Source organism: Pyrus communis, chromosome 9 (assembly GCF_963583255.1).
Source record: "Pyrus communis chromosome 9, drPyrComm1.1, whole genome shotgun sequence".
NCBI lineage: Eukaryota > Viridiplantae > Streptophyta > Magnoliopsida > Rosales > Rosaceae > Pyrus > Pyrus communis.
In genome coordinates this window covers 21,107,783-21,168,814 of record NC_084811.1, presented here as the reverse complement: position 1 = coordinate 21,168,814, position 61,032 = coordinate 21,107,783, and the positions used below count along the sequence as shown (strand labels likewise).

The following is a 61,032-nucleotide window of genomic DNA, read 5'->3' as shown; positions in this document are numbered from 1 at the left end:
AACGTTTTACCTCAATGCTTAGACCCTGGTATCAACATTCTGATTTCGTTGAAAAAAGATTTGAAGCAAATCGTTAAATACATATTACATTATAAATGGAGGAAAAAGTCCTTTGCCGTTTGAGTTCCCCAAGTTGATTTAATGAACAATTCTCTTGTTGTTATATAACGAAGCCCTCTCCTTTTTCTTCTTCATCTTCTACAGTCAAAATTATTCACTTCATTTTTCGTTCTCGGATTTCCACCGTTTGATCTAAGATCGGTTTTTTAATTTTTATCCCGACAAAAATGTCGCTGGGAGGTTCCTCCGTCACTCTCTTTTCTCCGTACAAGATGGGCAAGTTCAGTGTCTCTCACAGGTTGAAGTCAAGTCCTCCATGATGGTCCAGAGTTGAAGGGAAATATGGGAGGGCATGTTTATCAATTTAATTCTTTAGTTTGGATGTGTTTTGATGGATTTGTCCTCTTTCAGGGTGGTTATGGCGCCGCTGACAAGGTGCCGGGCGTTGAATGGACTGCCGCAACCAGCACTGGCTGAGTACTACGTTCAGAGGTCAACTGACGGCGGCCTTCTGATTAGCGAAGCCGCTATAGTCTCCGATATTGCCACCGGGTACTATTGTAAATCAATGTTTTGTATTATTTTTCATTTCTTTTGCATGATAATCTAACATGTTACGTTCTCAGATTATATATATATATATAATGACAGAGCCACACCTTAAGGCTACATGCCTCCCGTATCATTTTTTCTTATAACCTTTTCTACCAGTCTAACATTGATCAATTTTATAACACCACCATTAACTTGATTTTGTTTTCTATTGGTTAGTCAAATTAACTTCATTTCTACAAAAATAAAGCCTTTAATTTTTAAATAAGAGTTATATAATAATATTAGTTTATCATATTCTCTGTTTCTTGCAATTTTTTCCTTTGCTTGCAAACTATTTTTTTGTTGTTGTTAATTTCTCTTTTTCCTCTATTTATATCATCTATGAAATTAAGAAGAGAGAGAGTTTTTTGGTAAAAAAAAAACCTTTCAAACGTCTCTTATACCTTATGTTTTTATGTACACATGAATGTATGATTACTCACATTTGAATTTAATATAAATAATGTACAACAAATAAATATGGTTTTAATGTTTTATTCTCAACCCTTGCTATGAAATTCAAGAGTAGTTGACCATGCATTCTTGATCGCTAAGGTGACCAAAAGAACGAGACTATAGTTTAAAGTGTGCCCCTCACTGATTATAAAAGACGTCTTTGGTTTACAATCTAATAATGTAAAATGTCACATTGTTTTTAACAATGCCTCAATACATTAGCTTTGTATTTTGAACTCTTCCTTATCAAGAAATCTAGTGTTCTTGTGAAAACTAATTTCTTCTTTAAATGGTGTCTTATTGATAAATAATTATTAATGTCATGGCAGGATGCCCCGTGTTCCTGGGATTTACAACGACGAACAGGTGGAGGCATGGAAGAAGGTGGTGGATGCAGTTCATGCCAAAGGCACAGTCATTTTCTGTCAACTTTGGCACGTTGGTCGTGCATCTCATGAAGGTAGATTTTTTACCTATTACGGTTTGGAGCAGTAGGCTGATTTTTTTTGTTCGTAACATGGTTAATGATTTAGTTTATCAACCTGGTGGGGGATTACCGATATCTTCAACCCCATTTCAAAGAGATGGAATGTTCTGTTGCCGGATGGCTCTCATGGCACTTATCCTAAGCCTCGTGCCCTCGAAACCCAGGAAATTCCCCAAGTGGTTGAGCATTTTCGCCAGGGTGCGTTGAATGCCATTCGAGCGGGTCAGTTTCTTTTCCCGTGATTTGATTGCTCGTGTTGTGTCGCACTTTCTATACAACTTTTGAGTCTTATGATCAATTTTCATGTCGTGTAGGTTTTGATGGAGTTGAGATTCATGGGGCACATGGCTATATCATTGACCAATTCCTGAAAGACGGGATCAATGATCGAACTGATGAGTACGATGGATCGCTAGAAAATCAGTGCAAATTTCTTATTCAGATTGTTCAAGCCGTGGTTGCAGCAATAGGTGCGGATGGAGTTGGGGTCAGAATCTCGCCGGCTATTGATCACTTGGATGCCATCGACTCCAAACCACTTATCTTAGGCCTGGCAGTGATCGAGAGGCTCAACAGGCTTCAACAGAATTGGGGCTCGAAACTGGCTTATCTCCATGTGACGGGCTGGCTTGGTATTGCTGTGCTTTGAAAAAAAACTGCTTCTACTGTACTGTGAGAATAAGCAACTGTGAAATAAAGCAGCAGAGTGTTTGGTAAATTTTTTTGTAAAAGTGCTTTTGAAAAGAAAAAAAACAGTATTATAGTGTTTGGTAAACTTTTATGTAAAACAAATATGAAAAAAAACCAGTTTTTCAAAGCTGGGTTTTGCAGCTTCTTGTTTTTGGCTTTTTTTCACTCAAAACTGTGAAAAAAAGCTGAAGCTGAATGCTTACCAAACACAAAAACAGCTCCCAGTTTTTTTTTATACCAGCTTTGTTCAGAATCACCTCAGTACCAAACCAGGCCACAGCCTCGCTATTCAGCTCATGCCCAAGCAGAAGCTAGTAAACTCAGCAATGACGAAGAGGAAGCTGTGTTTATGAGGACTTTAAGAAATACATTCATAGCTAGCGGAGGATTCACTAGAGAGCTTGCAATGCAAGCAATTGCTTCCAGCGACGCTGATTTGGTGTCATACGGACGCCTTTTTATCTCGAACCCTGACTTGGTTTTGAGATTTAAGCTTAATGCTGGTTTTGAGATTTAAGCTTAATGCCCCCTTGGCGAAATATAACAGGAAGACTTTCTACGCACAAGACCCTGTTGTTGGGTACACAGACTACCCTTTTCTGAACAAATCCTATTACGGCGATGAGGAGAAACGGCTCTCCCGTCTATGATTTCGTTGTTTTGGAAATTCTCTAATGTTCCTTAATTTTGGATACTGAATTATAATCTGGTTCAAATAAACATGTTCTAGCTTGTAGTTGCAGTAGATAGTTCAAACTCAAAAAAAAAAATCGGAACTTTTCTTCCCATAACTAACACCACTCGAACTTGTAAAGCTAAAGTTCGTAAACTATTATAGCTAGCTAGGTTAACATTGCCTAAAAATTTCAATGTTCGTTTCTCCCCATAATCATTTTTAAGTTAGTGTCTTCTGTCATGTGTTAGTGTCGGATGCTACGGCACCAAGTAAGTGTTATTTTGCCAAAAGCGTACCAACGAGGCCAGTTAATGTAAGACTGAGCTCGAAACACCATATCCGATGCCTAGCATTTTACGTAGACAACCAGATTGAGGGAATCTTGTGCTCTCTAATGTCACAGACTGCGTCGTGCGAGATGGATAACTTGATAGCGTCTGCCCTCAGCCCAGTTCAAGGATAAGAACGAGCAGGATGCTCTCCACAAACCTCTAGAAGCAAAGGTAGAGACCTTTACGCTTAGAACGTTTGTCAAATTCAATCTCTACAATATTCCCACTAGTATATAATCTGGTTTTTGGTTGTTGATAATCCACCCCTCGGACAGATATCATTTTTTTGTTTACATGTGAGTGTGAGCTTCTCTACCAACCGATGATAAAACACTCGTATTAATGCAATAATGTGGTTAACACATGCATTGCTTACAAAGCAGCAAATTCAACTTGACTTTTTCGAACAATACTGCTACTCAAAGGATGAGTAGGAGTTTTTACTCAAAATTATTCGTCATTGATTCGTTGAACATCAGAATCGTCCTTATTATATCCAAAATCTATAATGGATAGTGTAATTGTTCTTCTTCTACAGTTAAAAAAGTCAAAAAACAATTAACCCAGACAATTAAATACATGAAAATCAGTCAATATTTGCCTAGTAGCTAAAATAGGAACGGAAAAAGAAATATAGCGTTTCGTGATCAAAGAATTTTATGTCAAACCAACAGCACTTTCCGCATCCGTTGTGATGAGAGATTTTTCAGTATGATCGGCAAACGGGATGGTACATCACGTGTTATTATATAAATAGTAGGATATATATGTGTGTTAAAAAGTTAATAACTTAAAAAAATAAAATTTCTCACTACTTACATAAAAACACATGGTGTACTATTCGTATTCCCGTCATAATAAAAAAATTTCTCCACCATGACCACCTGCACTGTAGCTCCCCTTTTTCCTACAAAAATGTGTTGTTTTTTTGTGAGTCGTAGGAGGTTAATTGATTGGTTGATAGAAGAGCACGAAGAATAATAATCTTGTGAAGGCTAATCAAAGAAAAGAGAGGGTCTGAATTTTGGATGCGGATGCGGAGGGGCTTGGTGGTTTCGGCGGGAAGAGGAAAATTTAGTTGCACGCTGTTAATTTTGGAGGGAGACTAGGAATCTCTGAATTTTTAATTCAATTTTACGTCTGTAGGCATTGAAAAAGTCAGAACATCAAGAGGTTGGAAAAGTGTAAACTTTATTACGGTTATTACATCTCTAGGGTTTTGCTAGTAAAATAAAAGTTAATACTTTTAAGGAGTGCATTTTTGTTCATCACTATTTAGTGTCGTGTATATTTATCATCCTAGTTATCATCGTTATATGACTTTGAATTTTGAGATTTGTGTATCTAAGGATGATAAATAGGATAATGAGCAAAAATGTTCCTTACTAAATGATGGTAAGCAAAAATGTTCTGTACTTTTTAAGGCATTAGACTATCTCGCTATTGGTCACATGCGGAGGGGCTTGGTGGTTACGGTTGTTACATTTCTAGGATAAAGCTTCAGGCCAAGTTTAGTTTTAGGACATGCAACATGCAGCCGAAAGTAATAAAATTATAGCCTTTCATGGTTGAAGATGAAAAACTTAAGAGCGTTGTCCTTGTCCATCTAGTAAAATATGTACCTAGATCAAAACACAATAATGTCATGTCCTAAACTCCGAGACATGATACCATATTTAATTTTAATTAATCTTATGGCAACATCTAACCTTTAAGTTAGATTGCTTACATACCATGTGAAGGAATCAAACCAATTATATTTCATTATTCATGCGACAAAAATCAACATATACTATGTTACATTTAGATGTCGTACTTAGCGGAAAATGGATATTTCACTTAACTATGAAATAGAGTGACGATCGGCAGGTTCAACCTGCTAGGCTCTAGCAAGCCTCTAGTGATGCTAATGTCAATTTTTGAGAATTATTCGGGATATGTTGGCCCCAAGTCAATCCTCAGTTAAAATGGTTTCTATTAAAGTCAACCACCATAATTATTCTCATTCCATAAGACCTGCACATTGGATTTACGACCTATAAGTTTCTATGGCCAACACATTACTCCTACGATAACATACTACAATTGTATAGTGATCCAATGGTTGGATATCCACCTATTACAAATTGAAGTGACGGTCACTCAAGGAACTGTGTTCAATTGATCAATTTTGAAGAAAGGGAGTGCGGATTTAGAATCAACACGTCGAAATGCCCTAGGAGGGGTCCCAGGTTGAATCCCAAAAAGATCAACGATCAACACCGAAATATTCCCTCACTAGAATGAAATATTTCCTTACAGAATATTCCTTGATATATTCTGACCTAGAGTTGGGTCGGGTCAGATCTGAATTTGGATATGGGTTTGGGATGTTCGATCCGTACGTTCGGGGTTGGGTCAGATCGACCATGTTCCTGCAGCCGCTAGAAAACCTCATTGGATTATGGGTTTTCTCGCCAAAAAAACTCAGAGATTTCTCTAACTCATCTTCGCCATTTCTCAACCATTTCACGCAATCCATACATCAAATTTACCTACTCAACGAGATAAATGCATTGATGATAGTTAGAGGTCTCACCTTGCCCAGAATTGATGATGAAACTTGCAATGAAAGAGGTTGTTCTAACTAAAATCCCATATTTCGAACTCTCATCATAATTCTAGCAAAAGTGTGCAAAATACAAGTAGTCACCACTACCTTTAAGCATTCACGAGATCAATTTTGATGTAGCAAATAGACCAACATACAATAAGATAAACTTATTAATTGACGTTACATGTACAACACATCAACTCAAATTCAAACGCTCACTCGATCTACAAAACAGTTATACCTTAAAACTTCAATAATAAGTTAACTACGTCTCAAGCGAAAAGTCAACGCCAAGTTGTCCATGGTTATTGTATTAATCAAATTAATTTTTAAATATTTTTGGTCATAATAAAGATTAATTAACTTAATTAATGACTTAGGACTTAGAAGGTAGGTAGTAGCACGACTAAATAGTATTAGGCAAATAACGCGTACCTGCGTGGGGACGTAGGCAGGGGAATCTTCTTATTTTCTCTTATCCTCCTTTCTTCTTCTTCCACCTCTATTTTTCTTCTCTTTTTTATTTTTATTTATTTATTTTTATTTTTTGGCTCCTCCCTGCAAACTGCGAAGCGAAGATTTTGACCGATCGGACAAAATGGTGAAGGAAACGGAGTACTACGACGTTCTCGGCGTCAGCCCGGCGGCGACCGAGGCGGAGATCAAGAAAGCTTATTACATGAAGGTCAGTTAGATGTTCAGCAGAAACTGAGAGATTATCGTTATTTTGGCTTTAATTTTGATTAAGCGATAATTAATCGGAAGTTTTGATTCGTAATCAGTTGCTTCTTCCTCAATCGATTATGTGATAAGCTTAATAGATCCAAGCCGTGTTCTATAACATCACTTAGAAATGTGAATTGTATCAGTTGTATATGATTATTGTCTGTGTGGAAGTGATTTTAGATGATCAAGAGCGCTTCTGACAATGTTTGGAAGAAGCACCCGCTATGGGCTTCTTTCAGGGAGCAAGCACTTCAAGTGCTTTTCTAGGAAGCACTTGCATTTTTGTTAATTTGTTTGATGTGGTTTTAATAGAAGCGCGTTCAGTCTGAGCAGAAGTGCTTTTCTAACAAGCAGTTCTAACAGCTATAAATTTAATGACTTTGGTTTTTGTGGGTTTTGTGTGGATCGCAGGCAAGGCAGGTTCATCCAGATAAAAACCCAAATGATCCACTTGCAGCACAAAATTTTCAGGTGAGATTTGCTCTTGTTTTTCATTTAAATTAATTCCCATCAAATTATACATTATGGTCAATACAGTGTATTTGTGACATGAAAGACTTGCTATTTGCTTCCCCGAACTTGTATATTAGAAACTACAAATTCTCAATACTGGATTCAGAGCCCCTTTCCTCAAACGGAGTGTCTTTTATTTTGTCATTTTCGTTTAGTATGGTTCTATTGTGGGAAGGTTGTTTTGTGAAGAGGGGGTGGACTTGAATTGTTAGTAATTTCTTTTGTTGGTCTAGTATAGGCTTACCAAGTATATATGCATCTTTTTCATTTGATTCAGGTTTTGGGAGAAGCTTACCAAGTGTTAAGCGACCCAAGCCAACGCCAAGCATATGATGCTTATGGAAAATCAGGAATTTCAACGTTAGTTTTGTTCTCTTATTTCATTAATATATGAGTTCTAATATCTAAAGGGTGGCTGATACAAGACACCTTATGGATTTCCTGTGCGTATCGCAATGTGTGTGTTTAGCTGCGTGCTTCTGACATTTTCAAAATGTTACTTTGATTTCAGCGACGCAATTATTGATCCTGCAGCAATCTTTGCCATGCTTTTTGGTAGTGAGCTCTTTGAGGAATATATTGGACAGCTAGCCATGGCATCAATGGCTTCCTTAGATATTTTCACAGAAGGGGAACAGTTTGATGCGAAAAAGTTGCAAGACAAAATGCGGGTACAGTTTTGTTTAACTTTTTTCGCTAACCCAGTTTACCTCCAATTTTCTTTGATGGAATGGAAAGAACTAGTCCATATCATTGAAGAATGCTTACTGTGTGGCAAAACTGCCAATATCCTTTTACTACAGGTTGTTCAGAAGGAAAGAGAAGAAAAGCTCGCAGAAACACTAAAAAATCGACTCAACCAATATGTGCAAGGCAACAAAGAGGAATTTGTTAGTCATGCTGAAGCTGAAGTTGTGAGGCTTTCCAATGCAGGTAATTCATTACGTGTGGTGCTTTTGGGTGACAAGAACAGAATATTTTCAACTGCTTTTAGGTTGGCTCTTGTGTAAAAGTTGATGAGCTTTGGCTGGTATCTATCCTCTTGAATTGAAGAATAACTGAAGAATAAGCTAGCTCTTTGTAAATGTAGGTTGGGACCGTACAAGATGAGTTCCTGAAAACACTCTCTATGAAGCATTGCCGTTTTAGGGCCTACATTGATTTGTTCTTTCCAAGGATTTCAGTATTGGTTTCAGTAGTCGAAATGTAGAGAAATATCGGAAGATATCGATATTCAGTAGAAATATCGATGAAAAAACAAAATAATAAAAATTAGAAATAAAAACATACAAATTATCTTTGAAACTTCTAAAATCCAAAACTAACAAATAACACTTCATTTAACATATAAATTTTTCAACATGGTTAACTCATAATTACTTTGCTACTGCAAGTTATGGAATCCTTGGTGGATGGGGATTTCCTCTTCAACCTACTGCTTCTCGGGTTCAAAACTAACAAATAAAAACCTACTGCAAGTGGTGGAATCCCTGATTTTAGCATATTATTGACCAAAATATCAGTACTATTGGCTATTTTAGTTCCTTGGTTCTTTCTATAAATACATTGACATTTAGTTCAGATGTTGATTAATGCTATACAACCATCGTACTGCTACTTGGTAACTAACAAGTCAATAAAAATATAACTGTAGTATCTTACGTCTGTTAATTTAGGTACTCATTGTGTAATTTTATCATGGATCGCATTTCTGTCAGCTCACTTAATTCTATTACTGCATCCAATTTCGATGGAGATTATGCAGCGACACAGCTAACAGGGACTAGCAATCCAAGTTATGCCCAATAGTTCATCATTTTTCAAAGTTAAAAAAAGAAATTGCCGAGTAATAATTCATTCAGGTTGTAGGAACCATGGTTTGAAATTGCATCGCGTAAGGCTTTGCGTGGGAGGTTTCACTATGCAATGTCGCACTATTTAGCGGTTTCAATGTGTGTGTATATATACTTGCACCAAAACGCATATCATCCTCATCAAGAATATATTACCTTGCAAACTATAATCACCATCACTATCGCGTCTTTTATTTTCCTCTTCTTCAATTTGTTGCAAAATATCATTATTAGTATAGTCATTTTCATTGACTGGATGGATGTAGTGATCGTCGTCAGCTAAAGGAACATCAAACAAATTAGATGTGGCACATAACGCAATATTGCATAGAAACCGAACGCTTTTTTGGACCATTGTGATATTTTTGCATTAGTTCGCAAAATGTCTCCCGTCATGCGACATGATATAGTGCACTATATTCCCCAATATCGCGCGTTTTTCAAACCATGGTAGGATTTTACGACACATAATATGGTCAATGCCTTATAAATCTGTTTCTATGATTATTGTCTAAGCTTCTCTCTATCATTTTCAATGATATTGTCTATTTTCTACAGCTTATGGTGTTGATATGTTGAATACAATTGGCTACATATATGCCAGACAATCAGCAAAGGAGCTAGGCAAGAAAGCAATGTATTTGGGTGTGCCATTTGTTGCAGAGTGGTTTAGAAATAAAGGGCATTTCATTAAATCTCAAGTAACAGCAGCAACAGGTTAGTGGATCTTTCTGAATTTGGTCATTGACAGTTGCGTCTAAATCTTTGTTATCATGGTGACAGTAAATTTTTGTTCCAATAATTAATTGAGCTATGGACCTAACCAGGGTGTGGGGACTGATTCTACCCAAACTAATAGGGTCCAATCCACTTCATCCATATATATTTAAATATTTGACAGGAAAAGGAATATTCATGTGTTTTCTGTCTTTCTTTTTTTGCAAATGCACACAAGTTATAGTTTTCACAAATGCACACAAGTTTTCTGGCTAAGCCAATACGTGCTTTTGCTTAATGGACTGTTATTTATTTCAGGTGCAATTGCTTTGATCCAGCTGCAGGAAGACATGAAAAAGCAGCTAAGTGCTGAAGGAAATTACACAGAGGAAGAGCTCGAAGAATACATGCAATCTCACAAGAAAGTGATGATTGATTCCCTGTGGAAGCTTAATGTGGCTGATATTGAGGCCACTCTTTCTCGTGTTTGTCAGATGGTTGTTCACTGCCCCAATGTTGTATTTGGTAATTTTCAAAACATGAATAGAAATCTGGTCTGGATTGTAATTTTTCATTTCATCTTTAGGTTCTTCAAGACAACAATGCCAAGAAAGAAGAACTCCGTGCACGAGCAAAGGGGTTGAAAACTCTTGGCAAAATCTTCCAGGTATTGTTTTCTTAACCTATATTTATGATTTTCTGTTGCTATAATCCCCATTGTCTAATACATATGGAAGCTATGACATTTTCGTATAGAGAACTAAGTCAACCGGTGGGAATGAGGGTGAAACTCCACAAAATAGTAGCGTTCATAAACTGAATGGAAGTGAATTACGCTATGATCCCTCTTCTCCTATAACAACACCAAAGTCCTCAAAGCCTGAAGAGCCATCATATACTGCATTCGAGCCGCAGGTATCTTCTCTTTTAATAAATCCATTTTATGTGTCTGACTCTATCCTTTTTGAGTTTATATAAAATAGCATTCCAACATGGCCTAGAATGCATAAGTTTTTGACATTTGGTATTCTCTAGTTTTGGGACATGACCGTTTGTACGTAATTTTAAAGATAGGCATTCCTAACTAGGTATTACTTGCCTGAAACAAACAGTTCGAAGAGTATCGACTCATTTGACACCATTGAGAGAGGTACAAAATCACAAAAAGACAGAACAGTTTGATTAAACTCAAGATTAGAACCAGTACTTGTGCTCCTGAAAAGTAAAAACCACCGTAAATTTTAGTAAGTTCAGCTCTTCGATAACAACAAAAAGTGAAATGACCTTTAAATGGTGGTTAAGGTAATGGATTTATACACTTCTAATGGGTTTTCTTTTTTTTTTTTTTTTTTTTAACAACAAACACAATTTTTTTTTATTACAAAACACATTGAAAATGACCACAATAGAAAAGAAGATCACTGTAAACAGGTGAAACACACGAGTCACAAGACTCCCAACTATAATAGAGTGCTGAAACTACATTTCTTGTGTTCGTCCCAATTCTTGGGGGATGGTGAGAGAGTTGAGGACTGTGGAAAGAAAGTGGGAAGTAGAAACCCTTGTAAGTTTGTTCTTTTCTTAATGCGTTATCCTTATTTTTTTTTCTTTTCGATTTCACAGAGCCCCTATGTGGAAGCCCCCCAAATTGCAGGAGCGCAGTTGGACTATCACTTCCCAAGGCCAACTGCACCACCTGGTGCCCAGAGACATTCTTCCATTGGCAGGGATTAAGGGTGGAGATTGGGTTTGCTTCTTGCTTTCCGTCTTGTAGTAAAAAATTGTGACATATCTTTTGTATCAATATTGTGACTGGTTTTGCGGGGAAGGTTAGCTGGATGTGTATGCTTGAAGCGGGTAAGGATTGTGCTTGAAAGGACAACTCACCTCCAGCTGCGTAGGCCTCGCTCATTCTTATGGGGAAGACAGATTTATATACGTAGGGAGGAAGGTAGATTGTTGTGGAAGATAAGATTCCGTTGTCACCAGTTGGCTGGTATAGTTTGTCTAGTTATTTATTCGTGTATTTTTTGGGAGTGACGGATTTAGTTTCGAAGGTTTGAATTTTAGGCTCAGCCCTATGTTTTTGTCGATGTGAAGATTCATGTTGATTTGCCCAGATAACAAGCAAATATCAAGACTGTAATGTACATTCGTTCATGGGGCCATATTATGTGATGATGGAGTTTTTCTCTATCCTTCTGTTGGTCATATTACTTGTGTTCAAAATTACAGTTCATTTAAACTACTGCCATATAAAGCAAGGGTTATATCCGGTAACCAGATTGGATAGGAAAACGTGGTGGCGGGCGCAGTTCGGTTTGATTATGTTCGACACAAAATATAACCGAGTCAACTAAAATTAAACGGCTTGGTTTGGTTTGGTTTGATTTTGACCAATGCCACTATTGAAATCAAACTAAACCTTTGTTAATCGGTTTGGTGCGGTTTGGTTTGGTCGGTTTAAGCCTCCAATATGTCAATAAAAAATGTCCAACATTTCAAGTTTTAATTTTTTAAATATTCACACATTTCAGTTTTATCAAGAGTAACATTTTTTGAAACATAAAAATTTTATCTAATCAACTAGGACCAAGTTTCAATTAAATAAAATTTCATGCTTGCAAACGATTTATTAGTTGGTATCACATAAGAATGAAAGGCAAATAAAATCTCTAATTTTTAATAGCAATTAGAACTTATAATATGCGATCACTTATACTTTGTGTATAGTAAGACCTCAAATGAACACATAATATGTTGACGGGTGTAAAATAAATAAATTTAATAATTAAAATATAAAAGATATAGGATAGATTTGGTTTTGCGGTTTCAAAAATGAAAACTGAACCTAACAAAAAAATAAATCGGTTCCGTAAGTTTTTAATTTATTTGACTATTTTTTCTCCAAACCAAACCAAACCAAAACCACCAAAACACTTCATATTGGATGGCTTGATTTTCACTCCTAGAAAAACCTCCCATTTTGTACCAAATCACGCGATCACTTCAAAAATCTCATTTTATGTTTTAAATTCGTAGAATATGATTTTTGAAGTAGTAATGACAATTTTCACGTTGAATATAACAAAATAGAAAAAGGAAAGGGAAACAACCTTTTCAAAACGGTGCGTATAACAGTCTCACTAAACAACGTAAGCCCGTCTGATTAGCAAGTCGGCAGAACCAGAGCAGCAATAGCTGCGACAATGGAGGGAGGGAAGACGAAGGAGAAGTCACCAGCTCTCACCCTCCAGCAATTCATCTCCACCACCGCCCCTCTCATCGACCTCGAAAAGGTTCTCTCTCTCTCTCTCTCTCTCTCGTTCTCTATAACCAATCAGTCATGGCGTTTTATTTCCCTGCTTTTGTTCAATATGCACTTCAATTGAATGTTAAGATTCCGCAAAGAAATGGACTTTTATGGAACTAACACGCAAAGAAATGGACTTTTATGGAACTAACATGCTTTGGCAATCAGGAAGCTGAGATATCTGCTTCCATTACAACTGGGTCCTTCAGAAACTTGGACACTGCGCAGAAGAAGGGCTCCACCATTCTCAATTTGAAATGTGTTGATGCTCAGGTACCAAGTGTTGCATTTGCTTTCCACTTTTCTATGTTTTCCCAGTTACTGCTTTTGAGGTTTTTTCGACTGCTTGGAAAATCAGAGGCAACCCGAAAAGAGAAAGAGAAAGAAATGCTTAGGCCTTGGTTTGTTTTGATAGAAGTAGCTTTTAGGAAAATGCTTGCCACAATATGTTTTGCTTGCTTTGCTTTCACTTTTGGCTTCAATGCACATAAGGGTTGTAAAAGGTTTTTTTTCTCTAAACGCCAGAAAAAAATTAGAGCTGTCTTCTGGCTAAACAAGCAGGGCTTTAGTTTTTTATACTACAATCGTTTACTTAAAGAGAAGATATGAAAATTTGTCTAGTGTTTATGTCAGTTGAGGTATTCTTAAAACAATTTAAAAGAGTGCTGATAGAAAGCATAAAACTTTCCAGGTGAAATTTCTTTCCACAATTGAACGCATTCGGTCAAAACAAACAAGTTTTATTGGCATGTGTAGCATATAACAATAATAATGCCCTCCTAACTTGTTATGCCTTTGGTTTTGAGAATAGACAGGACTCATGGGGAAGAGTCTTCTTGAATTTCAATCCACCAAAGCAGATGTTCTTCCTCCCCACAAGGTGAGAAATCCAGAATTCTTGCTTCTACGCTCTCAGTGAGTTTTATTGCAATGTTTGCTCTTCGTGCTATGTTGTTAATACCTTCAAGACTAAATGTGATTATTTTAACAAACATATTTAAGGAGTTCCCGGCTCCAAACTATACCGTACTATCTGAAGTTTGTCCTACTAATTTCTTTTCTGTTCTTTTAATTTGCAGTTTAGCACCCATGATGTGGTTGTTCTAAAACCAAATAAGGCTGATTTGGGGGCCCCTGCTCTTGGACAAGGTGTAGTTTATCGGTTAAAGGTAATTCTAGACTGGGATGTTTGCATTTTTGATCATCATATTTTAGTTTTGAGGATCATGCTCTTACTTGTGCTGGTGGTTTGTTAACGTTTTGTGAACAGGACTCATCAATCACTGTTGCTTTTGATGATGTTCCTGAAGATGGTTTAAATAGTCCTCTACGGTTAGAGAAACTAGGAAATGAGGTATGTAATTCAAGTTCTCTAAGTTTTGATATTTTTTCTCCAAATTTCCTCAATTATCACATCGCTTTAGAGGCTACAGTTCAGTTAATCTGGTGATATGATTCTTAAAGCTTTCCCACCTGAAATCATATTGGTCATTGATGTGGAATATTATTTAAAATTTGGTTTCTATCATTAATATTATTCTCCTCAAGGAAACAATAGAATTTTTTAGTCGTAGATTGTCTATGCAGGCATTACTAAATCTTCTATTTCTCATGCCCTGCCAGATTAAGATTCATTGGAAAAAAATGCTGAAATATTAACTGTGTCTTTTCAGGTGACATATCGTAGGATGAAGGATGCCTTGATACAATTGAGCAAAGGTGTGCAGAAGGGCCCTGCATCTGATTTAATTCCTGTCTTATTTGGAGAGAGGACACCAACAGTGTCCAAGAAGGATGTCATGTTCACTCCATTTAACAAAAACCTTGATCACTCTCAGGTCCCTAACCCTAATACTATGAACTTTTTCTTTGCTTTTCCCTTTTCTTTGGAATCATAACGGTGTCACTCACGGTGTGCCATTTTGATTAACATCACACATTCTATTGACGGTCTTCCTCTGAATCAGCGGCTTCAAAGAATGAAAGCACAGAAACATGTATTCGTAAATGCATGCATGTTTTGTGCATATAATGTCATCAACTACAGCTTTTCTGAAATTAAGCATTTTCCTAGTGAACCTAAAGAAAAAGAATAAATAGGTCATTATGATCATATATAAATTGCTCCATCTGAGGTCCTGAGGATATCATAGCCTCTTCTATTTTATATCATTTTCTTGTATATTATTAACAATTAGGTTTTTGAATTTCATAAAATTCTTAAGAATAAAACTGCTATTATGTGTTAAATAATTCCACCTTTAGATCTCCTCAGTGAGATTAGGCAAATTTTAGCTGATAAGTTATATACTTCCTTCATGTTACTTCTAAATGTTAGTTGACTGATATAGTACCATGCCTATTATTGTTGTTTTGTATATTTATGCCCCTTTATTTTTATGAGCATTTGAGTCCAAAGTTTGCTTTTCATGCATATAGTATTTCACTTAGTAATCCTTGTTTCATTTCTCAGTAACTAAAGCACCTTCTACATTTCTTTTTTTTTATTTTTTATTTTTTTATATTAATTTTTTTTCTCTTTTCTTTGCTCCACAGAGAGATGCCATTTCAAAGGCCCTGTCATCAAAGAATGTATTTTTGCTGCACGGACCTCCTGGCACAGGAAAGACCACAACTGTGGTGGAAATTATCTTGCAAGAAGTTAAACGTGGATCAAAGATTCTTGCATGTGCTGCTTCAAATATTGCTGTTGACAACATTGTTGAGCGACTTGCACGCCACAAGTATTTCACTGCCTTTATATTTAAGGATTTCAACTTTTACTTGATGATTGAGTTTTAACTATAACAAAGAAATATCAAGGTCCTGAACATAATTTATTTGCTGGTCTCCCAAAAAATTCAAATTAAGGAAGGTTATGAGTACATAAAGAACCGATTTTGATGTTGATATATGCATTTCATATCAACTGTTTGCAGTACGTCCTACTGTGATTGCCCATTTTACACAAATTTTAACCGAAAGTACAAAAAGTTTGAAGACTTTAGAGATCTACACATAGACCTCGGTGGAGATTCTTCCTTGTTTGGGTTCAGTAGTTGTGTTCGGGTTTAGCGGTTGAGTTTGATGGTGTTGAGTGAGTGGTTACACTATGTTTCTAGGTAACTCAGATTGGGTTTGTAATGGGGGTAATTTGGGAATGCTATGGGTGTACTCATTAGTTTTTATACTTTTTTTTTAAAAGAGATGGGTCAAGATATTAAAATATTTGAACATATTTAAAAGTTAGGTGCCAATAGAGTGTTGGGTTTTACGGCTCAAAATTAGGATGATGCAAAGAATTAGGTTTGTGTTACCTATTTGGTTTTGGTGTCCTATTTGGGTTTGGATTTTGACTTCTTAGTTGGTTTCTTTGGTGGAGAGATTTTGTTAATTACCTATTTGATTAGGATTTGTATTTGCTTCCTATTAGGATTCTTATTGTAACCTAAGTCCTATGCACTATAAATAGGACCTTAGGGTTAGTGTATTTTGTGTGCCTCACCATGGCTTAGAGAGTTTTCTCTAATTGGGTTTTGGGGTGGAGGTCACCATCTGGAATCATGAGTGTGTGGCAAACACGTGGCTCATTCGTGTGCCAATTTGGTGAGAGTCAATTTGTGAGTTTGTGAGTTAGAGAGCAATTTGGGAGAATCATCTCCGTTTGTTTGGGTTCTCTACTCGTTTGGTTTAAGATTTGTAATTTGTGGGATTTGGGTTGTGAGAGTTTAAACACTCTTTTGTAATCTCCGTTTGTTTAGTGAAATTCCTCGCCATGCTTCGTTCGTGGATGTAGGCTTTATGCCAAACCACGTAAATCTCTTGTGTTAGTTTGAGATTGTTTGTTTTAGTTTTCACCTATGACGTTGATATTGGTACTTTGTTAAAATTCACTTCCGTTTGTGTATAAAAGTACAACATAGAGTCACCCTTACTTGAATGCCATATGTCAATTATGAATTTCTTTCTTCAGTAGACATATTCGGATAGTTATTCCGGACTAGCTTGTTGACCGTTGACTCAGTTGATTTATGACCCAAATTTATAGCTTGTATGGATATTAAATTAACGTAATTAACTAAAACAATAATTTTGATATTTTCATCAACCTATCTGTTGTGCCCCAATGTGCCAAGATCATCTGTTTAACTTATGATATCTGCTGTTAATTTAAGTTGGTCATGGTGATACCTTCTCATCTACTAATTTCATTTCATCAAGTAGACAGTAGTTTAGTTAGTTTGAGGCTTCCTGCATGCTTACTACCTGATTACTTATTTCTGTTTCTTTATTCAGAGTAAAGTTAGTGAGATTGGGGCATCCTGCACGTTTACTACCACAAGTTCTGGACAGTGCACTGGATGCACAGGTATGCGAATTCTTCAAATTTGTAAAACGAAAAGAAAACTAATTCTTCTCTTTTTAATGGAAGATTTAACTTCGTATATAAATATTGAATACTTAATCTGATTAGCATTATTGTTTGATATCTGTGCATTCTGCAACACTAATTTTCTTTCTCCTATTCTTCGTTTGAGCACGCCATGGATACTTGTCTTTCTTTGCATCTCCTCTTAATATGTATAAATGTGCACACACACACATATAGATATAAAATATACCTCTACTGCAACCCTCAGTTGCAGATACTTTCTATTCTGCTTCTGTTATTACTGATAGTGTTAGCATGGATATGTATTTCTAAGTAGATGCATTGCTTTTTTATATTATGGTGCATATAGGTCAAAACTTCTAAATAGGATGCCTTTTTATAAGAAAAGAAAAGATCACATGTGGGGATTAACAATGTGGTTTAATGATCCAAACTGTCTAAATATTAATCACTCCTTAAAAGATCATCCTTGAAAAATAAACCAAATCAGAAACCATTAGTCCTCTAAATTTTATCATATAAAAAGATAAAGTCAGTGTTATGACAAACATCAGAAATTGTCATGATAAGATATAAAAAGAACATACTCTTTAGAGACTCCCTTTATCATATAATTAATCGCCTATATTTGTTTGGAATGTTGTCCTTACCATATATTGTTCTTTGCTGTCAGGTCTTGCGAGGGGATAACAGTTCTCTGGCAAATGACATTCGGAAGGAAATGAAGGTAGTTATGTAGAGTAAAATTGAAGCCTGAACTTGATTAAAATCTATGTCTATATGCAAATTAAAAAAAAAAAAAAGTTGCAATTCATTTTTTGTTGACAAAGATGCTTTACCAAACTAACTTGTTAGTATTCGTATATTTAGTGGTACTATTTCGTTCGGTTATATTGGAAGGGGTTATGATCTATCCCATTCATAGCCATTCGCCACCCCTCCCTCAACACTTGGATTTATTTAGTAGGTCTTAAGTATGGAGTTTAATTTGCTGAAGACTGAACCCTCACCAATCACTGCATGGCTTAACCATAGGAACTTGCACTTTGCATTTTTCCAGGCATTAAATGGGAAGCTGTTAAGGACCAAAGATAAGAACACTAGGAGGGAAATCCAGAAGGAGCTTAGGACTCTTTCTAGGGAAGAGCGAAAAAGGCAGCAGCTGGCTGTAACAGATGTAATAAAAAATGCAGATGTAATCTTGACAACTTTGACTGGGGCATCTTCTCGCAAGCTTGACAATACGTCATTTGATTTGGTAATAATTGATGAAGCTGCTCAGGCACTTGAGATAGCATGCTGGATGGCTCTACTGAAGGTAATGTTCTAATACAAAGGTACATACATGAACATGTGCTAAAAAAATTGCATATGTATTTCCATGAAATGCCTGTTTATGTCCTATGCATTCACATAGTAATGCATGCTGGTTAGTGATCTTCAGAGAAATGTTATGGGTGTGCTTTTAGAAAGTTGGTCACCTGAGGACTCCAAAATTCAAGACAAGAATCAGTACAATATTGAAATTACAGCTGCGCTCTATGGAAAAGGAACCTGTTTATTGTATGATTGCAAGAAAAGAGAAGGTCTTTAATAATTTTAAATTAACGAAAACCCAAAACCAGAAAGTTTTATTCTGAGCAATTTTCGTTATACATGTACGGCTTGTTCCAAAATTCACTTTAAAGTATCTGAGTTCATTGTTTTAGGGTTCAAGATGCATACTTGCAGGCGACCATCTTCAGCTTCCTCCTACCATTCAGAGTGCTGAAGCTGAGAAGAAAGGTCTAGGAAGGACCCTCTTTGAACGCCTTGCAGACATATATGGAAATGAAGTCATGTCTATGCTCACCATCCAGTACCGCATGCACGAGCGGATCATGGATTGGTCATCAAAGGAGCTTTACAACAGTAAGGTGCTCAGAGCATGCCTGGATGTTGGCTTACCGAGTAGAACATATCGTCAATTGACTGTGTTAGAATATAAATGAAAATTAAATGAAAGTCATTACATTAGATTGTGTTATATTATTTTGTCGTTTAATCTCATTACAGATTAAGGCCCATTCAAGTGTTGCTGGGCATATGCTTTTGGATCTGGAGGATGTAAAGACGACCTCTTCTACAGAACCGACCCTTCTTCTAATAGATACAGCTGGGTATGCCGTGTATTCTTGCCATATACCCAACATTCAGTGTGTGTGTGTGTTTTTTTTTTTTTTTTTTTTTTTTTTTTTTTTAAATACTTTGTTTCTCTTGGAGGAGGTTTAGAGTCATATGAAGTAAACCACAACAATATCCTCTTGAAATTTGGTTTAGAATGCCGTTGTGCAGTTGAGTGAAATATTAAACATTAGGAATACCAGCAGGCTGGTAGTAGAAAACTGTCAAGTAACACCTAGGGGTGCCACTTCGTGTTTTTGGGGTTTTGTTCCAAATACTGAAATGGCACTATGCACACACAACCAAAGACACAAACACGACAGACAAGATATGGTGTTATTTAGGCCTGAGGTAAACATAGCCTACTTGTCGAATGGATGACACGATACAACATGAGCAATATGCTTTATGTTGAGATGGTTATTTTACCATTTGTTTGGTTATTTCATGCTAATTTCATCTGAAAATGCTTGATACAAACACTTAATGGAACAAACACAATCACTTATTCGAAATTACTGCCAATCCTACGTAGTGTTGTGAGTTGTGACATTTTATCATGTCGTTTCAAAAACTATCATTCATAGTACCATGGTAACGCCACACGAAGTGCCATTATCTTAACTTAGTGTAGGATTCGCTGCTATTTTGAAGGTTGTGAGAAATGAGTAGATATTATACGACATTGTCTTTACAGCCTTCCTAGTTCGTAATAAAAGAAACGCCTTTTTGTATGACTGTTGTGACCCGTTCATGCTGATTGGTGTCAGGTGTGACATGGAAGAAAAGAAGGATGAAGAAGAAAGTACATTGAATGAGGGTGAAGCCGATGTTGCTATTGCCCATGCCAAGCGGCTTGTTCAAAGCGGTGTTCAGGCTTCTGATATTGGAATTATCACTCCTTATGCTGCACAGGTACTAAAGTGTCTTTTCTTTTGCCTATGTTCTTGTAAGCAATAGCTTCTTTCTGTGAGCTTTATTTCTCTAAATAAGGTGAAGGATTACAATAGCTTCTAGATAAATGAAAATCAAGCATTCCATGAAAATACTAGTAGCAATGGCGTCGATTTTGTCTGTTCTTTTTCTTATATCAAACCTAGTATTGCAGGTTGTCTTACTCAGGATGTTGAGAAGCAATGACGACAAGCTAAAGGATTTGGAAATCTCAACAGTTGACGGCTTCCAGGGTCGGGAAAAGGAAGCCATCATTATTTCAATGGTTCGGTCAAATTCAAAAAAAGAGGTATTCTTGTATCCCTGGTACCATTGCTAATGCAATTTCTCATATTTTGGCGGTAGACATCTCAGATTCTCATTTACCAAAATATTCTATTATATAAGATAATAAATGTTGAACTTTTTCAAAATAATTCAGGTGGGGTTTCTGAAGGACCACAGGCGAATGAACGTGGCTGTAACACGGTCAAGAAGGCAATGCTGTCTTGTATGTGACACGGAGACGGTGAGTAGTGATGCATTCTTGAAGCGTTTAATAGAGTATTTTGAGGAGCATGGTGAGTATCTAAGTGCCTCAGAGTATAGCAATGAATGACCATACAAACCGGCTGTGTTTGGTGATCGATACCATACCTCGGGGATATAGTTCCCCTAAGATCTTCCACTGCTTTCGAAGCAGAGGAAAACTTACACCTATTAAACACAACTTACAGTTCTTAATGGTATTTACCGATTGAAAATTTGTTTAAAGCACTTTTGCTTCTCTAATTATCTAATGTTATGGTATGCGATATGTTTGAAATTTGTTTGGTGAACTCTGTAAGCATAACGATACTTTGATTCATACTAAAGGAAATCGCACCTCTGGTTCAGCCCTTGCAACTACTAGGGCAAGACTGAACTAATTTTTTCGATCCTCGACATCTATACAGTCATGATCAGAAATGTCACTGCAGAGTAATGGATGGAGAGGATTAGCAAATTGACAGTCTAACGACATAACATGCTGACTATAAGGGAAGAACACATTACTCGCTAACCTATAGCCTATGAGCAACTACTGATTGCCGATCTCTAACAAACTCCTCCAGTGAAAGCACGTCGTACTCTTCCAACTTGTTAAACAAGCTTATTCTTAATTTTCTCTTAGAAGTTCCAAATGGAAGTGGGGAAGGAAAGCTCTTCATTCATATCATAAACTTGAAAGGCACCAGCATCTGCTCCTTGGTTTGAAATCCCGTGCATCTCAATCAATGCATCCCAATTGATGTTATTGCCAGCCAAGGGTCCGAATTCATCATGAACTTCTCCGATTGAAGATTCCGGAGCAGTAAAACTTTCCGTTGTCTCGGTTGCCTCTGATTGTGTCTCCTTTGTCAGTACTCCCAGTTGCTGAAGAAACTCATTGAGATCCATCTGTGGCTTCTCCTGGTGGTCTTCCGCCGCTTTTTCAGATGAAATTTCGACATCTTTTTCCTTCTCTGCAACGTTTCGCATCTCGGTTTTGTCACTCAGGATGTGAGCCTCAGGTTTTGAATCACAGGAGGAAGAACTAGAGGAAGGGGTGGTGTGACCAAGAACCCCATTTTGCTTAAGTTCTTGGAGCCTCTGATGAATAACATGAACGCTCGGCTGCGCATTGATGTTGAGCAAACCGCACGAAGGAAACATGGAAATGAAGTTGTGGGAAGGGAACCACTTGAATTTTTGAGATTTGAGTGAAGGATTGGAGCTGGGTTGAAGGTGAGGAAGGTTAAGAAAAGCTTCGGGGCCGTAGAGTCTCCTGGCAGCATCGTCATAGGCCATGGCAGCTTCCTCAGCCGTAGCAAAAGAGCCCAGCCACAGCCTGGTTCTCTTCTTAGGCTCTCTGATTTCAGCCACCCATTTGCCCCAAGTTCTTTGCCGAACGCCTCGGTACTCACACGAGGCGTTCTGAGGGCCGCCTTTGCCTCTCGTGGGGCCTTTCTTCCATGGCTTCAACGGAGATTTTCTGCTGTTATCCATGGTGGTTTTGGGGGGAGGGTTGGAAGAAGCTCAGTGAGAGTGAGAGAGAGTGAGAGGGAGTGTGAGTGTGTTGTATAGAATGGTGGGAAAGGCGCGGGATATGTAGTGAATGAGAGTGCAGTTTGGTTTAAATGTTGTCACGTTTGCCCAAAGTTTTCAAGCTCATGCATGTGACCGTTGTTCTTCTCTTACACTAGAGAATGTGATTTTAAATTTCTATTTTTTAATTTTGTTTTTCTCTATTCCTTTTTGTTTGACCTTTGGCTAGCAATTCAATTAATATAAAATGGCATCGTGGCAGTATATGATGGATGGGTTGGGTACGAAAATGTTCTCTCGAGGCCGATTCTAAGATTTCGAGGGCTCTAGACGAGTCATATATTTTAATAGTGAATGGCAATAATGTATTATTATTATTATTATTATTATATCAAATAAATTCATCAATACATAAAATCAATTTTTTTTTGGTAACAAAGAGTTTAGGGGGAGATTGACTATTCTTACATTTGTTTTTATAATTGCATCAGAACAAAACTTAAAGTTTACTCATCGTACATTTTAGTGGAAAAAGTTCTAATTAGTTTCACACGACAGTTCTCTTGTTGAACATGACAAAATAAGATGTTTATATTATTAGACTGTAAGGAATACTTGAGGTTTAGTGGAAGGATGGATCATGATTAGAGGTGACAAATCACCCATTGAGTTGTTAATATATCATTGAAATGACAAATCTAATAAGGTTGTCAATATGCTTTTAATGTTGCCTAAGATTGAAAGTTGGATGATTTTAATGTTGTGGTGGTGATCGGAACTATAGGTAAAGCTAAAATGCTTTGACTTTTATAACATAGAATGTGATGGAAGGAAGCGAATTCTTTGAATGTAGTAATTAACAGTATTGCCTGTCTCCTCCCTTGGATTCTGTTTCTGTGGGAAATTAGGAAAAGGAGGAGGAGTTTGCTTCTTTTGTCCTACTGGTTTAAATTCAGAGAGACAATATCCACCTCAAAACATTTTCCATTTTCACGAGCTCTATTTCACATGTTTTCCTGCCATTCACAACCTGATATCCGGGACTCTACTCACCTTTATCCCATGCTGCTTCTCCTCCCTCTCTCTCTCTCTCTCTCTCTAGAAGAAGAGGGAGCAGCATGAAGTTTGATGTTATGGTGGTACATGATGATTTTGAGAACCATATTGTACGTTGAGGAATGCACGACCCTCTCATTTGAACTTTCTCAACTCTCGTTCACATCCTAAAATGTTGCACGGTGATCTAAAGCGTGTAATTTGTAGGCCACGCATTAAGGGCACTGTTGAAATGACTAAATCTAAAATCATTTAGTCATCAAATAATTATCCAATAAATAGACAAGCCATGTTATTAGGTTAAACATTGAAATTTTGACAACACTAATCCTACCATTAAACGGGTTCTGAAGTGGATTATTTTTTGCAAAGTTGATATTCAAAGAGAGAACTAGAAGCAAACGGTTTTGATGATCATGCAACATTGCATATTGAGAAGAACAACCCCCGAGAAGATTGAACAAGAAGATTTGACTGAAAAGTTCAGTAGCATTCACCTTGGACGTTTTGCTTCTCTTCAATATTCAAAAGAAGAATAAGAAGAGAAAATAAAATGTTGCCAAATGGATTCTTAAGCTGCTTCTTTTTTTTTTTTTTTTTTTTTCCAAAATAATTATGGCAACAAGACAGTCTTGTGACCTGTTGATAATATTTACATGCAGTTCTATCAACAGATTGACAACATCCCCAAAATAGCATATCAGCACAGCATAAATAACATCAAGGGCTGGCAATGACTAACTCCTACTTCCTCAACGCTGCCCATCATCCCCTTTGGCATAACAAATATAATCTCCGTCGCCGGTCCAACTTGGAGGAACCACAAAATACCAAAACACAAAGCTACCTGCCACAAAACTGCCCAAGACAAGTATCAAGTTGAATTCACAAGGAAACAGAAATAAAATAAGCTATCAGATGTTCCTGTCAATGAACGGAGGATTCTCAGTTCTTCAAAAAATTTAATTCCATAGTTGAGTTCAAACACATGGTCCCTTCTTGATTGGCAATTCGAACAGATCAATTAGCGTATGATTTTGTTATCAACATTTGCAGTCAAGTTATGAAGTTGTATATCATCATTCGTGATCAGAACAAATTGAGAAACCTTTCGCAATTCAAACCTGAGATGGATGTCGTTAGTACAGTTTGTCCAATCATTCCCGAATCTTGCTACGAACTGAATATAAGTTCCCTGGCCAAAATGGTCCAAACACTGGGTTCTTTTTAAGAGCAGGTTCTCCTTAAGAGCACACTGAATTTTTCAAATTGGAAACTCTACTAAGATCTTGGATCCTGAAAGAACATAATTTTCACTTCCCTTGATTTTCTTTAAGACATAATTGAAGTCAACAACTCAATATTATTTGTTCCATTAATCATACATGTTAACATCACAGACAAGGGTGGCGGGAAATTATGTTTAAGTCACTTCGGTATATGTATCAGCTTGTCAGGAGGAATGGCTCCTCATCGTGTTCTTCATATAATTTTTTTTCAAAACTTTTCGATATGTTCTATTTCATAGAAAGCATTAGAGCATTAAAATTTAAAACTAACCAGCTGTGTCAATCATGTCATCCTCTACAACAGCTACTTTTTATGTTCTCTTCACCTATCAAATTCGTCACCTGCAATATAGATGGCATTTAACATAGAATTAAGTAGGGGCAAAATAATTCTGCTTGGAACCAAAAAAGACAGTAAAAAGGTAAAATTGAGAATCTGTGACAAATCAATTAAAATTTTTAAGAAAATGAAAAGGAGTTTGGTTTGAGAATACACAAACAATAGGGCCACATTCATCTTCACTTTTGTCAGAAAGTGGACACGAGAGTTGTCCTGAGATATATTATATTAAACACCTTGGAAAAGATGGCAGACATGCTATCAAGCAATCATACTTTAAGGACAGAGAACCATGGCTATGTCAAGGATTCAGAGCAAGACTGAGGTCAGATTGAAAGCAACAGAAGGTTGAAGTTATCATAAAAGGGTAACATCGATAATATAGGATGACACAACAAATGAAGCGATGAAAAAGAATAACTATTTAAAAGGGAGGGCTAGTTTTCGAGTTGATTTCAATACAACTCTATCAATTGGGAATCCTAGATCATGTGTTGGAATGGAAATATTCTGGAGGAGGCAGCATGGATTAACAGGTATTGAAGTCAGTTAATTATTCAGTTATAAACTTGGCGCATGAGATCCCTGATGTCAATATCAAGAGGAAATTTAGCATCAAACTATTTGGAAATGAATTTGCAGGATATAAATATAAAAACCAAAAACTAGAAATTCAAGTTTGAGTTATAAACTAAACTAGTAGAAGCTAAGTCAGTGCCTGTTTCAAAAGTTCCCAGTATTTATAGTTTCATACGAAATTGGTACTGTGACAAATGAAATTTCAGAAGAGGACCAAAATAAGAGAGCATATTCTTATATGTAATTGACCACTTCAATTCAACTTCGGACATCGCCTACATATGTTCCTCCATTTATTCTTAAGTTCCACTGGGGTACGACTATGCAGAAACGCAGAACCACCAAATTCCAATATTTGCTTCCATGGAAGAGTTCTTTCATCAATTTTTGAAAATGTTTGAACTCCCTTCTGCAGTAGTATAAAAGAGTTGTAATCAAATATTTTGAAGCAACATATATGCAAGTAATTAACTACAATCAGGTAATAAATGTGAAATAGAACTTTAATATAACTTATAAAGGTAAATTAGAAAGAAACCCAGGAACCTTGAGCATTTCTTCCTCCTCAACGCTCCACGGAACTTTTATCTGCCTTAACTGAGAGATGGTAGGGATGTGCTACAAGACACAAAAAAGTGATTATTCTAAATTAACAACTACTGCAATCGAATTCTCAAATCGCTGCTTTCTAACCAACAGGTAATTATATGGTTTACTGGGGAAAATACAGGACTGCAATTTAAGATCCGGGTAACATAACTGACTTTATTCAGACATTATTTGAACATGTAGCCTGTACTTTACATTTTATAAGGCATGAAGGTAGACACTACAAAGAAAATAAAAATGAAAACACTTTATCAACAACTTACCAGGGATTTTTCGTCCGGAGTCTTGCGTTGTAATTGGAAGTGCTAGATATTCGAGCACCAGCTTGCTCGGAATCAATATTAAGTGCATGGCCTTGTACCTCTTGTGCATTGGTAATGTGCCGCTGCAGATCTTCCTGCTCAGTTACTACAGCTTGTCTTTTGTCAGCAAGGAGGCTTACTGCATTTTTGCTGGACAAAATATCACCTTTAGCTGGTACTTGGTTCTGACATCCATCAAGCCCTACCACAGATATGCACGTCTGTATCACCTTTTCTCTCCATTCTTTTTCACCAGTTGATACATCAAGGTTTATACCAATTAGAGTTACACTTTCATCTCTACACTCTGAATTGAAACGAGTACAAGAGCCAGAAGGTGCTACTTGTTGCTCAGTACCTGTAAAATTGTGCAATTGAAGGTCATTGATTTCATTTGCACGTTCTTCACATTGCTTTTCAAGATGTTCTACACTCTTTCCCAAATGCCCATTCTGATGACCTTTCGTTTTTTGCATTAAGATCCTCATGAAATTTTCTCATGCAAATATTCTCTTTGTTGTGCTGGCTACCAAGGCGTTCCTCTGGTTGATGTTCCAGACTATGAATAAATGCATCTAGGTCTTTTTTTAACATTGAGGCTCTCTTCTTAGAATCAAGGTATTCAGTAAGATCAAGAGTATATGAACAGAAGGGGCATTTAAAGTTACCATTCTCATATAAAATGGCTGAGGAACTCAGCCAGTTTTCATGAACCATAACAGGGAAATTACTGGTATTACAAATCAACAGACCGCCTTCATTAGGCTTCTTACAAAGATTTTTGGTTGTCTCTGAGGAATATTGACTGGATGTGGATTGAGAGCTCAACAAAGCATGCTTCTTCATGACAACATCAATCTTCTTCGTCATGAAATTCAACACTATCAGTCGAGATCTCTGACTCATAATGACATAGCCAATCCAAGAGCTCTCTCGCTTCATCAGCAATACTCTTCTCTGGGGACTCATCTGTAGATGCAGGATGTGCTACTTTAATATGAGAATCATTCTCACTGCTAGAATCATGCTGGGTTTCATCTAGAGAAACAATATTTGATGCTCTTGGTTCAGGAAAATGTTCATCGTCTTTACCTTCATCAGCAATGCTTTTCTGTTGGGGTTCATCTGTGGATGCAGGAAGTGCTACTTTAACAAGAATACCCAGCTCACTATTACGGTTGAATACTTCAGCAGAAACCTTATGCAGGGTTTCATCTGGAGCAGCAACACAAGATTCTCTTTGTTCAGGATGAAGCTCCCCATCATCTTTCACTTCATCAATATGTGTATATATAGGGGCTTCATCCTGAAATGTGTCTCGAGGCAATGAACCAGTATTACAGGGATTTTCTGACTGACTTTTATTGACTGCATGGCCAGTGCTTTGTCCACACCTCTTTGAGGTAGTAAGATCATGATGACCATCCTCTATGACCTTGCCTTTGGCCATCGTTCCCTTCTGACTTTCTGCCAAGTCACACCTTTCTCTCTCCGGAAGTGGAGCATCTCTTTCCGATGAATCTTCCAACAGTTCTCTTCCATGTAGAGGAATTTGCTTCTTCTCTATACACAGTAAAAAATATGAGGGATCCCACTTCACCTTCTTGGCAATTACACGGCAATCATCAGAACCAATTACACTTTTATGGTTTTCATCTGCCAGATTCTTCACAACCAAGCCATTGCCATTTTCAGAAATGCTCTTCTCTTGGGGTCCATCTGCAGAATGAAAATTGTGCTCACTGTTAAAATTGAATACTTTAGCAGAAACCTTGTGTTGGATTCCATCTGGAGGAGCAACACTTGATGCTCTTGGCTCCGGATGAAGACAGCTATCATGTTTGGTTTGATCAGCACATGAATATTGATGGGCTTCATCCAAAGATTTATCTTGAGGCATTGAAGTGGCATTAAGATGATTTTCCGACTGACTCTTATGGACTGCATCGCCATTGCTCTGTCCATATCCATTTGAGGAAGTACAATCATCACAACCTTTCTCTAAGGCCGTGCTTCCATCCATCGTTCCCATCTGATTTTCTGCACAGTCACACCTTTCCCTCTCAGATAAATCTCCCAATAGTTCTTTTCCATGTAAACGAATTTGGTTCTGCTCTGTAGACTGTAAAACATAAGAGGCATCACACTTCATCTTCTTTGATATGATATTCCAATCATCAGAAACATTTACACTACTACGATTTTCATCTGCCATAATTCGAGCATCTGAGGCAATCCTATTCCTTTTGGAAGGCAACAGATTTGCATTATCTGGGTCTTCTTCCAATTGTTTACTCTCATGCTCAATATTCAGAGGATCTGCGCTTCCTTTGATTCCCATGTTTTGAGCATTAGAGCAACTCTCATTGAGCCTAGGATTACTCTCTCCCAAAGGAACTCTATCACCATCACTTCTAAGTGTTAAACCGCCCTTTTTTCTCAAGAAATCCGCATGTGGATGTGTACCAGCAAGGATTGAATCTTTCAGCTGTTCATAAAGAAAATCCAGAAATCCATTTGTAGACTATATAGAAAAATCGATTGAAGAGCAAAATAAGCAAAGAAATTCTAAAGGGTTACCTGTTTCAATGCACAATTAGGCAAAGAAGCTGTTTTGTGCATAATGAAGGGGTGAATATCCCATTTTAACACCCCCGGTCCGCCCGTTCTCAAATCAGATTGTGGTGTCTGACAAAAGAAATATTTGATGCTTAACATTTAAACATACCCACTTCCAAAATTCCTGAAGAGTACCTTTTTGCTCATCCCCTTTACTATGGTGTAGCATTACCCCACTCTAAAGTCGTGCGGATCGTGCCGCAATTTTAAAGGGGGCTAAGGCTACACCAAGGCTAGGGAGTGAGCAAAAACGAGACTCAATCCTAAAGGGTACGAATACCAAAAGAATATGGATTGCCACAAAAGTTACCCTTTTTATCTACTCATCCAAATTACTTGCATTTAAAAGCCAAAAAGTTGAGAACCTTACCTCATTTACAATGCGTTTGAGAACATTTTCACAAGTTTCCGATAAATTAAAGCCGATTTTCGAATGCTGAGAAGAAGGAACATCACTGCTCATCACATTACAAGGACTAAACAAACTCTCCAAACATTTCAAAGCAACCCTTTCCGTTGCATTGTTCCCAATATCTTCAGGTAATGTTGGAGCCATCGCAATTAAATCTGAAAAGGCAACCAAAAAGTACCAAACACCATAAAAAACCTAATCTTGTGCAATCGAATCACTCACACACATTGATTGAAAAAATTACAAGAAAGAATCAAACATTGAAGTGGGAATGTGGGTTTGTGAATATACCAAGTAAAAGCGATGCATCAACTTGTTTGAAGATGGCGAGGGCTTCAATGGCCCAAAGCCAAGCAATGGCTCTCTCATGGTCGTTCATGCCGTCCATGGGAAACCCTATGCTGCTGTAGAAGAAGGTCCAGAAACCAAAAGACTGGAGTTTTTTGCTTGAAAAGGGAGATCTTTTTTCTTTCTTTTTTGTATTTTCTGGATATTCAGATATTTGAATATATTGTTGAAGTGGCGCCCAATCCTATGTAATGCTCGGTGGGAATGCCTTCTATATTTTTAGAGTTGCTACTATAAGCTATCTTGCACTCACTTATACGATTATGTATGACTGAGATTAAAAATAAAACTTGTAAATCTAACAGGTGTAGGAAATTTTTCAAAAAAATGAAAAATAGGTGTAGGAAATTTAATGACTAAAACACTCGTAACACTTAGTTATAATTCTCAACTCCATCCTCATGGAGAATTTGAAATTGAGCTCAAGTGTAAGAGAGATTACTCTTACCCTACTAAGCTAAGTTCCTTGAAACAAATTTTATATATTCTTTTGCTACAAAGTGTCATGTCGTCAATAACATTTCGTACCATAAAGCATTGATGGCTTTATTGACGTCTCACCTATTCCCATCCCCTTCTCTCCCCTCCTCTTACAGTTTTCTTTTTGTCCCTCTCTCTATAAAAAAATCAATACAAGATGTTGACGTAATTTAATCGTGACTGTTTAAATATGAGGGGAGGGAATGAGAGAAAGATTAGGAGCGAAGAGAATCCTCCTTCAATTTTATAAGACGTCAAATAAGGTCATCAATGCTTTATGGTACGAAATGTTGGGCAGTTAAGCATCAATACGTGAAAAAAATGAGTATAGAGGAGGTGAAACCGCTTTGTTAAATGTGTGAGCACACGATAAATGACTAGATCGAGGATATTCGAGATAAAGTAAGAATAGACACAATTGAAGATAAAATCAATACAAGATGTTGACGTGGCTTAATCATAACTGTTTAAATCTGAAGGGAGGGAAGAGGAAAAAGATTAGGAGGGAAGAGAATCCTCCTTCAATTTTATAAGACGTCAAATAAGGTCATCAATGCTTTATGGTATGAAATGTTGGGCAGTTAAGCATCAATACATGAAAAAAATGAGTATAGCAGAGGTGAAATCGTTTCGTTAGATGTGTGAGCATGCGATAAATGACAAGATCGAGGATATTCGAGATAAAGTAAGAATAATCATAATTGAAGATAAAATGAGAAAAAAATCAGTTAAGGTGGTTTGGACACATGAACCGAAGACCTATAGATGCTCCATTTAGAAAATGTGATTAAGAAACAGAGGCTTAATGCAAAATGAGTAGAGGAAAACTTAGAAAGACTTGAAAAGAAACTCTACTTGAAAAGAGACTCTAATAAAAAACATAAAGTACTCGAAACTAACAAAACACTTAACATAAAACTGAGTATATTGACATTCTAAGACTAACTTCATGCTAAACTAATCTTAATTATAAATTGGTGCTAGAGAGACCTTATAAGCGCTTCTAACGAGAAATAATATCTGGAAATTGGAGCTCGAAATCTTGATGAAAATCTACGAATGAATCTCTATGGAATCAATTGCACGTCGGGTAATTCGTTTGAAAAAGGTTGAACGTGCGGCTTCTAGCTTTGAAGCATCTTTAGAGGCCCATAATTCTTAATATCATTGTGTTTGAACAAAGGAAATAAACTTAAAATTTGAATTAAAATCAGAATTTATAAATTAACATGCATCAATTTTCTTGTTTGAATTCATAAATATAGAAATTTAAAATTTCTGCACTTGGAATTTAGGATCTCCAATTCCCAAGTTTAAATTTCATATGAATAGATGTCATTTTCCAATTTCTATGATTGAGAGTTTAAAAATAACAAATCCCGTATTCAAATCCATTGTTCTTTTAGGTTAACCAAACAAGAAAATTCACAAATTTTAAGAAATAAAATCCCATCATTTCAATTTCGGTCATTTTAAAATTCCTTAGTAATTTTAAATTTATTCATCCAAACATAGTTTAAAGGTTATTTTCATGCTCTACTTTTGTGGTATGTTTTGAATATCTATTGTTATCTTTTTTTTTTCTTTGTTAAATAATAGATTTTATTAGATTAGATATTGGATTAATCATCGACGAGATTTGAACCCATATTGTCATACAAAGGCACAACACCTTTTCACCACTGCGATAAATGGCCACTTGGAATATCTATTGTATCTGAAAACCAACTGATTGTGGTTTGGAATATGGGAAAGGAATCTTCTCTAGATCCTTTCCACCAAGTCCTCCTCATCTACTAATCCAGACCCTTGAAATTTGATCAAACGGCTATAAAAAGGAGCCCATTTTAAAAGTTATAATAACTTTAACCGTTTGATCAAATTTTAAGAGCTCAGATTATTTGATGGAGAAGACTTGATGAAAGGGATCGGACCTGAAATATATTATATTCAATGTACTACAAATTATTAAGAACTGAAATTGTAGGACATTATATTTAATTAAATTGTGATCCGAAAACCGAAATGCGACCGAAACATCTACCAAATCGACTTCAATCCAGTTTCCGAAAGAAAAAAAAAAAAAAACGACTTCAATCCAAACCCAACATTGTGATACATATTATACCACTTTTATTGTTGAAAACTTAAAAAGTGGCCGAAATAATAGCCAAATAATATAAACAAGTAGTGAAAAATGTAAAAGGATCCTTGTCGGATTCTTTTCCTAAGGATCTTTAGGATCCCGTGATCGTAACCGTTCATCGTATATCATGCGGTCAGAAATCATTTTAAATCGTACCTAACGAAAATTGACCGCATGATATACGATGAACGATCACGATCACGGCATCCCCAAGAAAATGATCCTGCAAGTATCATTTTTCGTGAAAAATTACTTGAACCAATAAAATAATATATTATGGGGTGTAATATCCACACACCCTATTTTACTTCTCATACATTTTTTTAATTTTCGGCCGTCGGATCGAATGAATTGAAGAATATCAACGGACAGAAATTATCAAAGGGTGTGTTAGAAGTAAAATGGGGTTTGTGGATAGCACACCCCTATATTATTTACTATATGAACTAGAAGCTTATGTACAAATCCTTGTTGCACCAATGCTCCATGTATACTTAGCTTATCCAATCCATGAATCTCCACTAGATCTATGTACAATGGTCCATCAAGTTAAGAACTAGCATAGGAATTATAAAATTTATAGGCAGACATTCTTCAAAAAATTATCGTAACATTTCAGATTAATAATACAGTACAAATAGATGTGTTTTAACGTTCCCACATTGCATGGTAATATTGGTTTAGATTTTCTTGCACATCTTAGGAGAAAAATGAATCCAATTTCTGATATTAGATTTTCTTCTTTGGTCTATGACATGTTTGTCTTTGCTTCTGACACATCGACCCCGATATCCTCCAAACACCAGGGTAGGCACGTGCTGGCCGACACCCGAAGGTAACGAAGCCATACTAACATGCATGAGAACTATGAAGAAAGAATGAACATAAATAAAACTCGTAAATTTAACTATAATGAATATGAAATTGTGGAATATGTTCAGAGCATACAACTAATCCAGAACACTGTAAAAGGAATATTATAAGAATGTACGAACAAAGGAATGGGTCCTACACTGAGAGGACTCGAAGATACCGATGCGAGAGTGCCTTGACACCGAGATTGTACGCCTCAATTCTAAGTCCTGAGGGGGCGTAAAACAAAACATGAGTGGACCAAGTTTATATATAAGTAATACTAAAATAGTTATTCTTCAACGTACTAACCCCCAGCTTAGAAAACTCATATAGCATAATAAGTATAGGTTTTTCGAAAACCCTAGCATGCCATAAAACCTTTATAGAACATATATCATATATAAAGTGCGCCGTAAATTTAACTAAGCACTTTATATATATATATATATATATGTATGTATGTGTATATATATATATATCTTCATTCGCCCGAAGGCTCTTCATCTTCCGCCTGTAGGCATAAATAACTCTTCATTCTTCATTTGCCTGAATGCCCTACATCACCTGACCGAAGCCATTTATAAGTATCATTTGCCCGTAGGCCCTACTTCACTCGACCGAAACCATTCAATGGATATCATTTGTCTCTAGGCCCCTACATCACCCGATCGAAGCCATTTAATGATATCATTTACCTGTAGGCATATATATAAGCATAGAAAATTATAAACATAATATTTCCAACATATATCTCATCGGAGCTCAATAGCTCAAGCATCATATCATAAATCATACTCATAGTATATAATCATAAATCTTCCAAAGTACTTAAATTTGATAAAGCATGATATTTCAATAATATAAATCCAATTTACTCATAAACGTTTCTTAAGACGTAATCATAAAATCTTGTTTTTCATGTATGCATTTCTAATAGTAAAATCATGCAATTTGGAAAGGGTCCACTCACCTTACTCCATTGTCGAAGAGCCATGCAAACAAGAGAAGACGGAAACATCACTAACAAACACATGTAAGCATATAAAGGGACCAATTAATAAAACTATACTATAATGATTGAATTTGGGAAAACATACGTCATAAACGGATTCAAGATGTCGAAAAAACTAAAGGGGGACCTTGGGTACCCTCACACGAATTGAGTCGCTGGAAAGTTGGCTGAAAAAGTCGCCGGCGCCACCGTCACAGTACCTCTGGCAGAGGCTTGTGTGCTCCACGCGATGGCCCATGGCAACACCTACGCGCCAACTCACTTGCGGCCTAGGCGCCAACCATGGAACTGGGTATTTGACTTGGGTCGGGTCAGATCGGGTTGAATCCGATTTAGATCTGGGTTTTGGGTTGCTGAGTTGGGCTCGGTTTGTTTGGTTTTGGGCTGGGTTAGGATCCGATTTTGGTTTCGGGTCGGGTTGACCCAGTTTCAGGCCGTGGGTTCGGCCGGAATTTGGGCAACATTTCCTGAGCTCCGTTCGAACTCATTTCTACACCATTTACAATGATTCAAAAGTCAAAATGAAGCTTAAGATGAGAGGAAGAGATTCGTACCAATTTGGAGCTGTGACGTGGTTGGAGTTGGCTGGAAAATGTCCTGGAAGGCAAGGGTTCTCGTCGAAAAACTGGGAAAGCCTTTCCAAGGTGTTTCTACGATGTCCTGACGTCCACAAAACACCAATACGATAAAAAACGAGTTATGAAGACAAAAGGGAAAGGTTTAGAGTGTTTTCGAAGCTCACCCACGTCGAAGGTGATGGAAGCTCGTTGGAGTTAGTCGAGGAGAGGGTGAAAAGTGGCCTCTGCCACTGTACAGTTTCCAGGTCCTTTGTTCGAGGTTCATGATGACGGGGTCCAGTTGGTGGTAAGTTGGGTGCCTCGCCATGAATATGGTGGTTTTAGGTGGGGTTTGCCATGGCACCATCTTGGTGCTTGCCAAGGAAGAAGAGATATAAATGAAAGTAAGCTGGGAGAGAAAGAGAACCATGTGAGAGTTTGAGAGTGAGAGTCGAGGGACAAAACCAAGAGAGTGGGCCCCAAAGGCACACCAATTAAGACCAAAAGCAAACATTTCAAAATATCTCCCAATCAAAGTGAAATTACAAAATTACCCTTTTGTTTCAAAAAATCCAAGACGGGTCGTTACAGTTTCGGTCCTAGGTTTTAAATTGCATTTTGTTGAAAATAATTAGCTAGAGATTTTTGGTTGTCAATATTGTTGTTGTACTATGGCTACTATTTTTTTTTGTTGAAAGGTAGATATTATTAAATTCGAATAGAAACGTTAACATCTGAAGTCAAGGTGTTAAACAGTCACTCTGGCTCGAGAAAGTCCCAGGTATGGGAGCCCCCGATATGAGATACAAACGAAACCATTAGATGTGCTACTCTATTACAATTTCGGGGAGCAAAAATAAACTCTACTGACCTCAATTGCATTTGCAAACATTTGATATCATAAAGAAGACCTTCAATAATAGTATACGGTTGAGTCTTGCCCTAGAGCATAGCCACAAGAACCTTTGGATCCGTTTCCACCTAGATAACATCAAAGCCTCTCTCCGCAGGACCAAGTAAGGCTGCACGTAATGCCTATGCCTCTGCCATCAAACTATAGGCTACTATCAGAGCACTTCTAGTGTAGGAAGGTTCCCCTAGGCAATAGGCAACTTAATCCCCTTAAATGAACAGTAACTACTTGCAATGGACAGTACCTGCTTAAATATATCTCTACTCCTAAATTGAATAGCCCATGCAATTTATGTTAAAACATTAGTATTTTTTATTTTATAAAATAATAAAAGATAACTTTATTTGTTATTCCGGATAATAATAAAAGATTAGTTGAAAGTATTCGAAAATATTGAAATGTAGTGTAAAGTGGAAGAACATGGTTCCATATTTATAAAAAAGAAAAAAAAATTTATAATTTTTTAATAATTTAAATTGTGGCTTACATCATGATAACGTCAACCTTACGTCACATAGGCAAGGCACTGGGATAGGCGATTATTGCCTGACTTCTCCATTGGACTCGCCTTAGGTCCAATTGCCCGAGTGGGCTTGAGTGTTTTGGGGAGGGAGGAGAATGGATTGGGTTGCCTATCACCAAGGCAATAAGCAACGGTTGAGCTGCTCTCAAGAAACTCCCCTTAGCCTTTCCTCCCCCCACTATGGTTATTCTTTGTTAATCTACAAAATTTTAATAGAATATGAAATTAACAAATTAACCCTATGCTTTTGCCTTTTGTTTTTATTTTATTTTTTAACAAACGATATTATCTACACTAAAAGGCTTAGCCTCAATGAGCTAGCAATAATGTGGTTCAAATTTGCCTTTGATGATAATCGAACCTAAGACTTCTCACTTACAAGTGAAAAGGAATGCCACTAGACTATACTAAGTGGTTGTTCTTTCTTTTTTAATCAAATGATAATTGCATTATAATTCAGCCTCCATATATATGGTTAAGGCTTAAATGTCAAAATGGTATTTGTGTTATAGTCATTTGGCCAATTTAGTGCCCGTATTCCATATGGTGTAGAATGTGCACCAAATGATCTTGAATATGGAATTTAAATTACATTAGGGAGGCGGGCGGTTTGACCCAGAACACCGTAAATTAAAGACGGAGACACTATCCACCCGGTCAATTGCCTACTTGCTCATTAGTACGTGATTTAATTGATCCAATTTTGAGAAAATGGGATATTCTGCTTTTGAATGAGATTTTTGAGTTCGGTGAGGGGGACTTGAAACCAAAACTTTGCATGTAAGGGTAAGCGTTCTTAACCACTTTAATTACAAGTTCGTCGCACGAAGGAAGTTGAACTTATACACGTTCGTGATAACCGCATGATCTACTGATCTGGCACTTAGACAAGGTCGAAGTGCTTATCAAATTGCCTTTTCCACTATAACTCATAGTGCCATCAAGCTCTCTTCGTCTGTAGTATAGGGAGGTCCATTGAAAAAATTGCGGGGTGCTTTCCAGGGGGCATGTACTCCGCCTGAAGGTGTCTTGATTTGCCTTCAAGATGTCGGAACTCGGAAATCCCACGTCAAAAGTTTTACAAAATAATATACTACTTACAATAAAATGGTTCTAATCCTAATCACACTGAGACCTTTCAAAACTAAATCTCATTTTTGCGGGCTAGCAAGTGATTAAGATAAGAACAGTATCAATGTTAGATCATTGACATGTCTCTTTGAAACTTTGGCACTATAGAATTTGCAACTATGTAAGGTTGTAGCGTTGGTCATATTCGGATTGAGAGCCTCGTGATGTAATTTTCAACTTTTATAAAGGGATAAATATACATTATTATTTCTTTCGATCAGATTAAAAATTTTGACAATATTTTAAGAGTGTTACACCAAGTTCTCTTGTACAGTTACTTTACATAAATGAATATCGTATATTTAAATTTTCATAACAAAAAATCATGACGGGTTATAGTATTGTGTGCAACTATTGTGAAGCTAATCAAGTGCATAAAAATGGCCAGATAGGTTAAGCAATTTTTTTATATTAAATAAATAATTTCACATAAAATTAATTGGGATTTTGTTGTGATCCAATACAAGTAAATTCCTTTTGTCCTCCTTATCCAAAAGAAAAGGGAACGAAATTCATTCGTTCATTTACATGCATGAAAGCACCGATTAGTTCATTTAGACACGCAAAGTAAATACTTTGATCAAAGAAAACAAAAGGAGCCCATTAATCGATTCGTGGTTTGGCTGAAATGATCCACTTTTGACATTTAATTTGTTAAAATAATATGTTTTTAACATGTCGTCGTTATATCATTGTTATGACACTAACATATGATCGATATACCGTCAATAATTAATATTAATCATTTCAACCACCAAATATTAAAGTAAATTAATTTTGCTAATAACCCTAATCAATTTTTTATGGAGCCAATTTATCTAATTGGTTCACTAGGAAATGGTGGAATAGCAATTTTTACTTCTTATACAAAACATTGCGGATGAACACGAATATTCTTAACCAACTTGTTTACAAACCCCTTACAAGTGGCAAATAATTTGTGATAACCATATAGACCAGGTCCGTGTAGAAAACGAGTAAATGATAGCTAAACTATCACACGAACTCAATGATACCAACACAGACAAAGAGGGAGATGTGCAATAACTTGAGCTCAATGAAAACTCAATTAACTTGTTAATCATGGGTTAATTTTGCAATAATTATGAATTAGCCCATGTAAATTATTTACAAGTACAACACAAACCTGAATCAATTGGAAGACTAACAAATCCCCAAAATCGATCTCTTCCAACCCAATTACATCACAACTCTCAAAATTAAAGAAAATTATACAAAAATAAAAAGTAAAACGGGGGTATTGGGGGTGGATAGGGTGCGGTGAGTAATCTAATGGCTTTGAAGAACTCCTGGAAAACTGGGTGCGCGTGTGCGGAAGATCTACCTGGTGAAACGGAGGGAGCTGAGGAGGCGAGAGAAGGCGAGGCGGAGACGCGGGTAGATTCTGTGGGTGTACATGGTGGTGTGGCGGAGGAAGTCTTCGACGGTCTCCACGAACAGGTTCAGGCTTCGGATAGGCGGCACGTAAAGCGTCAGAGGCACCGCCGAGAAGGCCGCCGCGAATAGCAGCTGCAGCATTTCAGCTTAATTAAATTCCGACGAATCAAAAGCTCCAAGAATCAATTCGATTTCGGAAAAATTCAAGAGACAAACAGACGAAACTCCAACGGAAAACAGACAGAGATTATGAGGACTATGGAGGTCTGAATTTATGGTGAAACAAACACGATTTGGGTTTTTGGGGTTTGTGTTTTGGAGGGAGAGGGAGAGGGAGAGGGAGAGGGAGATCGAGAGAGAAAGGGAGAGACTTTTCGAAGAGAGACAGAAAAATGACTTTTTATTATTCGTCTCTGCTCTTCACTTTTGGTATGTGGTTTTGGACTTTTAATTTAATTTTTCTTTGTCAAACTTTGGACTTTTCATTTGGGGCTGCTTGTTTATTATTTGAAGGTTTTAAAAATTTTATTGGTCAAATTTTGTACGAAGTGGGAGGTTTTCGATTCTAGTTAAAGGTAAAGTTTAACTATATTATTATAGCAGGCTAGTATGTCACCCCCCCCCCCACTCTCCGCTCCTTTACTATAAATATTATATTGAAAAAATTACTTTTTTCTCAAAATTTTCAAAAATAAAGTTTTCGTTTTGCAGTTAAAAATGCATTTTGTGAAAACAAACTTAAAAGATAGAAAAAGCAAACAAAAGAAATATTTGCTTTAAGTTCTGTATACATCAAATTAGTTTTTTTTTTTCCTTCCCGTTTTCAAGGACAACTTTAAAATAGTAAAAAAAAAGTGATTAACTAAAGGACGTTTTGATATAAGTGTCTTGTTTTTTAATTACTTAGACTAAACATCTATTTTTAAAAAAAAAAAATTTTGATTAAACATTCTTCTATAAATTAACATCTATTTTTTAAAAAAAAAATTTTGATTAAACATTCTTCTATAAATTTGGGGATTATTAATTTCATTTTATACTATTTCCTTTTGGTAAATTATCTCATTTTCTTTTCATTATTCGTGCACTTACAATTTTAAAAATTGTCATTAGTTCATAAAATTATGAAAATCTGAAATCTTCCAATACTCATACTGGTGTTTTATCTTGACTCATAAAACTTACCTAAAAGACAACTTGCAAGAGTTTTTTCTTTAAATAATTGGCAAATAGATAATACACACATATAAAATGTAGATAGAAACAATAAAATAGAAAGTTACTAAAACATACATATTGGTACATTTAAAATAAACGTACCTAAAATCCATCGGTACACTTCGATTTAACATGGGTACATTTTAATTCCGCATGGTTACATTTTAATTTAGTAATGGTACCTTTTTATTTACTATGAAGACTTTCAATTCGGCATAGGTACATTTTAATTTAAAAATAAGTTGTGTTGGTACATTTTAATGTTTTTGTTAAGAAAGATGGTACATTAATTTCACCTGAATCATAGTTCAATTCTAACAAAGAAAATAGAGGATGAGAAAGAATATTAACCCTTACAGTAGTAAAGATTGTACCAAGTTAGAAACAATTTATATATATATATATATATATATATATTATTCTATTGAAAATTCTTAACAATTTAAGTCTCTCGGTCCTCAATTAATTTGGTTATTATCTATTTGGATAGTATTGAATTTTTAAATTGAGGAAAGGATAAAGATAATAAATTAAATAAATATTATTTGAAGAATTTAAAATAAATTTGAAAAGCATCTAAATCAAGAATGTACGTGGAATAGATGGTTTAATCAAAAGTTAAAGCACTTAAATATAAAGTTAAAAAGGAATGAATGTTTAATTTAAGAATGTTTAAAATGAGGCATCTAATTCAAATTCTAATTCAAGACAGGAACCTACATGCTAAGCTCTAAGTATAATTCTACATCTCAAAACAATTAATCATACCAACCAATTAAATCAAAATAAAAAAATAATTGAATGACGTTTTCTCGAGAGGAAATTGTAGCAATGGTTTTATTAACTTTAACCCGATTTGAATAATGGTCCCTTAACTAAAAATCTGTGATCATTAGCTCCTTAACTCATCAAAACGTACAACTATGGTTCTTTTCGTCAAGTCCGTTAGAACTTTCGTCAAAATAAATCACGTGCCACACACGTGAGGCTGAATCAAGGGGCAGATATAGAAAACCAAATAAAAATATGGTCCCTCAACTTTAACCCAATTAGAGTAATAATCCCTCAATTTTAACTCAATTATAGCAATGGTCCTTCCAACATGACTCACTGACAAAATTCTGACACGATTGATGAAAATGATTATAGATGTACTTTTTAATGAATTAAGAGACTAATAATCATAAATTTTAAATTGAAAAAATATTGTTACATTTTTCTGAGATAGACATCACATCATGGATGAAAATAGTTTGTTTTATCAGATTATAATATGAATTTATGAGTCTCACCTAATTTAAAAGAAGTGGGATATATACTATAATATATAGCCTCGTGTTGCATCAGTCCTTCTTTATGGATTTGGATCCTCTTGACCAACACATTTGGACCGTTAGATTTTCATCAAACGGTTATAATTATTATAACTTTAAAGTAACCTCCTGTTTGTAGCCGTTAAATTTTTATCCAACGGTCCATATATATTGGCCAGGAGGATCCTCTCCTTAGGCTCCGGAGAGGATCCAAATCCCTTCTTTATGAGCAAAAAATATATTATATATAGGTCTCACCCTCTTCATCTATTTACATGTGGAGTTGTTCAACGTCCAATCTAAGCAATGGATTTTATCAAAAAAATAAAAATAAAAAAATAAATCTAAGCAGTGTAACCAACCTAATCCAATTCAATCTAATGGGTATTGATGAATTTGGCGATTGATTATTCAACAAGCGACATTATTTCCTTGGTGACCAATTTAAAATTCTATCCAGTTTTATTATTTATTTATTATTTAGAAGGGAAGGATACAAACTTATAACGAAGTGGAGAGGAATACGAAGTTATTGATTTATAAGATGAGAGACTATCAAGTATAAACATCGTGTTTAAAAGTAAATGCTTTTAGTTATCTAGTAACTAAGAGAACGAAACTCCCATCTCTCTTCTAAATTAAATGCTCCAAAGGGAATGTTCTCGAATCCTAGGGACAATTGGTCGCAATTTCTTTGGAGTTTCAAAGAAGAAATTGGTACCCACAGGAAGGTTTGGTTTGTACTTTGCGTTCCCAAGTGAGACTGGTTGCTCGACAAGGACCCAAGGGAACGTATGAGAACTTTGAGTCAACCTCTATACGTATCTTTTTGGTAAAAGAATAAGATAGCAATTATAGCACGAGAGAGACGTACACATGGCTAGTTATCGAACTCGTTATTTATACTAAAAGATAGAAAAATAAATCGACATCAAATCAATTTATCAAACTCGTAATTTAAGAAATTCGAATTTTAAAACTCTTGCTTACAAACGAATGGTCTTTTTCTGGCCGTGTGGCTAGTTAACCTCCATGCTCCGTTAATACAGACTTACAGATGAACAAGCTCGAGATCGTGGACACTGTATGCATCATTCAATGCTTACAACGATTACAAAGAAAAATATCATTGAAATAGTGAATATTCCCTCCTATCCCTCCATCGACTTCATTTCTTTTCTTCCCCCCTTTAAGCCAGCTTTGTAAGCCTTGCGCATGCTATAAAATTTGGATAAATACTTGCATTTTTTCAGGAGAGAAGGCACATATCTTATTTCTTGCAAATAATGCACCTTTTATCGTATAAATTTTATAATCTCAATCTTTATTTGAAGATTATCTCTATAAAAAAAATCTATTTGAATCAAAGACTATTTGAATCAGAGATCGTTTATGCAATGTAAGTAACAAATCAACTGTGTGAGTAAAAGTAACATATTATTGATGAACTATCCATTATTTGATATATTTGAATAACTAAACGATCTCCAATTTGAATGGTTTTACTTTTCAGTAGATATAATTTTCAAATGAGGATTAAAAATTGAACGGTGCCAATTATAGAATTTATACAATAAAATACATTATTCGAAAATAATGAGGTACGTATATTGTTGGAACAAATTTGAGCACCGTTGTGGATGGTGGGGCACAAATCCGAGTAAAGAGAGCAACCGTGAGCAAGCTTAAGACTGCCTCGGGGGGAGGGGGGTTGCGCTAAAGGCTCTTAAATCATCAAGCTAGTAAGCAATTTTAGACTCAAGCAGTGGGCAAGAGAATTAGAGTATTGATGTTGCGTTACCAGAGACAAACCCTAAATGGGTATACTATTAAGCTTGGAGAATACTAGAGAATATCTAGAGGTAGATATTGCACCTCTTAGGACTTGTGATTGCTTGCGGCATACGCCAGTTCCTAGATTATAGAAACTCCAAGACATATGAACGTATTGTACCATGTCTCCTTATTATAAGGCTTTATTGTTTGCCATCTCCAACTACAAAGAGGATATCCTACTTAGAGCCTACCTGACTTAGCTAGCTACAAGGATCTGATTGATTCATATCCGGATCAAATCACATGTCTTGCTGAACAAGTATGGTCATACCAGCGAAGTTGATCGAACTTCGCCTATTGCCTCGGAACAGGGTGATGGTGGCACCGCTGCTCAGTTTGATATGATCCAGCTCTGCTCAGAGCTATTAACTTCTAAGGTAATTGTATTGCGATCAGCCTTACTCCGGCTCTAGAAAATTATGGCAAACGGTTGAGTGCGGCTAGTTGTCTGGTCAGACCTTGAATCTCATTCAGAGTAGTGGAGGACTTTATATTCAAGATCGCTTGGATTTGCCTTTAATGTGCATTGGCGGGCTTGGGCTTATTGCCTCCGCTAAATTGTTAATGTGGACTAACTGTTGCTTTAGGTTAAGAAATATGTGATCAGCGTCTCTTGACCCGTCTTCAGTTAAGGTAGAATTGTCTTTCTATACTTCAGTAGCCTCTACGAGGGTAAAAGACTTCTTCTTTACCTCATTCAGTACTTGCCCAGTGTATCGTCGAGATGTGGCCTAGTTGGACTTGATCTTTCTGACTCCTTCTCCCAAGATACGGAATTATATTTACTAATACTCGATAGAGGTTACCGCGCTCAGTCGTAGTAGCTAGTGCTGATCTAAAATCCCATTATAGGGAGACGGGTTGCTAGCTATTGTGAACATCTGCTTTGAGACCACTGGGCGTGTTCTCATGTCGAGTGTTATTTTGCTGATAGCAGTCAACCGTTGAATTCGGTACGTACCTTTGCTCGGCGTATGATAGTGTTTTCCAGGACCATTTGCTGAGTGGGCTAGTTGGATAAATACCACTAGTGTGTCGTTGTGTGAGAAGTCGATGCCTTCGACATCTTGCTCAGTGAAGCCAACGATAGGCCTAGGTTGGGTGTTGACTGCCTGGGCCTGAGAGACTAATAGAGCCTACTGAATCTTTTTTTTTTTTCTTGGAGTTGTTGGTGGCTCCCACGTGCTCTAATTCAGCAAGGATGTCATTGATCTGAATCATCTTGGTTGGCAGCTATTCATCGACATTTACATTCCTTCTAAGCTGCGCAGTTGGCTTGTTCAAGTATCGATTGACCTTGCCCTCTTTCACCAGATTTTCTAGGTAGTCCCTCCAAGTGTAGCAATCGCCGATTATGTGACTGGGACCTAGATGGAATGCGCAATACTTGGTGTGGTCCAATTTAGAGGTATCCCTTTTTGATTACTTTGGCAGCTTGAACCATGGTTCGCTCTTGATGTCGCAGAAGATTTGGTGGATCGAGATCGAGAACTTAGAGTAGTTCTTGGGTGTCAGGCCTCCTTTAGTCAGGGATCGATCTCTTCGCTTAGCCTTCTGCTTGCTTTTGTTGTTGTACTGCTTCTTGTCCTCATTCTTTTAAGCTACTGCTGATTCTTTTCAAGGCTGCTAGGGTGTCTTGTCTGCTCGCCGAGCCTTGTCCCAAAGTGCATGCTTCTTTGCCAAAGCGAAAAACTATGCCAGAGTTAGATCTTCTTTCATGATCAATTCTCCGAGCAACGGGTGGTCTGCTGAGAGTCCTTTTTGGAAGGCTGCATTAGCTATCGAGTCATTGCATCCAACTATCTTTGCCTTCTCCGCTTTGAACCTCTTCATATAGTCATGGAATGACTTATTTGGGTTCTTCTTGACGTTGAACAAATGGTTGGACTTCTTCTTGATCTAGTGATATGATGAATATTCTTTGGTGAAAACCAAAAGAAAGTTCATCGAAACTCTGGATGGATTGTGGCGGCAGGGTGTGGAACCAATCTTGCTCATCGTCTTGTGGAATGATGGTGAATATCTTGCACATGAGAGTGTTGTTGTTTCGATAAAGGATCATTGCACTTTGGTAGTGTCTTAGGTTTCTCTCAGGGTTTCCATCCCCTTTGAAGAATGTGAAATGTGGCATACTGAATTTGCGTGGAGGCTCTGCCTGCTCGATCTTGTATGTGAAGGGTGACCTGCTTATGTTAGTCATGTATTGTCATAGTGCCTCGTCAGTGACCTCATTATGTTAGGAAATCGCGTAATCGTTTGGTCATAAGCTTCTCTACTTCCTCATGAATTTACCTTTGTTGGGGGTAGCAGAGCTCTCGGCTGCCCTCGATCATGACCTGCTGGTCTAGGCTGTTCTTCCATATGCTCGGCTTGTCTATACCTCGGCTACGATGCATGTAGTACGTTAATAGGCTAGCGAATTACTCATAGGCGGTGAGTTCAACTTGAGCCGGATTGTGTGATTGCTTCTTTCCGTTCGTCATGCTGCCTACTTCGATGTAAAGTGAATGATGCTCCTTGCAGGCCTAGCCACGAATGAACACTTTGCCTGGAAGGTTACTCATGTTGATTATCGGAGTGTGGCCTCAACCATGAGCGTATGCTCGTCTGTGTGCTTAACTGAGAGTGCATGCTCCTCCGCACCCTAAGACGAGACTATACGCTATCTCAAGGGCCCAATCGACAGTGTACACTACCTGAACACTTGATTTGTGGCTGGTTGATGGGCTGCTTGTCGGGACATTGCTGGAGAGGTTCGTCATTTGCCCTTGTCCTACTTCGGGACACCTCGTCTGGGGCACACTACGTCTCAGTATGCTGCAAAAGCTGATTCACTAAGGTCATCTACTGCACGAGGGCGCTTGTCAACTTCATGACTTGTCGGGACAAGTGTTGTTCGTCATTTAGGTTAGAAGAGCTTGGATGGTATGCGTCTCCTTCAGTGGTAGAAGTGTAATGGACTCCGGGTGCGAGATTTGAGCTAAAATAGGCCAAATCTAAATAAAATAGGTCAAAAGCATTGAAAAAATGGGTCCGGATCAAGGTTCTAAAAAATGCTAGGAGCTAGTCGGGCGGCGGGATGGGGCTTAGCGCCTAGGTGGCTTATGCAAATTTAGGTAAATTTCTTGTATATCTTGTAAATAAGTGCACTTTGACACTTACAAAAATTGTACTTGTATGAAATCCATGGATAAGATAATAAAAAAAATGATAAAATGCAAAAAGAGTATCCAACAAGTCCAAAATTTAAAAACACATTAAGCATATATGCCATATAACCATATTGAGGAATATTGTAGAATGACACATGTACAACAAGTTCACAATTTTAAACCACTTAGACTTAGATAGGATTTTTATATTATTTTTTAATTTCATTAAAAAAAAAAAAAAAAAAAAAAAAAAAACCGCCTAGTTCCACCTAGCCCCGCCTAGCCTGCCGTCTAAAGCCTATCCGATTTTTCCAACCAATTTGCAAGAAAACGCCTCTGCTCACCACAGCCCAGCGCCTAGGCTGTTTTTTAGAACATTGGTCCAGATCACCAAAAATGGGTCCGCTTAAGCGCAAAAAAGAGTGGATTTGGGTCAAGGCGCGCGGGCACGGGTCTGGAGCACAGGTCAACCGTTGGGCTGCTGGAGTACGAGCAGATTAGGCCTGGGAAGCTGCTGAAATGGGCTGCTTCCATATGGGCTACTGCTGCAGCCGTTGCTGGGCTCGCTCGTGTGGAGGCATGCGTTGCTCGCTGGATTAGGCGTGCTGAGCTTTGCGCGAAATGGGACGTTAGGCCTGATCCTGGAGGCTTGACGAGGGGTATTTTTCACGGGCCTCTAAGCTTTGGCCGTTTCTGAAATTGGGCTACAAGTTACACCAGCACAGGCTGTGTCACATCCCGGCCCAGGGCGGATCACTTCCCAGACCCGCTTCACCACCGTAGCACACGATATTATCCGCTTTGAGCTTACCATTCCCTCATGGTTTTGTTTTTGGGAACTCATGAGCAACTTCCCAGTGGGTCACCCATCATGGGATTGCTCTAGCCCCCTTCTCGCTTAACTTCGGAGTTCCTACGGAACCCGAAGCCAGTGAGCTCCCAAAAGGCCTCGTGCTAGGTAGGGATAAGAATATACATATAAGAATCACTCCCCTGGGCGATGTGGGATCTTACAATCCACCCCCCTTAGGGGCCCGACGTCCTCGTCAGCACACCACGGCTAGGGTTAGGCTCTGATACCAATTGTCACATCCCGGCCCGGGACGGATCACTTCCCGAGCCCGCTTCACCACCTTAGCACGATATTGTCCGCTTTGGGCTTACCATTCCCTCACAGTTTTGTTTTTGGAAACTCATAAGCAACTTCCCAGTGGGTCACCCATCATGGGATTGCTCTAGCCCCCTTCTCGCTTAACTTCGGAGTTCCTAGAGAACCCGAAGCCAGTGAGCTCCCAAAAGGCCTTGTGCTAGGTAGGGATGGGAATATACATACAAGGATCACTCCCCTGGGCGATGTGGCATCTTACAGGCTGGGTTTTGATTGGCTAGAAAAATTGCACCGATGGTTGATTGGGCCACGGTAGTGGCAGTGGGTGGTGGCAACCGTCGTTGCTTCGCAATTCGTCAAGTGGGTGAAAACCCAAATTTGTAGGGAGCGCATTTTGTTGTTGTTTCATAATTTTTTCTCATCGTATTTCTTCCCCAGTGCTATTCAAAGAATTTATTAAAAATTATAGGAGTAGGAACGTGTGGGAAGATCTACGAATGAACGAAGAAAAAAAATTAGAAATGTTGAATGCAAGAGTCTTCTTCGAGCGTGTGAATTAAGACTCTTAATGAAAGCACCAATTTGTGGATGAAAATTTCTGCCGTCTTCTCCTTTGATGAAAATGCTCCTATAAAATAATAACACCTAAGATTAAGGCCAAAAGCCTCAGGCGCCTACGATGAATTGGGGGGGCTTTGGCCTAATAATTTCCAATGCCAAAGTTAGAATTCTTAAAAGAATGTGTTTAGGAGTTTGTGGGTAGCAAATGACTTAACTTTTTAGTGGGAGAATATGGCTATTTATAGGGGAGTGGCAAGCCATATATGGTGAAATTGTGTGAATAATTGCAAGATATTATGTGAAATAATATCTTGCTATTAACATGGCAATTAATCCTAAATTAAATAGGAAATTTGGGAGTTACCCTTGAATAAGGATTTGGTGAGGAGTGATGAGAGGGATTTGAATTAATACCATTTTGATCACCTTTTACTCTTCCTTGATTGAGTCATTATTATCTGTTGCATGCTTGTGGGAATCTCGGTGTACCTTGAGGCCAATTTTGTCATTTTCACCCAAAAATCCTCGTGTCACCTCCATAATTTTCTTAACTAATTTTTAGCTCAACAGAGGAGAAATTAAATTGAGAAAGGGTTGGATTGAGGAGAAATCAAAATTGGATTCTTATGGAAGTTGTTTACTAAACTTTCTGGAATCAGAGGAATAATGTTGATTCCATAAAAACTGTTTACCAAATACCCTAATTAGGAATTAAAACCAGTATAATTACTTAATTGCTCATGTTCTAAATAAATTAATGAAGAATATGGTTTCAACTTCATCAATTTAGACTAATGTTCATTCTTGGGACATTGATCTCATGAGAACTTATCACCCTTGCTTACTAGAACATTTACTTTGTTGCAATTCTCCATAGTAAACCTGTCAAGCACTCTTTCAATGTAACCTTTTTATGACAAAAAAAAAGAAGTTTTCTCTGCTTATCTCTTATGATCTCAATTCCCAAAACATAATGAGCCTCTCCCAAGGTCTTCATTTGAAAAATGGCACTCATAATTAGGGGTGGAAAAAATTCCCGAAAATCCCGAACCGAACCGAAAAAATCCCGATCCCAAACCAAAAATTTCCCAAACCAAAATTCCCGAAATTTTCGGGATGCTATCCCGAACCAATCCCAAAATTTCGGTATGGGATTCGGGATTGGTTTCTCGATATTTCGGGAATCCCATACCAAACCGAAATTATATAATATTAATTATTATATATATATTTATACATATATATATATTATTCTTTTATAATTGATGCTAGTAGTTTTTAATTCATGCTTAGCAACCTAGAATGCCTTACACCTTGCATATTTTTCATGTTCTGTTTGATATTCATGTGGATTTTATTATTGCTACTGCCATGGCTGATGATTTCAGAAGGCTTGATTCTTTTGTCTCTCAAAAGATTGCAAAAAGAGTTTAATTAATTTGAATTTTGACTATGATAAAAAGAGTCAAGCATGCCAGTGTTCAATTAAATGGTAGTGTGAATGAAATGAAATTCCTAGTTCATGAATGTGTTCTTGAATTATATATTTGAAGAACAATTCATAATTTCATATTTCAATTTGGGATTCCCGATTTGTCCCAAAATCCCGAAAATATTTCGGGATTCCCGAAATTTGGGATTCCCGAAAATTTGGTTTGGGATTGGTCTTCAAATTCCCGTCCCAAAAAATTTCGGTTTGGGATTCGGGATACTAGTTTCGGTATGGTATCCCATACCGAACCACCCCTACTCATAATGGTCTTGGTTTCCCTCAAAAGTTGTAAGTCCGAGCTTGACAATACGGATACTTTAGTCCATTCCCCAACAAAGACATTATAATAGTTTTTAGTTGTTTGTTTTTGTCTTTTAAAACCATGCATTGAATTTGTGATATATACAGAAGAGTCAGTATCAAACCACCTTAGCGAGAATTTTTATGGGTTCCACCCGTTGACACGTTTTTAATGTGCCAGCGTGAAACACTATGAGTAACTTGTCTTCCCAATCCCGCTATATATCTGCCATATCGTCTTGCGCCGGTGTCTCCTTTTCTGTTGTAGTACCTAAAGGTTGGTTTGCCATTTCCTCTAATCCATCGAGTGGCAGTAATGAGCTAGTTGACACATGATGAGAAGAAATCAAGTGATGAAAGTTCTAGGATGGTACTATTTTAATCTAGAGGTGGGGTAAATAGATTCCAATTTAAAAATCCAATTCAAATTTAATTTAATTTCTACATTCACAACACATATCAAATTATCCTAAATATATGCAGTTAAAACAATGAATAAAAAGTTCACATAGGATGTAGGATTTAACAAGACAAAACCTAATAAGACCAAACCCACTATTGGGAAAATCTTCGGGCTCCCAAGCCAGGATAAACATTAAGAAAGAACGAATACATAAAGACTTACAAAATTCATCAACTAGACATGCATACTAGCTGGCAGCTCTGTCTTCGTGCTTTGCTACTCGATCTTTCTTCAGCCTTCGAGTGGAAGTGGCACAACACTAATGCAGTCATCAATCACTGTCTCCTCGAACTTTGAAAGATACTGGCACGATTATACAGAATGTATGAAATGAAATGATTTTAAAAAATCAACCAATTACGAAAATCACAAGGCACATTTTCATAATTAAGTTTTTATCTAAGTGCAAGAAAAATCAGTGAACCAAAACTAATATTTTCTCATTGAAAACACCTACAATAAAACTGCTTTTTCTTCATGAAAATCCTTCTCTGTCCACACGGGCTGCTCACATGTCGTTGCTTTCAAATGCTATTTCATGCAGCAAAAACAACCAAACTCCTAATCTAATTCATGCGGCTCATGGACAACAAAAACAATGAAGGAATATATGCTGTGCTGCTAGTGTTGCTGACTAAAGCTCAAATATCCCTTGGTGCTTGCAAGTGTGCTATGCCAAAGCCTCTTTTTTTCTTTAAATTAAGCACAAAAACAACAGCCCAAATACAAAGCCCATCCTAATGCATGCTGCAGCAACCAAAACCAACAGTTATGATACGATGGTGACTTCTAAAAACCTAATGCGTGCTCTCTCAAATAAAAGACTGCTCTCGGTGCATATATATGTTCTGATACGGAGCAGCAGCGAAAACCCTAAACTGATGCATACACACACACACACACACACACACACACACACACACACACACAGGCGAGGTGAAACGGAGTAAAGAGATGTGATCAAGGCAAACTGAATTTTTATTTATTAGCCAACTAGATAAAGAACCAAGAGATATTATTTGTTTTGTGCTGATAAGTGTGAAAGTCCACCAAACATTATTTGTGTGCATCAAACAAATACTAGAGAATATATTACCACCTAAGAAAGATGGGCTTTAACTAATAAGACCTAAATTGAACGTCAAATATCCAAACCCAATCCATAGTTCACGGCGACAACAAGGTTTAGTTAATGTTTAAGCTCATTTGTAATCTTGCTGAAAACTGCTGCCCAAAAACACTTAATGTAAACCATAATTTCATGAGATGCCATGCATGCAAACATACCTGAGTAAGTGTTTCCGAAACGCTTGGTATTCTTGTGATCAAGAGCACAAGAGACAAACTTAGACTAAAACCGAAAACATGCACTGGTTTAAGACATTACAGACTCAGGTGTTTTGTTAGGGTTTGCCAACTTTACTCTAACAATCTCCCCCTTTGGCATTTCCTAGACAAAACCCTCAACCACAATATTAAAAACAAATAGTAATATGAAAGACCATGCATAACATTGAAGTCTGTAACATGCGCACACTCAAACAAGAAAACCTGGAACGCACAAAATATATAGGTTGCTGAAAAAGAAGGCGTATATATATGTAATAGCAAGCAACCAAAAACAACCAGGTTTCTGAAATTCTGCTTGTCCCCCTAAATATAAGCATCATACTTCTCCCCCTTTTTGTCTAGAAAGGTCAAAGGCCTTAGAGGTAACCATCGGGTGCAGTGAGCAAAAGATAAGCGGAACATAACAAAATGTAATGAAAAATGATTTCTTTTCTGTGAACTAGAACCTCTTCGGAAGAATAAAAGTGGAGACAAATTAGGAAGGAAAAAGAATACTGGTGCAACGGTTGAAAAAATAAGCATGGAAAGAAACACATCTTCCATATTGTTAAGCTCCCCCTAAACAAATGTTGTGAAGAAAAAATATATATATATAATGATATGCAACATGCAAATGATATGATTTTTTTTTTGTTTTTTTAATTTTTGTGTTTAATAATTTATATGAGAAGCAAATGATTGTACAAACATTAATGAAAGAGTGCAAAAACACATGTAGTTTTGAATCCTTATTCACAAACTAACATTTTCCCGAAAATATAACAGGTATGAGTGTAGTTGCAAGTATAGCTTAAAGTTGATACTACAAAAATGTAATTAAGTCCTACATGACCAACTTAACTTTAAACCTTAAGCTCACAAGACACACGCTCGAATTGTCATTTAACCTCAAAAGATCATTACATGAATGCTCTACTATAGGCTTGCAGATTGATCTCATCTCCACGCATCAAAAATTACTTTTTTTGGATCAAGTATGTCTTTGTCAAGGGTTGTAATGGGGCTTCGGGTACTTGGTTAAAGAAATGAAGGATGTAGGAAATATAAAGTCTAAGAAACTAATAGAGTAGTTGGAAATGAAACCGAGAGAAGCATGCAACAATTAACCAAGCAACATGCAGTAAATTGAGTGGTTGGATGAACGACATATAATTGCACAGTTGATTTATGATGATTCTTCCTTTTCATTTACAATGACACACTTGATTTCTTATAATGCTAGCAGCTCACTTGTGATTCATTTTGCTCTTCATTTGTAGTTGGCTTTCTTCACAAAATTTGCATCTTCAACTTTTAAATAACCTTGAACTTTCTCCTTCGAAAAACGTACTCTACTAGCTTCTTAGTAGGGTAAGGAATTTTTAATATAAGAGACTAGGTAAGGAAAATGTAGGTTTAAGAACAAAAGGCTTACATATAGGCTCAAAATGGCTAACTAGGGGAAAAAATGTAAGGCAGTGGCATGTATGGCAATGGTGGTAAGTCATAATGCCTGCTATCATCTCCAAAATAGAGTAATATATGATACAAAGTGTTTGGGTTAATATTTAACATTGGGCTTTGTGCTAATGAAAGCCCAAAGGCACTAAAACAAATCAGACTTGCCCGAACACTAGTCGATAGGCATGAGGTGAATTGAATCCATTTTAGCTAAGGCATAAGCCATATGCCTATTATTGAAGCGATGGATGACATAGACCAACTCACCACCAGTCAAAAAGCACTTTTTAAGGGCATGACAAGTAAATAGGTTATGACTCACTGCCCCCGAATGTTGTCAGCCAGAAGCAAAGCCAAGACAGTTGGGCCAAATCGTCTATAAAAGGAGAAAGAGATATTAGAGACAAGGACACTCAATCAACCAATCAAAAGACATACAAACTCTGTTCTTAAGCCAATTCGTACCCAGAAAACTGAAACTTGTCCGGATTCAGTCCTTTTAGCTATAATTCCCTTAGGAAAAGTCATCTTTTGTCTAGTGTAAAAGTTTTGCTACCTTCCCTTAGTATTGTAGTATCGATTCCCTCGTGTAAAACCTATGTAGTTTTCATTCCTCTTAGCATACAAACCTTTATAAGCACAAAGAGAAGTGGTTGCAAGAAGTTCAACCTTGCCTGACAAGGTTAATTCTTGCCCAAGTCTCTTTTGTTTATACTTATATGTAATAGATCTGTCGTTTAGCGTACTTTCCTTCATGTATTCAAGTTATTTTCAATTGTTATCCACTTAAGAGCTTCATTTGTATCCAAATCTGGTGAAGTTTTTAAGCTTGTTTTCATTAAAAGTAAAATGTTATTGTGAGAATGGCTGAAAGGGCCTTAAACTCCCTTCATTTTGGACATACAAGATTAAGAACTAAAAGTCCTTATTTACAAGGCAAGAAAAAGAACTTAATGCAGACTTAACCCATTTGTGACAATCCTTTGATAAACAAGAAGTTTGAGTAACTTTGGGTGCAAGTAATTAACTTAACCCACATATATTCAACAATCTGTTATACTAAGATAACAATGACACCCTCACATCTATGTTAGTTTTGATTGTGAGCCTTAAGGCCTACATCAAAGGCCCCACAAAGGCACTTTTCAAATTTACTGTAAATTTATCTTGCAGCTCACCCAGCAGAAAGAACTCGCCCTCGACAACCAGCAAAGTGCCATTCCCTTGGGGAGCTGTGCGAGGGACTAGACCCAGAAATTCGGCCCCAAAACACAAAGTTTTGGCACACCCTGTGGGATAAGTTTTAGTCTCGTATGCCAAGAAGAAGAAAGAATGAACAAACTTTCAGGTGGACAACAAAATACATGCAACCCCATTATTAGACAAAAGCATACATGATAGACTACCCAGAAAATTTCCCATCCCTATAAGGTCAGGCGATTCTAGAGAGCATGACTTCTTTTGAAAAGTCGGATGGAAAAGTTACAAATGAAGACTTGCAAGCTACTATGGTGCAACTTTTAAGAAGTAGAAAGAAGATCGCTCTGGAGACCAGAGGATAAGTTAGCAGACTCTGTTCCTTAACAGGAACTTTGCAGAGAAAGCTAGAGTTAGAGTATTCCACACCAAGAGATGGTTATGCCAGAGAAGTGATCAGAGAAGCAAGCCCTGAGAAAGAACTAGTGATTCCTTTGTTTCCTTTACTCAAGGAGAAGAATGACAAAGGGAAGAAGAAGGAAGATGTTGAAACCAGTTGACCTTGTAAAGAAGAGATCCAGGAAATAGCTTTGCCCAACCCTCTATTATTCCCAATAAAGGGTAGAGGCAGATCGGGCTAGAATGAAGGAAGTTTGAGATGACTGAGCAAGTAGGAGAGACTAGTGAAAAAGGCTTGTTTGTGACTGCGGGCCTCTCAAGTCTGCCAAACTATTATTTTTCAGCTGCAAGCTATTTTTCCTGTTAAAGATCTTGGTGATATTCACTATTTTTTGAGAATTTAAGTGCAACAATCTTCCAAAGGTTTATTTCCACATTAGTCAAAGTATGCCTTGGATCTACTTAAGAAAACTGATATGTTAGGAGTCAAACCCTGCAACACTCCAGTCAGTTCTTCTAAACTAGATCACTCTGGAACTCCACTTCCAGATCCTACTTCTTATAGGTCCATTGTTGGTTCATTCCAATATCTTACCTGGGCACAACCTAATCTAGCTTTTGCAGTGAATCAAGTGTGCCAACACATGCAGACTCCACCAACTATTCATTTGCAAGTTGTTAAGCGTATCTTGAGATATCTCAAAGGTACCATTGACTTAGGCCTATGGTTTACAAAGGGTGCTCAACATCTCACAGCTTGGCCAGATGCTAATTAGGCTGGTTGTCCTATTGACAGACACTCTACAGATGGTTGTTATGTGTTTTTAGGACTAAACTTGGTTGCTTGGAGTGCTAAGAAACAAATCATAGTGGCTTAGTCATCCACTGAGGTTGAGTACCAGTCTCTTGCAAACACTGTTGCAGAAATTTCATGGATAACCAAGATTCTTTTTTATATTTCATTCCCCCTTTTCCGTAAAGCTTCCATCTTCTGCAATAACAAGAGTGATATTGCCCTAGCTTTCAATCTAGTATTCCATGCTCAAACAAAGTATGTTGAGATTGACTATCATTTCATCCGTGAGAAGGTTCTTTTGGGACATATTGGTGTACAACATGTTAATACATTGTCACAGATTGCTGATATTTTCACCAAGTCTCTTCCTGCTGATCGTTTTGCTTTCTTGACTGACAAGCTTTCAGTTCGCTCCTCTACCTTTAGCTTGAGGGGGTGTGGTAGGAGTATTGAAGGTTCATAAGGTTATAAAAGGTGTAAAGCACCAGATTAGACCTTTAGTCTATGTGTTAGTTAGGGAATGTTGAGTCAGCTAAGTTAGCTTTGGTATTTATGTATAAATACTCAATGTACACAGGACATTTATGTAATGAAAAATACATTTACACAATTCCCTCTCTCTCTCTCTCTACATTTCTTTCTCTCTCTAAAATTATGATTCCTTACTAGCTAAGTCTCTGTTTTCTACAGCAATGTCTTCGTGCTTTGCCACTCGATCTTTCTTCAGCCTTCGAGTGGAAATGGCACAACACTAACGCGGACGTCAATCACTATCTCCTCGAACTTTGCAAGATATTGACGTGATCATGCAAAATGTGTGAAATGAAATGATTTTTGAAAATCAACCAATTACGAAAATCACAAGGCACATTTTCATAATTGATTTTTAATTTAAGTGCAGGAAAAATCAGTGAACCAAAACTAATATTTTCTCATTGAAAACACCTACAATAAAACTTATTTTTCTTCATGAAAATCCTTCTCTGTGCACACGGGCTGCTCACATGTCGTTGCTTTCAAATGATATTTCATGCAGCAAAAACAACCAAAATCCTAATCTAATTCATGCGGCGCATGGACAATAAAAACAATGAAGAAATATATCCCTTGGTGCATGTAAGTGTGCATCAAACAAATACTAGAGAATATGCTGCCACCTAAGAAAGATGGGCTTTAACTAATAAGACCTTGATTGAAAGTCAAAAACCCAAACCTAATCCACAGTTCACAGCAACAACAAGGTTTAGTTAAAGTTTAAGCTCATTTGTAATCTTGATGAAAACTGCAGTCCAAAAACACTTAACGTAAACCATAATTTCATGAGATGCCAGCATGCAAACATACCTGAGTAAGTGTTTCCAAAATGCTTTGTATTCTTGTAATCGAGAGCACAGGAGACAAACTTAGATTAAAACCGAAAACATGCACTAGCCTAAGACATTACAGACTCAGGCATTTTGTTAGGAATTGCCAACTTTACCCTAACAAGTGAACAACGTGAGGCTCCAGCAATAGCTTCTGTACCCTTTCTTCCATCACCCACAACATGGGCTCTCAATCTTGGAACAACAACGATCATGTTGGTGTACACAATGCTCGTAACGAGAGTTGAATTCTCAGGTACTTGGAGGCTAGACATTAAGTGCTTTGTTGGTGTTGTATTTTTAAGGCGTGCCACTGTTGGCGAGCAAACAGAATAGATTCATAGATATTAGTTTTGTTAAGACTTGCACCACAACTTATAGTAACTAACCGAAATCAAAGATACACAATAGAAGGGAAAGAAATACAAGTGAATGTAACAAAAGATATATAATGAAACAAAGTTTGATTGCCATCATGTACAGATCGAGTTGGGAATTGAGCAGGGCCGACCCTGGGTAATTAGGGGCCTAGGGCAAAAACTAAATTAGGCCCTAGACACTATAAACTTTTCATAAATAACCAAATATGTGTTGTTGCCACCGTCTTCAACCTGCTTTTCTCTTTGTCTGCCTCTCATCTCCACACCCGAAGATGGTTATTTTCAACCGCCTGGCTGGTGCGCAATCATGCAATTGAAGAAAAAAAGGAGGCTACTGTTATCTAATAGGATTGGATCATTGATTACTCATGTTTCTCTATGAAGATCTTTTCCAGCATTATTGCCAGCCTAGTACTGATATGGATATGGTGAGGGGCTTTGTCTTGGGTTGAGACATGTACTCGTTTTGTATGTTAATTTATAGCATAATATGGTTTTTTGAACTCTACCTAAAACCCTAAACCCTAAACAAATCGAAGGTGTGAGCAACGCATTCACGATAAACCATCTATTTATTTGACGCAATGGAATATGAAGCGATCTTCGAGTAAAATATTTTTTTTATGATGATTTTAAAATAAAGATGAGAAATTGAACGATTCCGATTATGAAATTTATACGTAAAGATATATTATTCGTAAGAAATGAGATGTGCATTATACTTAGGATGCAAATTTTAAAATATATCAGTTCCTATTAAAAACGTTCTTGAAGCAGAAGTACATTGCACACATGCATTAAGATCACAGGTTCACAACTGCAAATGTTGCAAGTAAAAGTGTAACAGATCTCTCTGAAAAACTCCCAAAAAAAGGTTCTAAATGCTTCGTCCAAATCTCCCAAAACCCCCGCAAAACCCTCTAAACCAGCAAAGCTTTGAACAAAACTACAGAGACATCTGCAACCTCCTCCTCTCCCTAACCCACTCAAGGTCCCTCCCAAAGGGTCTGCAACTCCATTCCCATGTCCTCAAATCAGGCCTCCAAACCATCCCTCTCATCTCCCACCACCTCATCAACTTCTACTCCAAGAACCAGCTCCCCCTTCATTCCCGCCAAATTTTTGAAGAAGCCTCACGAAAGTCATCAACTACTTGGAGCTCAGTCATCTCCTCATTTGCCCAGAACGAGCTTCCGGTCCTCGCCATTGAGTACTTTCGTCGAATGATTGGCGCGCAACTGCGCCCTGATGACCATATATACCCGAGCGTCGCCAAGTCCTGCGCGATTTTGAATCGGCTCGATGTTGGGCAGTCTGTGCATTGCCTTGCGGTGAAGACTGGGTACGAGTTTGATGTGTTTGTGGGAAGTTCTGTGGTCGATATGTATGCAAAATGCGGAGAGATAAGGGATGCTCGGAAGGTGTTTGATGAAATTCCTGAGAAGAATGTGGTTTCTTGGAGTGGGATGATATATGGGTATACTCAATTGGGTCAAGATGAGGAGGCTTTGAGACTATTTAAACAAGCCATGGTTGAAAATTTGGATGTCAATGACTTTACGTTTTCGAGTGTTATACGGGTTTGTGGCAATTCGACGCTTTTTGAATTGGGAAGGCAAATACATGGGTTATGCTTCAAAACGAACTTTGATTTGTCGAGCTTTGTTGGTAGTTCTTTGGTTTCTCTGTACTCTAAGTGTGGTGTGATTGAAGGAGCTTATCGTGTTTTTGATGAGATACCCATTAAGAATCTTGGAATGTGGAATGCAATGCTGATAGCAAGCGCCCAGCACGTGCACACGGACAACGCTCTTGATCTGTTTAAACAGATGGAAAGTGCAGGGATGAAGCCGAATTTCATTACGTTTTTGTGCGTGCTCTATGCTTGTAGCCATGCTGGGTTAGTTGAAAAGGGGCAATATTACTTTGGGCTCATGAAAGAGTATGGGATTGAGCCAGGGGAGCAGCATTATGCTACCCTAGTGGACCTGCTTGGCCGTGCTGGAAAATTGCAGGAAGCAGTTAAAATTATTGATGAAATGCCTATAGAACCAACAGAATCTATATGGGGAGCTTTATTAACGGGTTGTCGAATCCACGGTGACACTGAATTGGCAGCCCTTGTGGCTGACAGAGTCTTTGGGTTGGGTCCTGTGAGCTCTGGTCTGCATGTGCTTTTGTCTAATGCTTATGCTGCTGCCGGAAGATTTGAGGAAGCAGCAAAAGTCAGGAAGATGCTAAGAGATCGAGGGGTGAAAAAGGAAACGGGTTTGAGCTGGGTTGAGGAGGGAAACAAGATTCACACATTTGCGGCTGGGGACAGGACTCACATGAGAACTAAAGAGATTTATGAGAAGTTGGAGGAGTTAGGGGAGGAAATGGAGAAAGCTGGTTATGTTGCAGACACAAGTTTCGTGCTGAGAGAGGTAAATCGCGAAGAGAAAGATCAGACAATTAGGTATCACAGCGAAAGACTAGCTGTAGCATTTGGTCTTATAACCTTTCCGCCCGATAGACCAATTAGGATTATGAAGAACTTGCGCATTTGTGGTGATTGTCATACTGCAATTAAGTTTATGTCCAAGTGCTCAGGAAGGGTTATCATAGTGAGGGATAACAATAGGTTTCATAGGTTCGAGGATGGAAAGTGTACCTGCGGAGACTATTGGTGATTAAGATGTATCAAATTCATTAACGATTAACTAAAAGATGATCTGAACGGTCTAAAACTCCTGTTCAAGATGCTGCTGCCGGTTAATACCAAAGCGCATTAGCAGAACCTCTAGTCGATCATTCTGATGGTTTTTTCGTTGGACAGAAAGTAAGCCATTTCTGCTTGAACCATTTTATTTTTCCCCTTGTCAGCTCTAAGCACTTGCACATTCATATATGGCGGCTAATCCGGTGTTTCATGCTCGTACCAAGCTATTGAATTAGATTACCATTTTGTTCATGAGAGGGTTAAACTTGGGGCGCACAAGGTGTTCCTTATTCCTTTTTTGGATCAACCTGTGGATATCCTAATTAAAGGGCTCTCTAAACAACGAATCCTTTTTCTTCATTCCAAACTTGTTATATTGACTCACTGACAGAGCCATAAACCGAAGTTAGGAGGGGCCTGTAAGCCATATGAAAGAAATTTGACAAAAAATAACAAATGGGAGAAAAAGGTTCACTTTTTGTAATGTGGTAAAAAACTTTAATCAAAAGAGAACAATGGAGTCACGAAAAAAAAAAAAAAAAAAAAAAAAAGATTGAGATAATTATATCATAACCGCCAAACTTCTTTATAAGTTCCTACATTGAAGTTGAACAAATATTAATTATCGTGGCTGAAAACTGCAGCTACAACAATTGCCTTTCAAGATAAATTCTTCTTCTATTTCATATATGCATGGTTTCATTGTAAAACAACACTCTATGCAAAATGGTGAACTAAGGAAGGCTAGTTGATATAAGGTTTTGGTTTCATAACAATACTATTGTAAAACACTTTTTTTTTGGTCCATAAGTTGAAGAATGCAAAGT

The 61,032-nt window shown here is 37.3% G+C and overlaps 5 protein-coding genes and 1 pseudogene across 6 annotated transcripts; 4 read left to right on the top strand and 2 right to left on the bottom strand.

Annotated features, from left to right (window-relative positions):
* Positions 1–287: 287 nt before the first annotated feature.
* Positions 288–2,937, top strand: LOC137744500 (12-oxophytodienoate reductase 3-like; annotated as a pseudogene).
* A 3,392-nt stretch (positions 2,938–6,329) lies between these two features.
* LOC137745162 (chaperone protein dnaJ 10-like) lies at positions 6,330–11,910 on the top strand. 2 transcript variants are annotated; one of them, XM_068485064.1, is made up of 11 exons: positions 6,330–6,573; positions 7,026–7,085; positions 7,405–7,487; positions 7,639–7,798; positions 7,931–8,060; positions 9,539–9,697; positions 10,016–10,194; positions 10,284–10,364; positions 10,454–10,612; positions 11,321–11,444; positions 11,532–11,910. In XM_068485064.1, the coding sequence occupies exons 1-10, from the start codon at positions 6,487–6,489 to the stop codon at positions 11,429–11,431; spliced, it is 1,209 nt and encodes a 402-aa protein (XP_068341165.1). In that variant the 5' UTR covers positions 6,330–6,486; the 3' UTR covers positions 11,432–11,444; positions 11,532–11,910. The 2 variants fall into 2 exon arrangements, with proteins under 2 accessions (XP_068341165.1, XP_068341164.1); XM_068485063.1 differs by having other exon boundaries at positions 11,321–11,910.
* A 936-nt stretch (positions 11,911–12,846) lies between these two features.
* LOC137745158 (uncharacterized) lies at positions 12,847–21,367 on the top strand. The gene is made up of 15 exons (XM_068485060.1): positions 12,847–12,996; positions 13,179–13,283; positions 13,822–13,890; positions 14,090–14,179; positions 14,281–14,364; positions 14,684–14,848; positions 15,567–15,754; positions 17,307–17,379; positions 18,077–18,130; positions 18,464–18,721; positions 19,113–19,319; positions 19,459–19,562; positions 20,337–20,481; positions 20,675–20,809; positions 20,942–21,367. The coding sequence occupies exons 1-15, from the start codon at positions 12,907–12,909 to the stop codon at positions 21,116–21,118; spliced, it is 1,944 nt and encodes a 647-aa protein (XP_068341161.1). The 5' UTR covers positions 12,847–12,906; the 3' UTR covers positions 21,119–21,367.
* A 207-nt stretch (positions 21,368–21,574) lies between these two features.
* LOC137745159 (dehydration-responsive element-binding protein 2F) lies at positions 21,575–22,582 on the bottom strand. The gene has a single exon (XM_068485061.1). It carries the CDS (start codon positions 22,525–22,527, stop codon positions 21,670–21,672), a length of 858 nt encoding a protein of 285 aa, XP_068341162.1. The 5' UTR covers positions 22,528–22,582; the 3' UTR covers positions 21,575–21,669.
* A 5,012-nt stretch (positions 22,583–27,594) lies between these two features.
* LOC137744499 (uncharacterized) lies at positions 27,595–29,456 on the bottom strand. Its single transcript, XM_068484302.1, has 2 exons — positions 29,322–29,456; positions 27,595–29,229 (listed from the first exon to the last, which is right to left on the bottom strand). The coding sequence occupies exons 1-2, from the start codon at positions 29,361–29,363 to the stop codon at positions 27,595–27,597; spliced, it is 1,677 nt and encodes a 558-aa protein (XP_068340403.1). The 5' UTR covers positions 29,364–29,456.
* Positions 29,457–58,319: 28,863 nt separating this feature from the next.
* On the top strand, positions 58,320–60,395 carry LOC137744034 (putative pentatricopeptide repeat-containing protein At5g52630). The gene has a single exon (XM_068483896.1). The coding sequence runs from the start codon at positions 58,386–58,388 to the stop codon at positions 60,174–60,176; it is 1,791 nt and encodes a 596-aa protein (XP_068339997.1). The 5' UTR covers positions 58,320–58,385; the 3' UTR covers positions 60,177–60,395.
* Positions 60,396–61,032: the final 637 nt, after the last annotated feature.

What these genes read in the sequence shown, in the direction of transcription:
- LOC137744499 (XM_068484302.1), bottom strand. Translation starts at nt 29,363, where the DNA reads ATGCACAAAACAGCTTCTTTGCCTAATTGTGCATTGAAACAG. An exon ending in CTAATTGTGCATTGAAACAG is followed by an intron (nt 29,230 to 29,321) that starts GTAACCCTTTAG and finishes CTTTATGAACAG; the next exon opens with CTGAAAGATTCAATCCTTGC.
- LOC137745162 (XM_068485064.1), top strand. Translation starts at nt 6,487, where the DNA reads ATGGTGAAGGAAACGGAGTACTACGACGTTCTCGGCGTCAGCCCGGCG. An exon ending in GGAAAATCAGGAATTTCAAC is followed by an intron (nt 7,488 to 7,638) that starts GTTAGTTTTGTT and finishes CTTTGATTTCAG; the next exon opens with CGACGCAATTATTGATCCTG. An exon ending in TTTCTCGTGTTTGTCAGATG is followed by an intron (nt 10,195 to 10,283) that starts GTTGTTCACTGC and finishes TTTCATCTTTAG; the next exon opens with GTTCTTCAAGACAACAATGC.
- LOC137745158 (XM_068485060.1), top strand. Translation starts at nt 12,907, where the DNA reads ATGGAGGGAGGGAAGACGAAGGAGAAGTCACCAGCTCTCACCCTCCAG. An exon ending in ACAGTGCACTGGATGCACAG is followed by an intron (nt 17,380 to 18,076) that starts GTATGCGAATTC and finishes CTTTGCTGTCAG; the next exon opens with GTCTTGCGAGGGGATAACAG. An exon ending in ACATTCGGAAGGAAATGAAG is followed by an intron (nt 18,131 to 18,463) that starts GTAGTTATGTAG and finishes GCATTTTTCCAG; the next exon opens with GCATTAAATGGGAAGCTGTT.
- LOC137745159 (XM_068485061.1), bottom strand. Translation starts at nt 22,527, where the DNA reads ATGGATAACAGCAGAAAATCTCCGTTGAAGCCATGGAAGAAAGGCCCC.
- LOC137744034 (XM_068483896.1), top strand. Translation starts at nt 58,386, where the DNA reads ATGCTTCGTCCAAATCTCCCAAAACCCCCGCAAAACCCTCTAAACCAG.